This window comes from Capsicum annuum, chromosome 5, assembly GCF_002878395.1.
Source record: "Capsicum annuum cultivar UCD-10X-F1 chromosome 5, UCD10Xv1.1, whole genome shotgun sequence".
Taxonomy (NCBI): Eukaryota; Viridiplantae; Streptophyta; class Magnoliopsida; order Solanales; family Solanaceae; genus Capsicum; species Capsicum annuum.
This window is the reverse complement of record NC_061115.1, coordinates 160477683-160549771: the sequence shown is the minus strand read 5'-3', so window position 1 is coordinate 160549771 and position 72089 is coordinate 160477683. Positions and strand designations below refer to the sequence as shown.

The 72089-nt window shown below is 34.8% G+C and overlaps 1 protein-coding gene across 50 annotated transcripts; it reads left to right on the top strand.

Annotated features, from left to right (window-relative positions):
* Nucleotides 1–15316: 15316 nt before the first annotated feature.
* Nucleotides 15317–32830, top strand: LOC107870611 (protein PLASTID TRANSCRIPTIONALLY ACTIVE 16, chloroplastic-like). Of its 50 annotated transcripts, none has more exons than XR_007055983.1 (9): nt 15317–15673; nt 18718–18781; nt 26089–26152; nt 28336–28412; nt 29083–29155; nt 29631–29806; nt 29910–30131; nt 30861–31004; nt 32569–32830. XR_007055983.1 is itself a non-coding variant. In XM_047413227.1 (2 exons), the coding sequence occupies exons 1-2, from the start codon at nt 31597–31599 to the stop codon at nt 32710–32712; spliced, it is 363 nt and encodes a 120-aa protein (XP_047269183.1). In that variant the 5' UTR covers nt 30138–31596; the 3' UTR covers nt 32713–32830. The 50 variants fall into 50 exon arrangements, 1 of the variants encoding a protein (XP_047269183.1); XR_007055970.1 differs by lacking the exon at nt 30861–31004 and adding an exon at nt 31583–31815 and having other exon boundaries at nt 29569–29806; XR_007055967.1 differs by having other exon boundaries at nt 29569–29806.
* The last annotated feature ends 39259 nt before the right edge of the window (nt 32831–72089 follow it).

The following is a 72089-nucleotide window of genomic DNA, read 5'->3' as shown; positions in this document are numbered from 1 at the left end:
TATGGAGCTATCTAATCCCCATTTCTCTGGACAACAATGAGATTTTTTTGGTCAATTCAAAAACACACAAACTCCTAATATCCATATTTTATGACTAGGACCATAGAGGTATCTAATCCCCATTTTCTCTCTCAACTTTCTTCACTCAGTGTCATTGTCAGCCCAAGAGAGTGTAACTACGACAAATTAAGCACACAAATACACACAAAAATAATGGTTAGGAAGAGCAAAGATGAAGGACTAACAAAAACTCATGATGATCATCAGAATGTAGCAGATGCTGCAGTCGGAGCTCAGTGACCACAAAAGAGATTTATTGGAGTTAGACAAAGGCCATCAGCGACCACAAGTTATAATAAGAAAAAGGCCAACAGAGCTATATTGATCTCATGCTTTCAAGATCTAAAGAATGAGAAGCTTATTAGCAAACTTACATTAATGCTCTTCGACTTGGCATCAACAAAGCTGCCATCCTTTTTTAGGTGCAACTTCTTAAATATCTCCCATGAATTTGGTTCACGAGTCATTTCTGTTGCCTAAAAAAAAAGTTCAACATTAAAATCGGAGATGAAGTTAAAGAATTAATCTATTAAAGTACGAAATTTACCAATTTTATAGTATGCTCCACTGTTGACCTGGAACCACCGGTATGCTTGCTTGGACCAGTGCCTGGACCACCAGTTTCACTACATCGATTTTAAGTTGCACTATGAGATTTGTTCTTAAAATCATCAGAAGCCCAATATGTCTTCCAGCTTTTCCAAACATCATCCGACACAAAATTTGGTTTGTTTATTTCTCTTCGCCAATGATATGTTCTTTTTGTATATAAGTTGGATGCCACCTTCTTCCAGGTGCGTTCGATTATAGAGTTCTTTATAGGATTCCACTGATATGATTTCTAGAAAATTTTTTTAGTTAGAGACATAAACACAACAACAACTACATTATAAATTTTTAATATAAAATAATATTTACCATGAATTCATGCCAATAGAATTTATGAGTGGATTCAGGAACACCCCTTCATGTGTGATAGTAGCATCTTGTCGTTCCTTAAAATTTTCTGTGATGGTCTTTGAGATAGAATGACCATTAGGGACAAACCTGAAATATAATTATAAAGAGTAAATTATACATTTTATGAAATTTATTTTTTTAAAAAGGTAAATAACTTTTGTAAAAATATCTTCTCTTACTTTTCCCCGACAACTGATATGACCAACCACCTAGTTGTTGATAAGCTGCTACTAGACCCAATAGAGATATCTATGGAACCAGGAGTATTAGGAGAACCAGAAACCAATGATGGCGTATCACTCATATTCTAAAATGACAATTATTCTATAACTGCAAAACAAAGAATAGTAAGCAAATCCGTAATAAAGCATGAAACAAGATGGCATAATATAAATACGAAACCCATAAAGAATAGTAAACAAATCCGTAATAAAGAATGAAATAAGATGGCATAACAGAAATAAGACATCCATAAAGTAATACCCTCAACCGGACTACTATACCGGGAGACGAGACTGATATTAAAATAGGCTTTTCTTTGTTGTTTTGAAATCATTTTGACAGATCACAAGTCAATAATGTCATGAATTGAATGGGTGAGAATACTAAAAGAATGGGAGGCAGGTACCCCAAGGAACGTCCTGCAGTTATATTCCGACATGCTTTCACAAGGCTAATTCATATTCCACTTCTAAAGGGCTTAGTCATCGTTAATTTCACAAGCTGCATGTACGAAGTCATGAACTCCACATAACTCCTAGTCAAACTACAATCTTTTTTCACAATATTTCATCTACCCAAACTACTATATACAGATTGAGCAACAAAAAAGACAGAAAGTACTATCCTTTTTGAAGCACTAAACAACAACATGATGTTCAAATCACAAAAAATTGTTAACCAAGAATGAAAAATGAGAGAGTTCATGAAAAGTGATAGTATACTTAACTTGAACAAAATATTTTTCACTTTCAATTTCACTAAACCAAGAAAACAACTATGTTGCTTGGAGGTATGTTTACTTTTATCCTTCAGCATTTTCTTTTCAGATAAGGCATCTTCTTGAGCTTTCTTTTCCTTTTTCCTTTTGTTTTGTTTGGGATCCTTTAGAGTTAACTGATATTCTAATGTTGTTCTGCATGTATCATCGACTAAGATAGGCAATTAACCGATATTCAAAGCATTCTGGTGATACAGATCTAATTAGCCCTTAGTAGTATGAATTGCTAAAATTGGTCTCTCTGAGGTAAATAAATAACTGGTGGAACAATACCATTATTATTTTCAACTCCAAAGCAATCAAATCTCTGGGTGAAATGTTAGCCAGAACTTCGTAACATTTTAATAGATCAACTTCTTAACTTAATGACTAAACTTCAGAAAACTATTTTCTTTTCCTGATAAATAGTAGAGGCAGCCAATCTTACACAAGTGGTATCTTTCATCTAAAGGCAAAATGATTAGGTACTAACCTCCAGAACTAAGTTTTTATGCTTGGTCTTTGAGATGAGTTTGATGGATATGTCTAGCATATATAACAAGTAACTTTCTGAAATAAAAGGAGATTAGAACAACAAGTACATGTCTACGTGAAGAAACAAGCAAGTGCTTGCATTTCTCGTTCAAATAGCTTCTAAACCTATTTCTATTGCCAACCCTGATGTTTCTCTTTAATTAGCATCCGATCAGAAGCCTGTGTTTTTGCAAAATTGACAAGTACATGAGATTGTACAAAAGCAATACAATGAATAGGTAGTTTAATCCGACAAACGACTTTATGCTATGGTGACGAAACATGAAATCATAATTTATTGCACAATAGATCAATTAATATACACAAGCTTGAAAATAACTAGGCAAATATAAATGTACATTGCACAAGGAGAACCTTTTGCAACTATATGCGACAACAAATTAGATAATAGACTGAAGAAGGTTGTCAAAAGGGTGGAATCAAGAAAGAAATGCGCATAAAAACGGACTCAACCAGAAAAGGACTAGTATTCTTATAGCATACCCAATTATATCAAGGCTCAATGAGGATGGAATAATGAGCATGTAAAGAAATACAAATATTCAAAAATTAGATTCTTCTTATTTTCTTTTTATGAAGTTAACATTCATCTTCCTCCTCCTCCTCCTCATCATCCTCGTCCCTATCCTCATTCTCATCCCCATCTCTGTTCTTATCCTTGTACTCATCCTCATCCTCATCCTCATCCTCATCATTCTCATCCTCCTCCCCACCATCCACCTCTTTCTCCTCCTCTTCTTCCTCCTTCTCCTCCTCCTTCTCCTCCTCTATGTCAATAAGTATACTATATGGATCATTCAATGTATTAAGTATTTCATTTTCATCAATATCAATCTCATGTATTTGACTATCATCCTCTTGAAAAAATGGATCATTCAATGTATGAGGTTGCTCTACTTTAATGGGAATATCTACAACAAAGCGTTTCTTTATTGGGAAAACAACTAACCATTTACTCACTGTCTTTTTTACAGTAGGATACATTTCAAAATACACCTGAGATATTTGAACAGCCATAATAAATGGTTCATGTTTGTTAAACAGTCTTCTCTTGTTAACATCAACAAGATAATGCTGTGGATGCACTCTATTACTATGCTTTGGAATCAAACCAAGAACACTTAAATAACACGGTTCTCTTGAATGGTAATGCATTATACACTAGTTACAAAATCTCTATCAATCGACCATAGTAATCGATATTTTCTACACTATGGCTAGAGCCCTTAATGCATACACTACTATTCATTATAGATTTATTTGAACTGTATTCTTCAGTTAACTTATAACCATTTACGACATATCCATTAAAGGGATGAACTATATGTAATGGCCCTTATGCAAGATCTTTCAAGATTTGATTGGTAATGTCGGAAGAAGGATTATGTGCCTATTGACATTATAAATAATTAGACATCGATTAAGATTGCATTTTGTGAATAATATCGAATAATTAAGAATAATTTTGACCTATTAATACTTACATATTTTTCAAACCAAGATGCAAACTCTGTTTCAAGTTTAGCATCAATCTCGCTATCTTGAATACATGGTTGTATTTGTCTCAAGATGTCTTCATAAATTCTGAAGAAAAAAAGCTAATTTAATTTTAATAGCAAATTTTTTATTGATATTTATAGATGATTCATAATTAACTTACTTGATATATGATTTTACTTCATCACAATTTAACAAAATATATGTACGAGCTGCGTGATATTCTTTATCATCTAACCTCCTCTTTTTTAGCTTACCAAAACCTCGACCAGCTTGCTTAAAAACAGAAAGCATTTCAGGATCGTCGTGTTCAACTCCACCATCATCTAATTTTGTGGCACTTTTTTGTGTCATGTCAGAATGTGTGACTTAAAGTAGTCCATCAGAATAAAGATGCTTCTCCAACTAAATATGCATTGCATATAGAAGCTTCAACCTTATTCTTATTTTTGACATCATTCTTGTATCTACAGAGATTCCTACAAACATTAAAGTATGTCAATATGGTATAATTGATATATTTATTTACATATATTATAATATATAATTAACTTTATTTTCCTTTCAGTCGGATACATCCATCGTCCTTGAACCGAGCTCGCTTAACATGCTTCATAAGCTAAATGGATAGGAAGATATTCCATAGAATCCCAGAAGCTTGGAGGAAAAATGCGCTCAAGCTTAATCAAGATGAGAGGAATATTTTCTTATAATTGTCTCATGTGTTCTTCTATAATTGCTATAGAGGTAAGATCTTTAAAGAAAAGACTCAACTCCGTCAATGGTTGCCACACATTTCATGGAAGCATTTCTCGAAATGTAATAGGTATTAACCATTACATAAATACATGACAATCATGACTCTTCATCCCAAAAAGTTTAAGATTGTTCATGTCAACACATCTTGCCATATTAGATACATAACCATCAAGAAATCTCAACTCTTGCAACCATTTATAAAGAACTTCTTTAGCCGTATCATCTAGCATATAACAAGCCTTTGGATGCTTTTTGGTACTTTCATTCTGGTGTAACTTTGGATGATGGCAAAACAGTTTTAAATCTTTTCTAGATTTTGCATTGTCCTTTGTTTTTCCCTTGACATTCATCACAATGTTGAAGATAATATTAATTTTTTAAATATGCATCGGATCAAGGTTATGCCTAACAGTTAGAAAAGTCCCAAAAAATACTTTTTTTATTCCAACCACATGTATTATTCTTTGAAATTTTGACATTTATCGCATCAGAACCAAGTTCTGTCCCTTTTATAAGTCCCCAGTCCTTAATCTCCTTAAGTATTTGTACACCCGATTGTTCAGTAAATGCAATCTTCTATACTGTTTGACCTCTCTTGAACCATTTTTTATTTCTTCGCCATGAATGATTTGGTGGTAAGAACTTTCTGTGATTATAAAACCATGAGATCTTTCTACCATTGGGTAGTAAAAAAGCATCAGAATCTTTCATGCAATAAGGACAAGCTAATTTTCCTGTTGTACTCCAACCCGATAACATTGAATACGCAGGAAAATCACTTATTATCCACATCAATGCAGCTTTCATTTTAAAATTATTCTTGCTTGAAACATCATATGTTTGAATTCCCTCCTTATATAATTCGTTTAACTCTTGAATGAGAGGCTGCAAAAAGACATCGATTTTCTATTTTAGATTTTTGGGACCAGGTATAATCACATACAAAAATATGTATTCATCCTTCATGCACATCCAAGGTGGAAAATTATATGGTGTAACTATCACAGGCCAAGAATAATATTGTTGGCCAAATTGACCAGAAGGTTGAAAACCATCAATTGACAAACCAGATCTAACATTTCTTACTTCAGATGGAAAAGAAGGGTCTATTTGATCAAATTGTTTCCAAGCAGGAGAGTCAGAGGGATGACACATCACACCATCCCTTTCATGCTCAGAATGCCATCTCATATGTTTTGCTATAGCATCGGATGCATACAATCTTTGTAAACGCGGAGCTAAAGGAAAATAATACATCTTCTTATAAGAAATATTAGTTTTCTTCTTGGAGCGTTGATGTTTTGATCTCTTATTCGAGGGTGAGAATAAAACTTGAAATTGACAAGTTCAGTATCTTCCCACCAATAAAGCATACAACCATTTTTTGCAATAGTCAATCTTTTCAACCAACAAGACCAATCCTCTTATTAGATTTTTAGTACTATAAAAGCTATCTATCATTATATTATCAGTTGGCATCAATTCTTATATAAATTCACACAACTCATCATACAATCTTTCAGAAAAATAATGTTTCGCCTTAGATTCAACAGATGAGCAACGTTAGATAATTGTGTGTGTCTATGTCAATTTCCTGACCTAATTTCTTGTTCCAATTCTTTGAGCAAATTATAAATATTTTGTGTTGTGGGATTTGGATCCTCTTCTATGTTACCATCAAAAGAAGGCCCAACAACATAAAAAACCATAGCTTAAAATTCATTATGAGAATTAATGATTTCACCTGAAGCTGAAGCTTCTTCTTGATGATTATCAAACACACTTGGACCTGGAATATAACTTTCTTCATGATGATGCCAACAATAATATTTCGTTACAAAGCCATTATTTCCAAGATGTGTCATAACTGTAAACTCATCCAAAATATTTTTATTTAGACACTTACGATGATTACAAGGACATCTTAATTTTTCACCGTCTATACATTCTGGATGACTTTTAGTAAATTCAACAAAGCTCTCAACCCCATCAATAAAACTAGGATTTATGACTCCATCTTCCAACATTCTATCATAAATTCACTCACGGTCAGAATTATTCATATCTTGCACTCTGAAATTGAATAAATATGTTAAATCTTACATGTTGACAAGTAATTTTCATATAACAGTAGAACATAGATATAAATTAGAGCCTACAAATAATGCTACCATAGAAATGCTAAAATTTTAGAAACTGTTCCAACTTCTATTCTTTTTGGATGTCAAAGAGACTTCAAGCTCTCTAGCACAACTAGGTCCATAGTTCCAAAAATTATGCAATTGATTAACAAAATCTTCATAATGACTCAAAATCACTCTAAAATCCTACTCAAATGAATATGGATGTCCTTACGACAGAACAGGCAACATAGTGTTCTAGAAAATCAAAGACAGAACTACCATAAAACATTTGGATTACAAAAGCACAAGTCAATCAACTAAGCCTCAATCCTAAATTAGTTGTGGTTTACTATATCAGCTCTACCTGATTTGGATAACCAGTGCACCACATAAAACAAATTCTAAGAATGTAGTTGAATTAAAAAGAGTGTAAATAGGTAATGTTCCAATCCCATCAAGCCCTTTATTTGACTTAAGATTGAGGCCTCTCAACTCACACCTATGATTCAGACTACCTAAATCAAATGCATACAAGATTTAACAGTTTGACTATGGTAATAAGATAATAAATAGGAACAGTGGTGCAACCTTCTTTCAGTACACAAACAGATAGAACTCACAAACATATTTACCTCTAAAGGTTACTAACCATCCACTACAAATAACAAGTAGCCACCTTATTTCTTCTGTGAATATGAGAAATAGTTAAAGATAACATCAAACAGATATCATAATGAATGTGTCATGTCTGTGTGTGCACGAGAAGGTACCAGAACTATATCAACATAGTTTGACGAAACTTGATGCCAACAAAGAAAGCCAATGAAATTTCAATGCGATATTAAAAAAAATCAATTACACACGTTGAAGTATTATTAAATTTGAAAATTTTGCATCTGTAATCACCCATGAAGATCTAACCAATGTTTTAATATCTATGCTTCCGCACAAAAAGAAAGACAATCCAACCCTAAGGTAAGCTGAATAAGACCATTTGACAATTGATCTTCTCCAGCATGGCAGTAGCTGGTACAACAAATCAGAGGAATCTAGATAAATAACAATCTTGAATCACATTACCAGCTACCAAGATAAGCACCATATCCTACAAAACTAACTTACGAAACTAACTGTGACTTGTACATTTTCCCACAGCTCTAACTAATTGTTCCAGCCCCACACTCTATTGTAGAAAAAGTAACTCACCAGGCTCTCTTATGTACCGACTTTGTTCAAATAACAATAATGTAGTTATCCCTAATAACTCGATAATTCCCAAAACCACAAGCCAACCATTATATCAGATTCTAATTTCTATTGTAAAATCAAAGTATTGTTTGATATCCTTTCTTTTTCCATCTTGTGTCCAATATCCCTTAGGGATCTTAGTGCCATTATTTATTGAGATTTTTTTCAAGCTTTAAGCTAGAATCAAATGCTAGAAATCTATAATTGAATGCGAAAAGATTTATTCATGTAATCACAATTCTTAATCATTTTTAATTACAAAATCCTACATTTCTAACAAATAATGATGAGGAATCTTATTTTTATATGGCAAAGTACCAGAGGTTATCAATGAGCGGAAAGGCAATAAGAAGTGTCTTCCCATAAGCAAACAACTTTTACAAAATTAATATTTTCCAACAATCAGAGACTGAGAATTCATGATTTCACCTGAAGCTGAAGCTTCTTCTTCATGATTATCAAACATACTTGGACCTGGAATATAACTTTCTTCATAATGATGCTAACGATAATAATTAGGTGCCAAATCATTATTTTCAAGACGTGTCATGACTGTAAACTCATCCAAAATATTTTTATTTCGACACTTACGATGATTACAAGGACATCTTAATTTTTCACCGTCCATACATTCTGGATGACTTTTAGTAAATTCAACAAAGCTCTCAACCCCATCAATAAACCTAGGATTTATGACTCCATCTTCCAACAATCTATCATAAATCCACTCACGGTTAGAATTATTCATATCTTGCACTCTGGAATCGAATAAATATGTTAAATCTTACGTGTTGACAAGTAATTTTCATATAACAGTAGAACATAGATATAATTTGAGCCTACAAATAATGCTACCATAGAAATGCTGAAATTTTAGAAACTGTTCCAACTTCTATTCTTTTTGGATGTCAAAGGGACTTCAAGCTCTCTAACTAGGTCCATAGTTCCAAAAATTATGCAATTGATAAACAAAAGCTTCATAATGACTCAAAATCACTCTAAAATCCTACTCAAATGAATATGAATGTCCTTACGACAGAATAAGCAATCTAGTGTTCTAGAAAATCAGAGATAGAACTACCATAAAACATTTGGATTACAAAAGCACAAACCAATCAACTAAGCTTCAATCCTAAATTAGTTGTGGTTGACTATATCAGCTCTACCTGATTTGGATAACCAATGCACCACATGAAAGAAATTCTAAGAATGTGGTTGAATTAAAAAGAGAACATATGTAAATAAGTAATGTTCCAATCCCCTCAAGCCCTCTATTTGACTTAAGATTGAGGCCTCTCAACTCATACCTATGATTTAGACTACCTAAATCAAATACATACAAGGTTTAACAGTTTGACTATGATAATAAGACAATAAACAGGAACAGTGGTGCAACCTTCTTTTAGTACACAAATAAAGAGAACTCACAAACATATTCACCTCTAAAGGTTACTAACCATCCACTAAAAATAACAAATAGCTACCTTATTTCTGCCGTGAATATGAGAAACAGTTAAAGATAACACCAAACAGGTATTATAATGAATGCGTCATGTCTGTGTGTGCACTAGAAGGTACCAGAACTATATCAGTATAGTTTGAAGAAACTTGATGCCAACAAAGCAAGCCAATGAAACTTTGATGCGATATTAAAAAAAGTTATTTACACATGTTGAAGTATTATTAGATTTACAACTTTTACATCTCTAATCACCCATGAAGATCTAACCAATGTTTTAATATCTATGATTCCGCACAGAAAGAAAGATAATTCAACCCAAAGGTAAGCTGAATAATACCATTTGACAATTGATCTTCTCCAGCATGGTAGTAGCTAATACAACAAATCAGAGGAATCTAGATAAATAACAATCTTGAATCACCATATCCTACGAAACTAACTGTGACTTGTACATTTCTCATAGCTCTAACTAGTGGTTCCAACCCCACACTCTATTGTAGAAAAAGTAACTCACTAGGGTCTCTTATGTACCGACTTCACTCAAATAACAAGAATGTAGTTATCCCTAATAACACGATAATTCCTAAAACCACAAGCCAATTATTATATCAGATTCTAATTTCTATTGTAAAATTAAAATATTGTTTGATATCCTTTCTTTTTTCATCTTGTGTCCAATATCTCTTAGGGATCTTGGTTAATTTGAATTTGAGTTGTGTAAAATGCATTAAGAAAAGAGCCATTATTTATTGAGATTTTTTTTTCAAGATTTAAGGTTGAATCAAACGCTAGAAATCTATAATTGAATGCAAAAAGATTTATTCATGTAATCACAATTCTTAATCATTTTAAATTACAAAATCCTATATTTCTAACAAATAACGACGAGGAATCTTATTTTTATAGGACAAAGTACCAGAGGTTATCAAAGAGTGGAATGGCAATAAGAAGTGTCTTCCCATAAGCAAACAACTTTTACAAAATTAATATTTTCCAACAATCAGCTTCATCTTTTTTTGATTAATTAAAATTGATTTTCCCAAACACTAAGTTAATCACCCTAGTTTAAAGTTAATCCACTACGCTCCATCAGTAGAAACAGTGCTTCATGGAAACCACCAACCACCACAAATTTACATTCCGGCAAAATCCCACAAACCAACTAGAAGAAGGAAAGATAGTACAATTCAATAGTATTGTAAATTAATAAACAAGAAATTTTTAGTTGAATCTCATACATGATATACTAAAAAATAAAGTCAAAAAAGAAGTACCATCAAAATGAAGTAAATTTACCTCAAGAAGATAAGGATAACAACAGAATTTGAACAGCCACTTCGTCAAAATAGAGAATGATTATGATTAGATCTTGAACGCAAAATGAGAGTGAAGAGGAAAAAATGATTTTCTCTACCAAAAGGGTTTTCTCAGCTGTTATTGAGGGAAAATGAAATGTTTTCGAGGGAAAATGAAAAGGTACAAAAAAATTTGAGGGAAAAAAAATAAAAGATTAAAAAATTTAGAGGGAAAATAAAATATTTGCTTAATTATGCTTTTGTTACAGAAATAAATCCGTCAATTTTTTTTAAAATTTTAAAATTTTTATTATGACGGAATAAACCCTTCACAATTTTTTAATACATTAGTTACTTTTTTTTATATTTTATTGTGATGGATTGCTCAATATTTCACAAATTTAATCACGAATTTGTGACAAAAAGTTTTTTTATCAACTTTAACTTGTGACAAAAAGATGTCTGTCACAAAAATTATATTAAAAATTTATCATAAATCTGTTACTCTTCGAATTTTTATGTAAAAATAAAATATTTTAAAATTTTTATATTTATGCAATAATGATCCATCACAAATTCATCAAAATTCTGTCACAATTTATAAATGAAGTGTTCCGTCATAAATTTTCCATCACAATTTTGCCATTTTCTTGTAGTGTCTGTGCTCCTCCTAATCACATACCCGATCCATGCAAACTTACTTCCCACATCTTGTCCTCCACTGAAACCACTCCCACCTTATTCCAACTAATCTCATTTCTAATCCTCTCTCTCGTGGTAAGTCCACACATGCATCGCAATATCCTTATCTCTGCCACCTTCAACAATTAAATGTGGGAGATTTTAACTAACCTACACCCCGCTCCATATAACATACCTAATGGAACTGCCACTCTTTGAAACTTACTTTTAAGCTTAGGAGACAATTTTTTTCATCTATGTTTAATTTGATTATTTTTAATTTTTACGTTCACTCTGAAGTATATAGATAACTTTTTGTATCTATATGTTTTGAATAACTAAATCCCCCCACCTCCATAAACAAAAAAATAAAAAGAGTTGGCTTGGTGGCACATGCATCTAAAATAACTAAGTCAGATTTTTAAAATCCTTGATTATTAGGAGAAAAAAGAGAAGTTAAATTTTAAAGATCATATGCCTATTCATCACCAGCACATTATCAACATTTATCACCCCATAGCTTTGTGTACCTAACCTATTCAATCTGTTATCTTTAATCGAAGTCAAGATCTATGAGAACTTATTTATTGAGTTCCAAAAGAAACTTCTCAAACTTAGTAACATAATCCATAATAGAAGGCGAAAGTTGAGTATTATACTTAGGTTTTTCGACAAGTAAGTACAAGACCTTCACCTATTCTTTTCAACCATATACCAATCCGAACAAATTTGTCATTTCAAAAATCATGTTGATCATAAATGGAAATCTGTAGAAAGGAGGAAACAGTAAGAGAACTAGCCTGTCAACCTACATCAACCAAGATATAGAAAGAAATCATAGCATAATCAACTGAAATGTGTGATTGGCTTTCTATACAAAAATTTCACGGAGAAATAAAAATTTTCCAAACTCGAGAGTCAAGTAACACTAGACCAATCCAATAAATCATTCTCTTAAAAAATTGTATGGAACACCTAAGACCCCTCCCCCCCAAATCAATGAATAATAAAACATGTCAGGGTCTATGTAGGATGTGTCAAATAAAAAAAGCACGTGTTCAACTAGCACACAAAATATCAGAGTTAACTTGTTGAAAAGTAGAATAATCAGACTCGGGTAACAAGTTATAATAAAAAGAGACAGAGGGAAACATAAATCCCCACAAGTAAATGGACAAGTAAAGACCTCCCTTCTTCAAATCAAGAATTATTGTTGTTGTTAGGGGAAAGAACGTTAGATCATCTCCACCTATAAGATGGAAATGTAAGGAACATTCATGGTCAAAGCAATTAGAATACTTATGTGAAACAAATTAACATCCCAAATAGAATGAACAAACAAATCATATTGAGATCTTGAATTTGAATAATAACTACAATATTCCTTAAGCATCATTATCTATACTATAGTAATGATGGCAACAATGATGAGAGGACTAATTACAACTTACAAAGCAATTTCTTTGATCATGTCTCTGAAGAACAACCTTACTGTTTGTTGTACAAGAATGATAATTCAAGTTTAAAATGAACAAGTTAATAGAAAAATAAAATAGACCTATGTAAAATAAGCAAAGAGACGGTGACTTCTTAAAATGGAAGAAATTCCATTTAATGCCAAGATGTACTTTGTTGAAACCATGGAGGGCCTCAACCAGAAAATTAAAATACAATGAATATGACAAATTAGTGATATGTAAAGAATAGAAAAATTAGTTCACCACCAAATTATAAAGATAAGTAAAAGCATAACACTCTGAATATTATCCTGACTACTTTAATATTTGTGGACATAGATATCACCACACTACCAAGAAATGCATCAATGAAAATACTCCTTAGAAGTTTTCATCCTATAACTTGTGTCATTTCAAAAGAGGAGTCCAACAATATTCACCAGAAGAAAACAATCTTTTATCTATCTTCCAAATAAGCTCAACTTTGTATAAGTGAATTACCACTAAAATCAAAGACTTAAAAAAATATAAAGGACTTGTCAATTGTTGGTAACAGACTTTTAAATGGCTAAGTTGGAAATAACTTGAATTATGTCTTGTGTGAAGCAAGTTCTAAATGCCTATGTCAACTACAAGGGCAAAATTCTCATGGAATTGATACCCCAATAGGAGGAATAGTTTGTCCCCATGCAAACCTTGCCCTATACTAATTTATTTATAAACCTTAACACATTTTCTTCTTTGATTTTCTAATTATTCAAGTAAAATTTAATCCTTTGGATCATTTTTGGTAAATTTTAGGAGAGACCAAAAGCACATGTTTCAACTAATTATAGGTATGTGATTAGCAATATATCATAAAGACAAAATCAAAGTTTCCTAATTAAAAAGATTAAAATTCTTCAACAATCAAGATGACAAAGCAAAAAAATTTCATTTCCTAATATGCTGAAAGATTTTTATTTAATTCACTTTCATTAGCACCTAACAAAATCAGAGAACTAAGGTCAAACAAATGATTCCAGAAAAACATCAACCATTGTATCCATAAAGAAGGGGAGGTAGATGGAAATATTCATATATACCTTTTTCCCAAATCATATCTCCAGCTAAAAATGCTAGTGAGTGAAATATTTCTTCTCAACATTGAAACCAAGGTATATACAAATATCTCTAGATATTTGATGTGTTATAGAAATATAGCACTCATGATGTTTAAACTTGGAGAATGTGCATGCACTTAAGGTTATTTTGTTATATTTGACGTGTTTTTAGAGTGTTTTGTAGGAAATTAGGTTTCGGATGCTAAATTCTTGAAAAAGATGAAAAGTGATATTTTGGGCTACTTAATTGATTAATTTTGGCTATTCGTGACATTTTTAGATTGTACATGACCAAATCATGTGATGAAAGTTGAAGATTTGAAGCTTGTTTGCAAGTATTAAAAGGCCCGACACTTACCTATATCTATATGTGGATCACATGTGACACATGTGGTCTATATAAGACTAAGGTAAGTACCAAAATTAAAGATCCAATGAGTGAAAGAGCTTAAATAACTTTCGGAACTTACCTATGTCAATATGTATACCACATGTGGGCAAAGAATGTGTCAGAAGTCCAAAATCCCGAGAGCAGAAGATGCGGGAATTTTTCCTGCACATGTGGTGGCTACATGTTTCCAACCTCAGGCCGCATGTGTTATATGTACCCAAGTCCAGGCCGCATGTGGACACCACATTTGTCCACCGACCTCAACTTCTTCAGATCATTCTTAAATTATTTCATAGGGTATCCCAAATACACTCCTATGATGTTTTTAAGTCTTATTATGTATGTTTGCTTGAGTTTTTCAATTTTAATTAGGATTTTATTTCTATAGTTTCTTATAATCTACAAATACCCTTTAGGCTTTGTTTATCACTACTAGAAATTACACCTATTGCGATAAATCTTTTGGCAATGGTTCCAAAAACGTTGCTATAGAGGGTCAATTGCAATGGTTCCAACATTTGCAAAAAAATTATTTTAGTTGATGCTATAACCATTGCTATTGACATATATCTGTTGAAATAGGGTGTCTTATAGCGACTCTTACATAAAGCGTTGCCATAAAGCCACTATGACAACGCTTAATTGGGAAAAAAAGCTATTGCATAGACTTAAATTCTTTTTCCTCCCTAATTTTTCACAAAGTGCGCCAAAATTTAATAAAATATATAACATAAATTAAAGAAAATTAAAGAAATGATACTGATCGACTTTGGGGTCTTAACAAAAACTTGGGTAAACAAATTAACTCTTTGGGTTAATGAAGAAAAGTTTCAATCGATTGCTCCTCATCGGACACTTTGGGTCTCCGATCTTCAAATCAGTGCTCCAAATTTTCAAATAAGTGCTGTGAATCTTCAAATTAGTGCTTAAGTGCATCTCAAAATTAACAAAAACTTTGCGTTAGTGTCGACTGCATCTCAAATTGGTGCTCCAATCGACTACTCCGACTATCCGCTCCGACCACCAGTGCTCTGATCGACTACTTCTCCGACTACGAGTGCTTTGACCACTTTTGATTGAACTCTAGCCATCTATTGAAACAGGTATTCATGTTTCTTGTAGCTTCTCTGATTTGCATAAATAATTGCAAAGTTCCATAGGATTTCAGTGCCCTAATTTCTAGCTTCTAATAATATTTTTATGCTTATGGAAAAGAATAAGTTAGAAGCCTAGCTGAGAATTCCCTTTGTAACAGTATTAGGCATTAAAATATCATAATTCAAAGGCTGATATTAATTTGTATATCTTTTGTGCTTTACCGTTGATTGTTTGCAACATTATTTATGGAATAAGTGAAAGAAGTTTCTTCCCTAATGCAAGTGACTGATATATGATAATGCCTGGAGGTGCGTTTGGTAGGTAATCCATGGACTAGTACTAACACTATAATAGTTCAAGGAGGAATAGATTTAGTAGAGATATAGTTTTGTAACTTGTATAGTTAGGTGTTGTGATATTTACTTACCCGACCACTAGAATATTGAGCATGACTATAACTCCAACTGCTATGCCTATCAACTCTCCCACCTGTTGAAAGAAATAATAATTAGTATGTATTTATTGGATGTAAAGTATAAAAGAAAAAATTTCATGTCATCTTCCTTAATGTAGTGCTTTGTGACTGTAGAAGGAAGTAATTCTGCAGTTGTCTTGGTCATGAAAAAGATTGATCATAGGTATCTACTTTCTTCATATTACTAACAGTATTTATGAATGTCTAAATTGAACTCAAAGTAGGTAAAAGATCTTTCTGCTTATGACTATGTAATTGAATCAATATCAATGATAAGATAAACTTTATATGTACAAGGTAAACTATAACCACCTTATTATATAATCTAGATTAATATTAATAGTTTAATGTAAAGAATTGACTCAATCCAACTCTTTTCTCTTTTCCCCCTCAAGACATGGTTGATTCAATTATTAGTAATGGTTTTGGTGAAATTACTTCTTCTTCTATAGCAACTGATGTCTTATGTTAAGGTGGATGATATTGGATCTTTTTGGATAGTGATATTTTTTGAATCATGGGCGTAATACCCCATACTTTTTCTAGCTTAATTTCGTCCCTAGAATGTCAAGGATTAGCTTCTAAAATAAATATCATTTTATTTCATATGGAATTTTCTAGATTTAAACCTTCCATGGTGTGGAAAATTGAATAAGCTTTTCATCGATACTAAATTTGCCCAAATCAGACGCTCGGTGAAGAAGTTTGGGCATTTTTAGTAAGTAGTGTGCCAACTGGGCGGTCACCGTGTTGTGGTGAAGGAAAATTCCATAATTGTCATTTTCAGTGGTCTTCCGTGATATTGGCGCATTGCATAGAGGTCCAATTTTCCATTTGTCAATTTACAGTAAGCCTACACGATTTCACCGCGTCGCAATGATGGTTGGCATTCCAAAGGGGTACCGCGATAGCTCCATGTCGAGGAGAGTTTCCAGTTCCCAAATGTCCCTTATTCAGTGAGCCATTGTGATAGTGGCGCATCGCGGTGGCCTATTAAATTAGGATTTTTGGTTCTCTTTTCCAGTTCTGTTTAGAAGTTTAAAGGGGGTATTTTGGTCAATTCCCAAGCCCCAATCCATCCAAAATATGAGATTAAACCCATTCTAAGCATATTATGCTCATTATTCATCAATTTTCTCTCAAAAAAAAACCCAAGAACTCAAAAGCTTTTTCTCCAAGAAAGAATTCCACCATTTTTTCTCCAAGAAAGCTTAAAAGTGAGTATTCCCAAGACAATATAATCAAGAACTCATCTTCAAGAACTCAAATAGGAATCAATAATACAAGTTTCTTCATCTAATCATCAATCAAGGTATGTGGGGTTTATGAACAAGGATTTTCTTCCATCCTTGTTCCCAAAACCAAGTTTTACTTACAAATTCATTTGATTTTGAATGATTATACATGATTTTCAAATTAGGGTTCATACCCATTATTGCTAATTGCAAGATTTTGAGATTTCAAATGTTTATGAAGTTAAATTGCATGTCTATTTCTATATTTTCATGCCTATTGCAGTAAATTTCATATTTTGAATCGAATTATTATTATTCTCAATATCAAGCATGAATTCTATGATGCTTTGACATGGACTTGATGCATGGATTATTAAGCCAAAATTTATATGTTGATAATTCAATAAAGATGATGGTTTAAGCATCCTATGATCAGATTATTTACAGACTTTCAGCAAAGCTTTGATCTTTTGATCCTCAGATAAGTTTTGAAATCCACTTTATAGATTTAGTACAAATTACAGAATTTAGATTAGCTTTATTTATAGATTTAATCGGATAAATGCATAATTGGTTTCAAATAAAACCTTATGCTAGTTTTTAAAGTGGATTTCCAAAAGAATGAGCATACAGATTTAAAGGGAGTAGTATTTAGCACCAAGCGAAAAGTGTGGGATTAGTATGCCCTATCATTCATAAAACTACATAGCCAACGTAGGTACAGATTATCAGATTATTCCCATTCCAATATGGATGACAGATTTAGCTTGTGATCGATCACATAGACAGTAGGTTATACTCCCTATCAATAATATGACACCTCTTTACATCGTGAGGTTTTTCCTATAGGAGAAAGAGACGTTGGACTCCATGTTAGCTCACATGGTTTATGTTGGTTAAGAGAACCTCCCTGCTAGTTAAAGTAAAAGATTAATAGAAAAAACTTTAGAAAACTAAGTATAAAGACTCACAATTTTTTCAGATTATACTTTTCAGAAAGATAACAGTTACAAATTTTACCTTTTAGATTTCATACACAGAAGTGAGTTCTTTTTACACTTAGACAGTATGATTTATAGACAGAGTATTAGCATAACTTTTAAAAATAAATGTTATGACTCACTATATTTACAAAGTATAATTTGATATTCATGATTTTAGATTTCAGTATTTCAGATATTGTAGCTTATGTGAGTCATTTACATCTAGCATGCATTGTTTTACAAATTATGATGATGAGATAATGTTTTACTTATGCATTTCACCCCCATATACTCAGCACATCCTCAAAGTACTGATCCATATATATTTTTATGTGCTATATTGTCTCATAATGTAGGTTCAGGTGCTCAGGTTCCGCAGTGAGAGTGATTTCAAGCACCTCTATTTACATCCGACAGTTGGTGAGTCCTCATAGTTTGGGGACTTAGTTATTCAGATTTATCAGCTTATTAATTTATATTATTCGGTATTCTTTTTAGACAGTTTGAGTTAGCTGAGGGTTTATCCCAATGACCCTCTAGTTATTAGTTGTAGAGACTTGTCAGATTGCTAGATATGATTCAGATTATTTAGTTTTGATTGTTCACTCTTAAGTCAATTATCTCAGATGTTATGATTCAGATATTCTCAGTTAGTTCAGACAGATTTATGTATTTAGTATGATTTTATACCTATATTTATGCTATTATAAGATTCAGACTTAGTAGAAGGCAGACAGGGTTAGCTTAAGGCTACTCATAGTCTGGAGCACCGTGTGACATCTCAGGATCAGGTTTTGGACATTACAAACTTGGTATTAGATCCTAAGCTTTACAAGAGTCTTAGGGAGTCAGACAAGCCCCATTATATAGAGTCTTGATCATGGGTGTGAAGCGCGTGATATTTATAAGCAAGAGGCTATGGGATGTTCTTAAGAAATCATATCTTTCTTTCATGATCTATCATGCTTTCAGTATCTCTATCTTCTTTTAACTCATGCTCTTATGTTATAGTTAAATATGCCTCCTCATCGAGCTAATGACCGCAGAAATATTAACTATCCACCCCATCCCGCTGATCCTATGAATGAGAACGTATCCCATGCTAAATTTAGGGCTGCCTTTTAGGCGTTGGCCCCGACAGTGACTGCCAATGTTCAAGGTAACCATCAGGCTGCAGTCCCACTTCAAAAGAATGGTGATCTAGCAATATCCAGAATAAGAGATTTCATGAGGATGAATCCGCTAGAGAGGACCCACATCTTTATTTAGATGAGGTGAAGAAGATCACCTAGATTATGTATGTTTCTGAATAGGAGAATTTAGATTTAGCATCCTATAGATTGAAGGATATAGTGTATGATTGGGTAGTGATGTGAAAGAATGGTAGAGATGAGAATGCTACTCTTATGAGTTGGCAGGTATTTTAATATGCTTTTCTAGATAAGTTCTTTCTGCATGAAATGAGAGAAGCTAAGATAGAGGAGTTTGTGAATTTGAGGCAGGGCTTAATGACAGTGAAAGAGTACTGCCTTAAGTTCAACCAGTTGTCTAAGTATTCCCCAGATACAATGGCTGATCCTAGAGCAAGTATGAGTAAGTTTGTTATTGGAGTATCTGATTTGGTAGTCAACTATTGTAGGACTGCCATGCTTATTGGGGACATGGATTTTGCTAGATTGATGATTCACGCTTAGTAGATTAAGGCAGAGAAGTTGAAGGGAAGAGATAGAAATAATAAGAGGGCTAGAACAGGGCAGTTTGAGTATAGCAGGCTAGGTCTCAAGGGGGAAAATAGTTTGCAGTTTTAGAATCGTTCATCTCTGCCAGCACCATTTTCAGCTAGTGCTCCTACTCCCAGAGCTAGGCAGGAGCAGTGGGGGTAAGTCTTCTATGTCCTGATCCTAGAATAATATAGGTGGTAGGCTCGGTTATCCTCCATATGCTAGGTATGGTAAAAGTTATCCTGGTGAATATTTAGCTGGACAGAAGGGTTGTTTTGGTTGTGGTAAGTTGGGTTGTGGGATTAAAGATTGTCCACATGCTAAGCAGGGAAACAGAGATGGTCATCCCCAGACTCAGGATACTAGTGTACCAGCTCTTTTAAGTTGCCCAGTCCCTCCTCAAGGCGCATCATCCAGTACCGGTGGTGGTCATCACCAGAATCAGTTTTATGTTTTACCATCCCATCAGGTGCAATAAGATTTACCAGATGTTGTTACTGATATGCTTCATGTCTTTCATCTTGATGTTTATGTGTTGTTAGAACCTAGTTCAAGTTTCTCGTATGTGACCCTATTAGTTGCAGTAAATTTTGAGGTAGGTTTTGAAAAGATCCCTGAGCCTTTCTTGGTTTCTACCCCAGTGGGTGGGTCAGTTGTTGCCAAATGAATTTATAAAAAGTATCCTATCACTGTCCTTCATAAAATCATGTTAGCAGGCTTAATAGAGTTCGATATGGTCGATTTTGATCTTATTCTTGGTATAGATTGTCTCCACTTTTGTTATGCCTCCATAGATTATCGCACCTGAGTGGTGAAGTTCCAATTCCCAGATGAGCCAGTCTTTGAGTGGAAAGGTAATTCAGTATCTCCCAAGAGACATTTTATATCCTATCTTAAAGCCAAAAAGTTGATCTCCGAAGGGTGTATCTATTATTTTATTTGAGTTAAAGACACTAAGTCTGAGACTCCAAAAGTTCAGTCAGTCAATGTAGTTAATAAGTTTCCTGATGTGTTTACCGAAGATTTGTCAGGGGTACCTCCCGATAGGGAAATAGAATTTGGTATTGGCCTTCTTCCAAATACTTAGCCCATCTCAATACCTCCATATTGTATGGGTCCCACCGATCTTAAAGAGTTAAAAGATCAACTCAAAGATCTTTTAGACAAAGTCTTTATAAGGCCTAGTGTTTCTCCATGGGGCGTTCCTGTACTATTCATGCGAAAGAAATATGGTTCTTTGCGTATGTACATTGACTATCGTCAGCTAAATAATGTTATAGTAAAAAAAATATCATCTTCCTAGAATTGATGAGGCTATCATCAACTTAGAGTAAGGGAGTGTGATATTCCAAATATAGCTTTCAGAACCCGTTATGGTCATTTTGAGTTTCTAGTCATATCCTTTGCGCTAACCAATGCCCCAGCAACCTTAATGGACTTGATGAACAGGGTGTTCAAATAGTATATAGACATGTTTGTCATAGTCTTTATCAACGATATCCTTGTCTACTCTTGTAGTGAGATGATTATGCAGGCCATCTTAGAATTATGTTACAGACTCTTAGAGATCACCAGTTGTCGCCAAATTTAGCAAGTGTGAATTTTGGCTAAGGTCAGTAGATTTTCTTGGTCATATTATTTCTAGTGAGGGTATTAGAGTTGATACTCAAAAGACAGAAGTCGTAAGGAATTGGTCTAGACCTATCTGTCCGTCAGACATTAGGAGTTTCTTAAGTCTACCTGGTTATTACAGATATGTTGTTGAGGGTTTGTCATCTATTGCGTCTCCTATGTCTAGATTGACCCAGAAGAAATTTAAGTTTCAGCAGTCAGATTCCTGCGAGAAGAGTTTTCAGGAGTTGAAGACTCGACTCACTTCAGCCCCAGTGTTAGCATTACCTGATGGTACAGATGGTTTTGTGGTGTATTATGATACCTCTAGAGTTGGTTTAGGTTGTGTTTTGATGCAGAGAGGTAAGGTCATAGCCTATGCCTCTAGGCAGCTTAAGCCTCACAAAAAGAATGACCCAACCCACGATCTTGAGTTAGCTACTGTGGTGATTGCTTAGAAAACTTGGAAATATTATCTTTATGGCATGCACGTTGATGTGTTCACGAATCACAAAAGTTTTTAGTATGTGTTTACCCAGAGGTAGTTAAATTTTCAGCAGAGAAGGTGGTTAGAATTATTGAAGGATTATGACATGAGTGTATTGTATCATTCGAGCAAGGCCAACATAGTGGCAGATGCCCTTAGTAGATTGTCTATGGGCAGTGTTTCTTATATGAAGAATGATAATAAGGAGTTAGTTCGAGAATTTCATCGGTTAGCTAGATTGGGTTTAAGATTGGTTGATTCAGCTGAAGGGAATGTTTGGGTTCAGAGTAGTTCCAAATCTTTCCTAGTTTTTGGAAGTGAAAGAGAAGCAAGATGAGGATTTTAGTTTGGTAAAATTGAAGGAGTCAGTTAAAGACCAAAAGATAGAGGTTTTCTCCCAAGAGGGAGATGGTGTATTGAGGTACCAAAGTAGATTGTGTGTGCCATGTGTTGATGATTTGAGGCAGCGGATTATGATGGAAGTGCATGGTGCACATTATTCCATTCATCCAGGAGCCACCAAGATATACCGCGACTTGCGGGAAATCTATTAGTGGAGTGGTATGAAAAGAGATATAGCAGAGTTTGTAGCTAAGTGTGCAACTTGTTAGCAGGTTAAGGTTGAACACCAAAGACCTGGTCGTACGTTGCAAGAGTTTGGTATCCCCAATTAGAAGTGGGAAGAGGTGAATATGGATTTTGTAACTGGTTTACCCCATTCGCGTTGTCAACATGATTTGATTTGGGTGATAGTAGATAGATTGACTAAGAAAATTTTTTGCCAGTTCACACATCTTCACAACTGAAGATTATGCTAAGTAATACATCAGAGAGTTGGTCAGATTGCATGGAGTTCCTTTGTCTATCATCTCAGATAAGGGTACTCAATTTACCTCTCAGTTTTGGAAAGCCTTTTAGAAGGGTCTTGGTACCCAAGTTCATCTTAGTTCAGCCATTCATCCACAAACAGATGGTCAGGCAGAGAGGACCATTCAAACTCTAGAGGACATGTTGAGGGCATGTGATCTTGATTTCAAAGGTAGTTGGGATGACAATTTGCTGCTGATTGAGTTTGCTTATATTAACAGTTATCATACTAGTATTCAGATGGCTCCATTTGAGGTTCTTTATGGGTAAAGATATAGATCGAGAGTTGGTTGGTTTGAAGTAGGTGAAGCCACTTTGATTGGGCCAGACATGGTGTTTGAAGCCATGGAAAAAATTTAGTTGATTAGAAAGAGATTGAAAGCAGCCCAGAGTCGTCAGAAATCTTATGCAGACATAAGAAGAAGAGATCTTGAGTTTGAGGTTGATGATCTTGTGTATTTGAAAGTTTCACCCAAGAAAGGGGTGAAGAGATTTGGCAAGAAGAGAAAGCTTAGTCCCTGATATGTAGGTCCCTTTCGGATCTTGAGCCATGTTGGGAAAGTAACGTATAAGCTTTAGCTACCGCAGATTTATCCTCAGTTCATCCAGTATTCCATGTGTCCTTGTTGAAGAAGTACATGGACGATTCAGCCATTATAGTTTCTCTTGAAAGTACAGATATTCAGAATAGCCTTTCTTACAAAGATCTTCCAGTAGAGATTCTTGATCATCGGATCCGTAGACTAAGGAGCAAAAAAGTTTCCTTGGTCAAAGTTTTATGGAGAAATAAGTCTGTTGAGGGTGCTACTGGGAAACAGAAGCAGACATGCGTACCAAGTATCCTCATCTCTTCTCCACAAACTCAGATTCAGCCAAAGGTAATAGTCTTCCATCATTCAGTTCTTTTCCAATCTTAGATTCAGCTATGTAGTTATTTTCATGTCACCTCATGCACTCACAGATCAGTTCAGAAGCTCGGTATGCTTTAGATTTAGTCATTCAATTTATGTCAGTTGTGCATGATAGCTTAAAGCCTCAGATTCCTCAGTATTTTCAGCCTAACTAACCACATTCTAGGATGAATGTTCCTAAGGGGGAGATATTATAATACCCCATACTTTTCCTAGCTTAATTTCATCCTTAGAATGTCAAGGATTAGCTTCTAAAATGAATGCCTTTTTATTTTATATGGAATTTTTCATATTTATACCTTCAATGGTGTGGTAAATTGAATAAGTTTTCCATCGATACCAAATTTACCCAAATCTGATACTCGGTGAAGAGGTCCAATTTTTCATTTGTCAATTTTTAGTAAGCCTACGCGATTTCACTGCATCGCGACGATGGTTAAAATGGCATTCCAAAGGGGCACCGCGATAGCTCCGCATCGCGGAGAGTTTCCAGTTTCCAATTGTCCCTTATCCAGTGAGCCACCGCGATAGTGGCGCGTCGCGGTGGCCTATTAAATTGGGATATTTTGTTCTCTTTTTCAGTTTAGTTTAGATGTTTAAAGGGGGTATTTTGGGGAATTCCCAAGCCCCAATCCGTCCAAAACATGAGATTAAACCCATTCTAAGCCAATTATGCTCATTGTTCATCAATTTTCTCTCAAACAAAAGTCCTAGAACTCAAAAGCTTCTTCTCCAAGAAATAAATTCCACCATTTTTCTCCAAGAAAGCTCAAAATTGAGGATTTTCAAGGAAAGATAATCAAGAACTCATCTTCAAGAACTCAAATAGGAATCAATAATTCAAGTTTCTTCATCTAATCATCAATCAAGGTATGTGAGGTTTATGAACAAGGATTTTCTTCCATCCTTGTGCCCAAAACCAAGTTTTACTAACAATTCATATGATTTTGAATGATTATACATGAGTTCTAAATTAGTGTTTATACCCATTATTGCTAATTGCTAGATTTTGAGATTTCAAGTGTTTATGAAGTTGAATTGCATGTCTATTTCTATATTTTCATGCCTATTGCAGTACATTTCAGATTTTTAATTGAATTATCATTATTCTCAATATCAAGCATGAATTCTATGATGTTTTGACATGAACTTGATGCATGGGTTAATAAGCTCAGATTTATATGTTGATATTTTAAGAAAGATGATGCTTTAAGCATCCTATGATCAAATTATTTACAGACTTTCAGTAAATCTTTAATCTTTTGATCCTCAGATAAGTTTTGGAATCTACTTTATAGATTTAATACAAATTACAGAATTTAGATCAGCTTTATTTACAGATTTAATCAGATAAATGTATAATTGATTTCAGATAAACCCTTATGCTAGTTTTTAAAGTGTATTTCCAATAGAATGAGCATTAAGATTTAAAGAGATTAATATTTAGCACCGAGCAGGAAGTGTGGATTAGCGTGCCCTATCTTCTATAGAACTACATAGCCAACATAGGTACAAATTATCAGATTATTCCCATTCTAATATGGATGACAGATTTAGCTTGTGATCGATCACATGGACAGTAGGTTATACTCCCTGACAAGAGTATGACACCTCTCCCCATCGTAAAGTTTTCCTCATAAGGGAACGAGACATTGGACTCCTTGTTAGCTCACATGGTTTATGTCGGTTAAGAGAACCTCCCTTCCAGTTAAAGTAAAAGATTAATAAAAAATCTTTTAGAAAACCAAGTGAACAGGCTCACAATTTTATTCAGATTATACTTTACAGAAAGATAACAGTTATAGATTTCATCTTTCAGATTTTAGACACAGAAGTGAGTCCTTTCTACACTTAGATAGTATGATTTAAATACAGAGTATTAGCACAGGTTTTAGAACTAAATGTTATGACTCACTAGATTTACAAAGTATGATTTGTTGTTCATGATTTCAAATTTCAGTATTTTAGATATTTCAGCTATGTGAGTCATTTACATCTAGCATGCATTGTTTTACAAATTATGATGATGAGATGATGTTTTACTTAATTATTTCATCCCCATATACTCAGTACATCCTTAAAGTACTGACCCACATATATGTCTATGTGCTACATTATCTCATAATATAGGTTCAGGTGCTCATTTTCCGCAGCGTGAGTGATTTCGATCATCTCCATCTACATGCAACAGTTGGTGAGTCCTCATAGTTCAGGGACTTAGTTATTCAGACTTATTAGCTTATTAGTTTATATGATTCGGTATTCTTTTTAGACAGTTCTAGTCAGTTGTAGGTTTGTCCAGTGACTCTCTAGTTATTAGTAGTAGAGGCTTGTTAAACTGCTAGATATGATTCAGATTATTTAGTTTTGGTTGTCCAAACTCTTAAGTCTATTATCTCAGATGTTATGATTAAGAAATTCTCAGTTAGTTCAGACAGATTTTCGTATTTAGTATAATTTTATACATATATTTCCGCTATGATATGATTCAGACTCAGTAGAAGGCAGACAGGGTTAGCTTAAGGCTACTCGTAGTCTTGAGCACCCTGTGACATCTAGAGACTAGATTTCGAGGCATTACAATGGGTTTCCAAGATGTTATTGAGCTCTCCTTCTTATTTCTACTACAAGTCTGCACATCTTTTTGGTTCTTGACCTAGAGTTGAAGATTTGAAGGTGGTTTTTAGATCCTTGTACAGTCATAAAGAACGAGTAAACCATCAACAATAATTTTAAGAACTTGTGTGATCATCTGTTGGATAAATAGTCTTCATTTGCGTAGCTTCCCTTATAGAATTCAGGAGTTGTTACTCCTTAATATAGAATATCATGCTCTGGTTCTCTATGCAGCTATATGCATTAGGCGACATCCAAACCATTCATAATAGAAAAGAAAAAGAAATGAACAAAATATTTGTTTCAATTGACACAAAGCAGAACAATTTATAGCAGATGTAAATGACACAAGAAAATATAGAGCAGATAAAGAAAAATGAAGTGGCAGAACATACTGATGATCCTTACTGCAACATAACTGATATGCGTAACTTTGTAAGCTGTCTTATGTCAAAATCCTTCTATTCCTTTTGTCCTCTATTTCCCCTAACATGGGTTCATCAGCAGAGGTAGTTAAAGAGAGATATTAGCAATGCGATGCTTGTACACAATGCGTTAAAACAACACATATGATCCAAAAACTAGCTCCTCCACCTTCTCATATCACCCAAAACAGGTCTTCCCCTATCGATTTCTTATCGAGTATTATGCCATTGGTATTAAATATACGAGCATTGATCACATTGTTAACCCCAAGCCCAAATTTCCTCATCATGGAAGCATAAGGACCACCAGTGATATGACCACCAATTCCCAAACTAGTACAGAGTCCAGCAGGGAATCCAAGTGTCTTACTTTTCTTTGAAATCCTATAGTAGACTTCACCAACAGTTGCAGCAACCTCAAAGAAACTCATAAAATCCTATAATACCTAGTTGACTCATGTGGGATTGCATTGGATCATAATATTTCAGTCAACACCGTGGGGAAGCTTTACTCTGTGTTTTCTGTTTGAACTCCAGACTTTAAAGATTGGGTACCTATTTATCCAAAAATTAAAAGGTTCAGGCTCTATGTATTATTGGAGTATGATTTTGAATCTACATGTTCTTATCCATGGTATATTTCTTTAGTAGTTTTTGGGTGGACTTTTAGATGTTAACCCTTCTATGTGTCCCTCATTGACTTGAACTGAATTATGGTTAAAGGTTGAAACTTGTTGTTTGACTATGTTTATTTATTTTTATGAGCTTTACTCAATATTTTCTATTTTAGATTGGACTATTTGGATGTGTATTAGCACATCCTCTAAGAAACTCGTAACTGTTTCCTAATTCTCTAGCATATTGAATTTTATTGGTGTCGCTGGTACAATGCCCCAAAGAGTTGAGCAATGTATTATTGAAATATACTTGCCTCATCAACAAGCTCTGTATGAGGTGTGATTTTTTTCAGAATTCAAAGATGGGTCACAGGAGATTTTCCTGATTACAGCAACCAATTTCTCTTGAGTCATTAGATAGTGATCCTGTTTCCTTAATTAGTCACATTATTCTATGCCTTCGCAAGTTGTCTCTTTTCTATCAACACAGTCAACTGTCTCAGTGCATTTGTTCTTGTCTACAATAGTAGAAACTCGCAATGTATCTTCAGATAGATCAATATTTTTCTTTCTCATGGCATTGTATGCTTTATTTACAGTAAAAGATTCCCACATCCAGTTTTGTCCAAAATGAAATAATAAAAATTGTTCATTGATGGTTATTATCTGGAATTACAGTACTTAGCCTATTTTGTATATTTTCGGAACTTACAAATCAGACTTGAACAATCATGAATCAAAGAGGGTGTTCAAGAAATCACCAGAAAGTTAAGAGCTTTGTTTCAGCTGGATCAAGGTCTATCTTCTTTTCTTCTTATTCTCATCCATTTTTCTTCTTCTTTTTTTTTAATTGGAAGCAGTAGATAAAAAAACTTCTTGTTGTTTATGTATAGTGGTAGCCAGTAAGGACAGTGTTTTTCTTGACATATTTATTCTAAGAGGGCTGCATCCCCTATAATAGCCAGTAAGTGTTTCACTACAATATGTGAACCTCTTGTAACAACGTGGCAGGAGGTACTTTCTGATTCTTACCGTAATTTTATCTTTTGTGCTAGCAATAGATTTTTATTTTCAACTCTTTCCCTTTGTTATGTTTAAGATATACATGGCTTGATCTGGAATGCATTTAATATGGAGTTATATTAAGTACTTTATGTTATGGGTGACAGTTTACAGAAGATGTTCATTACAAATTAGAAATGAGTGATAATTCTGTTGTTCAGAAGTTCCAAGAGTATGGCTAGACATTACTATTTTAAAAGATGTGTTATTGATATCAATTTAAGATCAACTTCTAGGTTTCATCTTAATGTTATAGTTTTCGTGAGAATATGATTGAATCTTCGGCTGTAATGTCATATAGGGAGATTTACAACAGAGATCCATATGATTACTAGCTTCTTTTCTTGACTTTTTATTTTCACTTTTGGTTGTTTGTCTATAAATTTGAAATATGTTTTGTGAAGGTCATTCTCTTTGCCTGAATTTGTTGATGAAGTTCAAGAAGTGATTCGACCAGTTCTTGAAGCTTACTTCAAAGTAAGTATGCACAAGCTCACTAAAGTTTATGGACAGATTTATACTATTCTTAATATAGGGTAAAAATGGGAGAGGTAGAAGGAAGGTTGGAGCAGGGCTACAAGTTAGGTCCATGTTCAGCCAAATCCAGTAGTTTTGGCTCAAATGTTGTATTTTTCTTAGGAAATTTATCTAATAGTTGAAATTATTATTTTAGAACCCATTGACTTGGAATTGTTAGAATTTTGAATACATAAACTTCAAATCCTAGCTCTACTTCTGACTAGGAAGGGTGTGGTATAACATTTGTCTAGTTCAATATTAAAGTGGTTGAGTAGTATGTTGTTTTAAAGAGGTTGAGTAGTCCAGTTCAATAGAGAGTTATGGTTGAGTAGTATGCTGTTTTAAAGTGGTTGAGTAGTTTGGTTCAATAGTGTTGTAGGTTTGTTACATGTATATGCCAATAGAACTCCTGGTAAAGCTGCTATCTTTGAAGCTGAGAGGTTTAGATTTGAACCTGGTCCGGAGTTTACTTTGGATGCATTTCAAAAATATGTTGATCATCTTAAGGCCCAGTACTTCAAGCAAAATAAAGGACAATGTGAACCCTTATTGGAGAACATTGAGGGTGAATATTGGCGGATGGTCGAGAAACCCATGAAAGAGATTAAGGTGGCTTTCTTTGGTGATTTATCTTTATTTTCTTCTTTTGGAAACCATGTAGGATGTATAACAGTTTCCTCCTTCCTGTCATTCCTTTGTCCTTATTTCCCAGGTGCTTTAAGGGGCTGATTTGTAAACTAAAGTATTTGGAGGTGGGTTCCCTAAACACAACCATCAAGTTGGAGCTTCTGACATAAAGTATGTAAACTCAGGATGGAACTTGAATAATTTTCCAAGGCTCCCAGGTTCTGTTCTTGCATATGAGAGCAGCGATATATCTGGTGTCTTGGTGCCTTGGCTACATATTGGAATGAACTTTTCATCGTTCTATTGGGTAAGTAATATAGTTCACCTTAATTGCTTCATAATGTACTGTGGTTTTTAACTGATATTTATTAGGTGTAATTGCCTCAGCAAGTCTTTCTATTGACCCTATAGCTCTGTTAGTGCCTATTTCTCTCTAATAGGTTGCTCTGACATGCTGAAATATAATTAGCATATACCTTTCTCATATGCTTATTTCCTATAATATGACTCTGTTAAATTTAGTCTTTCTATCCCTGAATGATTTTGGGTTCTAAGTCTGTCACATAGATTTAATTCTGTCTCATATCAATTTAGTAAATCCCTTAAAGTTGAATCAACAGAGTAAGGTCTGATTACACTTTACCCTCTGCCTTTCCAAAATAGTGGTAAGGTCTGCATACACTTTACCCTCCCCGAATCTTACTTGTGGATTTTACTGGGTATGTTATTGTTGGAATCAACTGTGTAAGCTAATGGAATATTTTCAGTCAAGTGTGCCTACTTCTCACTTTTTTGGTACTACCCAGCCAGATCCTCAGCCATTGAAGTCCACTTCGTAGAGTAAAGCTCCTATAAGTAGCTTATTTTTGTAGGATTGTATCTCATGGTAGGCGTCTTACCCAGTCAAATTTACAAAAATAGGCTTTTAGCATAGGCAGCAGATGTTTTATGTGTAAGAGAGAAGCAAAGTAAATAAATCATCTTTTGCTACACTACCGGGTGAATAGTTAGATCTGAGTGATGTTCCTGAACACAGTCAGATAAATCTTGGTGATGCCAAGATCAGTGAAGGAGCTGCATAGTGTTGGGATGGATGGAAACTGAATGAAGATATTAGGAAATTATGGACTATCCTTCCTACTCGATGTATTTGGGTGATTCCGTTGTAGAGGAACCAAAGGTATTTCAAACAGAAAGCTGATTCTTTCATAAGCTTAAGTATAAACATTTGCATTTTTCACTTAAATTGCAAGCTTTATGACACAATCTTTTTAGATTTTCGTTGCTCCTTATTAAGGGACTGAGTTAGTTGCTCATATATGTATCTAGTTGGTGCTTTTCTCATTAATAATGTTATTTTACTTCTCAAAAGAATTGATTATTAAAGATTGTTTGTGTTAGTGAGTATCAAGGACTTTAAAGTTTTCCAGTGCAATGAGTAGGCTGAGGCACTTGGAGAGATGTGTCTCGTTGAAGTTAATCAACTGAACTACCACCTTGTCCTTTGCATATGCTAGATCTACGTGGCTTCCCTGTAATTGTGACAAATCTATTTTTTTCTAAATGAAGTTCTGCAGTAAATAAGTAGACTCTCATAGTGATTTCGCAAAATCCTATTGTCATATTGAGAACACTAGACATCTATTTGCTCTAATATCATATTGAATTATGTAACTGTGTTATCTAAAAATTTAAAAAATTAAGTTGTTAGAGGGAATACACTTATAATTACAAATTAATAAAATGTGTCTTCAATAGGTAAGTTTCCTGATATGACGTCTTTGATACCTGCTAGTCCAAACACATCTTCTGGTTTGTCTTTTGGAAGGCAAAAGGCAAAGGATCCTGGAAAGGTTTTTGGTGCTGGTGCCACTGGACAAGTTGGTATCCGCATTGCTCAGATACTACTATGTGAATTTTATAGTGTAAGAGTTGGAGTTTCTGACCTTGGTGCAACACAAGAACTAGCTCGTTTAGCCATTAGCTACAAGGTCGGCTTTTTTGTCCTTTGAAATATAGAACTTGTTGGAGTATTTGCCATTGATTGTTCAAATGAACTATTGTACTATATGTTTTTGGAAATATTAACTCATGAGCTTGGGTTTGGTTGAATTAGGTTCATGGTCCACTTTTCTCTATCAGAGTCATCTATATTGTGTTCACAATATTGAGCCTAGATGTTATATTGTTACAATATAGATGTCCATCATTTTGTGGTGGGAGGGAAGGAGTGTTAGAATGTGTCATTTTCTATTCTGTTTCTATCTGAACCTTACAACGCTTGATCTATGTGCTCTTTTTATCAATATCCTATGATGGGGAAAAGGAGGTATCGGAACAGTAAATCAAGTAAACTTAGCATACACAGAGGTCAGTTGTCTACTTATAGATTGTATTTTAGTAATTTTTGCCTTTTGATTTTTCAATCGCTAGCCACCAAATTCTTTATTTTATTCTGAAGTTCTGAAGCCTGAAGTAACATACAGGATTTTAAAAAGCTTTTGCAACTAGCTGTACTTGAAACTAATCATAGAATGGTCTTGAAAAAAGGACAAACTGATAGCTATCCATGTTATCACCTTCTATTTAAGCTGTTTTGAACCTTGTGTAAGCCTGTCAATTTCTTTTTCTTCAGTAAAAATTATTTTCTTTAGGTCCTTTAATCTATTAACTTCATCCTTAATGGGTTATGGAAAAGCTAGGGGTAATAGTTCTAATTTATATTATTTGTTCTCTTTTTATAGGTGTCCAAAATGAAGAAAGAGATAAAGAAAGTGATGAAGACATTGAACTTACTCGAGAAGATTTTTGGGTTGTTGATATATGCCAATATAAATAGTTTTGTGATGATTTTCTTGAAACTTATCGCGAGTCGAACTTGCTACTAAATAAAAACTTAACTAATCATTTGGACTTAATTAACATTTTACTTTTGGATTTAAATTACTAGCTTCTTGTATATTTTGGATTATGAGATTATTAATGAATGATTTTGTTTTGTGATGTATATATTGTGTTATAATTTATTATGTATGTAAATATAAATTTACATTAATACGAGTAACTATTTATATAAATCATTTGAATTTAATAACATGTGGCAACGATCGTTGCAATAGATCAATAAACCATTGCAATAGGTAGTAAAAAATCATCGCAAAATACTAATAAAATGGTTGCAATAGTTTAATGAGATAGTTGTAATAGGTACTCAAAAAGTGTTGCAACAGAATAACAAAACCATCGCAATAGATACTATTGCAACGGTTTAATGTCGTTGCAATAGAATCTATTGCAACGGTTAGTAATTATTGTAATAGATGAAAAAAGGCATCCCAATAAGTCAAAAAATAACAGTTGCTATAGCTTCACCTATGGTGATGGTTTTAGCCAACTGTCGCATAAACCGTACCATAGACCTATCTCAATGCCCACATATAGGACGTTTGCTGAACCGTTGTTGTAGAGCTATGGAAATGGTTTTGTTGTCTATTGCAACAATTTTGCAACTGTCACCATAGAGGTAATTTCCAGTAGATTAGTTCATTCATTGACATATTCATACATTCACATATTGATTGATTCAAAAGGAGGCCCTTTGGGGCCAAGTTCACAAACATCTTATTGTTCTTGGTTTGTTATTCAATTTAAGACTTTGGAATTTCTTCTATTATTATTGTGAGATTTATTTTGTAATTTTATCTATGGATTCCATGATTGATCTCATAACTATGAATGACTAATTTCCTTAGCTAGGATTTTAGGAACCCTAGCGCATTAACGAAGCAGAGAAAGTTTTAAGTCGTTCTTGATAATGATTCTTGAATGTATTTATTTTTCTTTCTTCTTATTTATTTCTTAGCGGTGGGCAACGTTAATATCCCACCTAGATTATTGCTACTTACTCCAAAAGAGGTGTAGTGACTAGAAAAGGAAGATCATAATAGTAATTTAAAGATTAACTATCGATCCATGCTAATAGGTATTATCTATGTAAGATGGTTATCTATAATCTAATAACTTGAGACTCAAAAGGTAATATTTAACTAGGATCCAAGATAATGGTTAGTAAGGAAATATCCTGAGGCTCAAAAGGTAAAGGGTGAAATCTATCAACTAGTCCAAAAAATGGTTGATGGTACAAACTTATCATATTCTGCATGCAAGGTATTAGAATAGTTTGACAGTGCACGATAATTCTACTGAGTTGAAAATCCAGGGGAAACTTATGTCTAGTGTTCATCTTAGATTGTTTACAACCAAGAGCAACCAATTTTTTCCCTTCTACTATTTCAGCAAATCCCTCCTTTTTACCTTTTTTTCATTGCTTGGTGATTTCAACAAGTTAGAGAAGAATTTCCAGCCTATTCCCTGTGGCATAGAACCCAACCTAGTTGGATTACAATATTTGACAGTGACCACTTTATCCTTCTAGGGATAGGTAGTTTGGGCATTATCAAATTTTGGTGTTGTTGTAGGGGAATATGATTTTGGAGTTTCTTATTGAAGTTGTTGGAGTTATTGGGTTTTATTTTGTTGGGTTTGTTTTGTTTCCTACTCTTTTTGAGATGACAACCTGGCAAGAGGAAGTATGGAGAGATGATGACTCTTTATTTATTGATCCTCTTCCTTTTGATATAAGGCATTACTGCAGGAGTATGACAAATATATTTTTGGAACATAATGAGAGCATGTTTGACACATTGGTGCTCCTGGAAAAAGAAAATCAAGATCATACTCAAAAGGTTGATAGGCCTGGCTTGGATATCTACCACTTATAAGTAGAGTTAGATGCAAAAGTTGTTACATGTAACGCCTAAGAACCTAGTTATAGGTGGTATGCGACTAAAATTTTTTTGAGAAGCCAACTTGAGGAGCTAAAATTAAAGGATTCAAAAATTGCTCATACTTTTATGGATAGTGTTACACTTAAGGAGAGCATACTAAAATTATATGGGGATGTAAAGAGTACAAATCATGAGTTGGGGCGTATTGGACCTTGTTATAAGAATTTTTCCATATTGTGTTTGGATAGTAAGATATTGGTTGAGCCATCTAAGCCTAAAGAAGAGTGCAGAGAGGATGAAATATATGTCTATATTCTTGAATTTGCTGAGCTAGAATCAAAGAACTAGATTCCTCGCATAAGGGCCAAGAAGTACAACATGCCACATCTATTTTTTGGGTCCTTTATTTTTCTACCTCCACCCCATGAGCATAATGGGAACTCAAACAAACAACTAGGAGTGAAGTTTATAAGTTCAAAGTGGAAAGAGAAAATTTGAGGCCAATTATTAGGCTACCTTGATGAAGTGTGAGTAATCAAGGTACCCATGGGCTTGTTGGGGATGTCTAAGTACCCAAATAAGTCCCGTCATGTCGTGACATGAAATCAGACACTGCTTGAGAGGTAACCCAAGGTATTTTGTTATTTGTATTCGTATTTGTAGGATTACCGTTAGATCTTTGCACCTATAGTGCCACAAGTATGTTCCTAGATCTCTTATTTTGTAGAGGTTTGGTTCATTGGGGATAATGCATAATTTTAAGTTGAGGGTGGGGCTGCTTGTGGGTCTTGATGTCCTCTTGGGGTTTTTGTTGTCGTGCCTCTTTTCTCAGAGTCTTGTTCCTAGTAGAGCCATCATATTTAGGCGTATTATGTTTTGTTTTGTGATGTTTTGTGTTTAACTAGGAGAAAATCAGTATCTAGGGTAGTTGACATTTGAGAAAGATGATACCCCATTGAACTGTATGCATGTGTATATATATGTGACTATTGTGAATTTTGTTATGGCATTATAATTAGGGATATGGTAATCATTGCTAACAATTGCATCAACCAGATAGGTAGTAGCTTGTGATGTGACTCTATATCATGTGTGTGTGAGATACTACTTAATTCCTTTGTGTGTTGAATTTGGCACTTGCCCAGTTAGTCTTGCCTTGGTTGCAGGATAGTCGATTGGAAAATGATCATGGTCATTTTTTATGTTAGCCCACTTTTAGCCTAAATAACCTTCCCATTCTGAAATAGTATCCCTCGATCCCTATTTTGATCCTTATAGCCTATTTCTTTATTTTTACCTTTCATCTTCCCATTTTTGTTATAATGAATTTGTTTTAGCCCTGGTCCTCCGTGGACATTGTGCACTTTAACTCAGGCAAATCGGCTAAATTAAGGGTGGCTATCATAGGGGTGGGCAATGTAAAGTAGGTGTGAAAAAGAGAAAATAAAAGAAAAGAGGGTAGGTCTGGGTATGGTAGCAAAATAAAGCTAAAGAAAAAGAAAAGAAAATTATGAAAAAGACAGAATAAAGAAACCACACCCAACCTAAATGTACATAGAAGAATAAAAGGGAGAAATAAGGGTGGAATAAAACAAAAATTGGTTAAAAAGTGGACCCCAAAGTGAGTGTAGTGCCAAGGAGGCTTAGTCACATAATATGCCCATATGTACCATACTGGCCCCTCAAGCCTATATTACAAGCCAAGTCCTATAGTGATCCTGACTTGACTGTCTGAAAGCTTAGGTAAATAAAATAAGGGCAAGCCTATGGTATTTGACATGCATTAATTGAAACTTCTTTTGTGAGTATGAGTGTCTCTTGATTGTCCTTGCATTGGCCTGCATTATTTCGTATGAGTAAGTGGGACTTCTTTGTTGTGAGGGCACATGGGTTGTATTGCTAGTTGCTTACTTGTATGGGTAGTGTAACTTATATATATGCATGATTGTTTATTGCTAATGTAATGACATAGCTTGATTCCTTAGTGTCACATTATTGTGTTTCATTAATACACACAGTCGGTTTTAAAATATAGAATTTGGAAAGGGTTAGGGTCTTGATCATAAAGTTGATAATTGACTACCATGGGTATATTAGGTTTCTCTTGGTTAAGAATCGTCGTATTATTTTGTTATTTTTTTATTTTCTGAGGACATCAATGATCTAAGTTGAGGCACTTGATGTGCTATAGAAATATAGCACTTACGATGCTTAAACTGGGAGAATATGCATGTACTTAAGACTATTTTGTTAGATTTGATTTATTTTTGGAGTGTTTTTTAGTTTGGATGCTAAATTCAAGAAAAAGATGAAAATTGATATTTTTGGCTACTTAATTGATCAATTTTAGGTATTCGTGACACTTTCTAGATTGTAAATGACCAAAGCATATGATGGAAGTTGAAGATTTGAAGCTTGGTTGCAAGTATAGGAAGACCCGACACTTACCTATGTCAATATGTGGACCACATGTGGCACATATGGTCTATATAAGACTAAGGTAAGTACTGTAATTGAAGATCCAGAGAGTGAAAAATTTGAAAAAGAACTTCTGGCACTTACCTATGTCAATATGTGGACCACATGTATCACAGATAGGCAAAGCATATGTCAGAAGTTTAAAATCCAAAGAGCAGAAGCTGTAGGAAATTTTTCTTGCATTTGTGGTGAATACATGCACCCAGCCTCAGGCCGCATGTGGCACATGTGCCCAAGGCTAGGCCACACGTGGAAACCACATGTGGCCACCGACCTCAACTTCTTCAGATCATTCCGAAATCATTTCCTAGGGTTTCTATGTATCCTAAATACACTCCTATGATATTTTTAAGTCTTATTTTTAAGTCTTACTATGTACGTTTAGTTAAGTTTTCCTATTTTAGTTAGGATTTGATTTCTAGGATTTTTTGTAATCTATAAATACCTTTTAGTCTTTGTTTAGTTCATTCATTGACATATTCATATATTCACATATTGATTGATTCAGAAGGAGGCCCTTTGGGTACAAGTTCACAAACATCTTAGTATTCTTGGTTTGTTATTCAATTTAAGACTTTGGGATTTCTTCTCTTATTATGGTGAGATTGATCTTGTAATTTTGTCTGTTTTGGTGATTGATCTCATAACTATGAGTGGCTAAATCCCTTATCTAGGGTTATGGGAACCCTGGTGGATTAACAAAGTAGAGGAAGTGCTAGTCATTCTAGATAATGATTCTTGCATGTATTGGGTTTTCTTCGTTCTTATTGATTTCTTAGCGATGGACAACATTAAGATCCTATCTAGATTATTGACACTTACTCCAAAAAAGGAGTAGTGACTAGGAAAAGAAATCACAATAGTAATTTGATAATTAACTATCGATTCACGCTAATAGGTATTATCTACGTAAGATGGTTATCTATTATCTAATAAGTTGAGACTCTAAAGATAATAGTTTACTGGGATCCAAGATAAAGGGCTAGTAAGGCGACATCCTGAGACTCAAAAGGTAAAGGGTGACATCCATCAACTAGTCCAAAAGACTGTTAATGGTAATAACTTATCAAATTCTGCATGTAAAGTATTGGAATCGTTTGACAGTACACAATAAGTCTACTTAGTTGAGAAGCCAGGGGTAACACAAGCCTAGTTTACATCTTAGATTGTTTACAACTAAGAGCAACTATTTTTTTTCCCTACTACTATTTCAGCAAATCCCTTTTTTTTACTTTTTTTCACATTGCTTGGTGATTTCAACAAGTTCGAGAAGAATTTCTAGCCTATTCCCTGTGGGATTGATTCCAACCTAGTTGGGTTACTATATTTGATAGAGACCTCTTTATCCTTCTAAAGAGGGGTAGTTTGGGCGTTATCAATAATGAGTAAAGCAGTAGAAAGGCCTTCACAAGAGAATGGCTCAATCACTCGCCTTCCATGACCAAGGTAATATCCAGAAATATAAGATGGCATAAGTATGGTACCAAACTCGTGGAAAAAATGGAAATAACTGAAATAATTGGAAAACCAAAATTAATTTTAAAAAATTCCCAAATAAGAATAACGTAAGAATTGGTCAAACTTCATGACATTCTATGAACAAAAGGAAGGCAAAACTTTTGTCAAGACTACACGCCTAGGACTTCTTAAAATTTTCCCAACTGATTACTCCCCCTAGAGATTTTAGAAGTGTTGACAATTAAGAGCTGCATGATATTGTACATCAAGGTATGTACCAAATATGTACATCAACATCATGAAACCTGAAAAGTTCAAAAGCACAATTAGAGGCAAAACTTAAGATTAACAACAAGAGAAGATACATTACATCACAAAATTAGATAAATGGGATAGAAGTATATAACAGAATGTGACAACAAATAGAAACTTAACTAAAATCAATATACTAGAAGAATCTAATTTATGGAGTTTGAAAAGATAGTCAGATAGTATACCAATGTTAAGATATATGTCAGAGATTATACACTTGTTAGATTGTGTGAAATATGCATAGTCAAATATTGTAGGTAAAAGGCATTATCTCGGGGATCTGTTCTTGACCTTTTGTGTCTAGCTTTAGGTATATATTCTAGGTGTAATCTATGATTTTGAGTAGAGGTGAAATACAAATTCATCTTTAATATGGTATTAAAGCCTCCTGATGTCTTTGTAGACACTCAAGTTGCCTTTTTCGATGATTGTTTTGATAGATTTCCTGATAACTATTATGGCATCTTCCCTTACTAGCAGCACTTTCTACAGGTTTACCTGGCCATCTCAGACTTTCATTTCAAGTTTGTGAGGATCAATTATTCATTCTAATCTTACCCATCACTCCTATAATTTTCAACAATTGAAAAACTTCAAATGCATTCATCTTCATCGATTGTTTCTTCCCTTTTTCTAGCAAAGTTCTTTTTTAGTTAAGATCTAAAATAGTTCTACCAGATCTATAGTCATCAAGAGGAGTCTTGTTCTTCTATTTCCTTTGTTTTAAGTTCTTTTAACTAAAAAAATTTCCTTTTTATAACTCATTTTTGGTATTTTAGTTAGTTGTTGAAGCCATAATTTCAGAGAAAGGTGAATCTCTAATTTATGTCTCAGAGAAATTTGAATCTTCAGGTGATGTAAAATTGTTCTCCTATTATAATTACCATGAAATTTGAAGGTAGTAATAATTACACACCATGGTCTTCATCCATCGAGATGTGGTTTATGGGACAAGGATATGAGGATTATTTAGTTAAATATCCTAGTGATATTGTTGCTAGTGAAGGACTAAGTGGACTCAAGTTGATGCTCAATTATGCAATCTCTTATGGAACTCTTTGGATCCTAAATTACTCAATCTATTTCAATCTTGTAAAACTTGCTATAAAGTTTGGACTAAAGCTAAGACTTTGTATACGAATGCCATACAATGTTTATACAAGGTTGTCTAAGACTTGGTCTAACTTCAGCAAAATAATCAAGATATGGCAAGTTATTAAGGACAAATTGATACCTTGAAAGATCAATTTGACTCACTTATGCCACTTTCTAAGAGTGTCACTACACAAGAGCAATAAAGAGATAAGTTATTTATGGTTCTAGTACCAAAAGGACTTCTATTTGATTCGAGTCCTATAAGGGATCAAATCTTGGCAAGTTCACCAGTTCCTTCTTTAATCGATGTTACAACTCGATTGCTTTGCATTGGTTCAGAAACAAATATTACTGGTAATATTAAGACATCTGTATTAGCTGTGAAAATGAAAATCAAAGGGAATAAAATGTCCAGTAGAGGAGAAATAGTAGAAACTCTAGACCCTATTGCAACAAGCCAGGCCATAGACGATAAAATTGTTGGAAATTGCATGGTCAACCCAATCTACTAAGAATCATATTACATCTCACATGGTTCAGATCCACACAGATATAGAGGGTCAACTATATAATTCTATTACATTGTCTGGACTAGATTATAATAATTACTTACAGTATTAAGTAGCTACATAACAATTACCCTTATTTGGCACCGCATAAACTGGTAATTCCTTTGCTTGTCTAACAAGGTCTTCACCCACTTACCCATGGATATTGGATTCTGGTGCATCTGACCATATCTCTGGTTTAGAAACAAATATTACTAGTAACGTTGAGACATCTGTATTAGCTGTGAAAAATGAAAATCAACAGGAATAAAATGTCTAGTAGAGGGGAAACATTAGAAACTCTAGACCCTATTGCAACAAGCCAGGCCATACTCGATAAACTTGTTGGAAATTGCATGGTCAACCCAATCTACTAATAATCATATTACATCTCCCATGGTTCAGATCCATATAGATGTAGAGGGTCAACTGTCTAATTCAATTACATTGTCTGGAGTAGATTATAATGATTACTTGCAGTATTAAGTAGCTACACAACAATCACCCTTATTTTCACCGCATAAACTGGTAATTCCTTTGCTTGTCTAACAAGTTCTTCACCCAGTTTCCCATGGATATTGGATTCTGGTGCATTTAACCATATCTCTGGTATTTAAAATCTTTTCTTAAATCTTATTCATTCCACAACTCTCTCCGCAGTTACCCTTGCTAATGGATCATGAACTACAATAAAAGAAATAGGGGACGTGTAACTTCTTCCCTCTATTTTATTAAACTCAATTTTATTTGCTCCTGAATGTCCATTTGGTTTGATTTCTATAAGCAAATTAACCAAACACCTCAGTTATAGTGTCACTTTTTTGGCTGACTCTATTGTTATATAGTACTGAAAAATGGGGAGGACGATTGGCATAAGATATGAGTCATTGAGACTATATCATATGTCAAACATTCCACCACTAGTTTCCTTCACTTCTGCTGCCTCACTTGATCTTCTCCACAACCGTTATGGTCACCCGAGTCTCGAAAAGCTTCAAAAATTAATTCCTAGCAATTCTACTTTGTCATCTTTTGAATGTGAGTCTTATCAACTTGGGAAACATAGTCGCACTTCATTTCCTAAAAGAGTCAATAACAGGGATGTATATATATTTGACATTGTTCACTCAGATAATGGGGTCCTAGTTGTGTCATTTCAAGTCTAGTATTTTTAGTATTTTGTTACCTTTATTGATGACTTATCCCGTTGTACATAGGTATATTTAATGAAAAATTATTTTGAATTGTTCTCTATTTTTCAAAAATTCTGTGTTGAGATAAATAATCAAGCTGGTGTTTCAATAAAGGTATTACACAGTGATAATGGCAAAAAGTACTTATCTTCTTTCTTTTTTAGTTTTATGTCCTCTCAAGGAATCAATCATCAGATTTCTTATGTGTATACTCCTTAACAAAATGGAGTTGCTGAACCTAAAAATAGGTATCTCAATGAAACTGTTCATACTTTACTTATACACTATTGTGTCCCTCTTCGATTTTGAGGGGATGTTGTTCTCGCTGCTTGTTATTTGATCAATAGAATGCCCTCCACTGTGTTGAAACAATAAAGTACTCACTCAATTCTCTTTCCAGGTCAAAATCCTTATCATCTACCTTTGAGGGTGTTTGGATGTATTTGCTTTGTCCATGATCAAAGTACTAGAAATGAAAAACTCCAACCAAAATCAATTAAGTGTATCTTTGTAGGATACTCTCGTCACTAAAAAGGTTAAAAATTCTATGATCTAAAAATAAATAAATATTTTATTAGTGCAGATGTGGTATTTTATAAAACATCTCCCTATTTTACACCAAGCACTATAAGCAGAAGTTTAATTCCTTAAGTTTTGCCAGTACCATACTTCCTCTACAACAGGTTAATGTTTTAGAAAATCCTGAAACCGCTCCTCCTCTTTAAGTATACTCTCTTCGTGCTCATCCTCTTAATGATAATGATAGAATTAATCCTAGTCCTAATTCATTGGTAGCTCCCTTTGACTTATCTATTGCTCTTTCGTTACCTACTCCCATCTTGCCTTTATCAGATGCAGTGAACCTACCAATTTCTATACGTAATGTATATGTACTAATAAAAATTAACAATCAGAGAGATATATCTATTTAAGTTATCATCGGTTGTCGTCATTATATTATACCTTTTATCTAACCTATCTAGTGTACCTACACCAAAGACTATTAGTGGAGCATTGGAATATCCAGGTAGAGAGATGCTATGATCAAAGAAATGAATGCTTTATAGACCAATAACACTTAGGAATTTGTCCATTTACCAAAGGGAAATCTACTTTTAGAAGTTGATGGATCTATACAGTAAAAGTGTGTTTTGATGGAACAGTTGATCGACTGAAAGCTCGCCTTGTTGCCAAAGGGTACACATAAATTGTGGTCTTTACTATGATGAAACGTTCTCTCCAGTTCCTAAAACTACATCTATTCCATTGCTTATCTTCTTGGCAGTAATACATCATTGGTCGTTTCATCAATTAGATATTAAGAATGCTTTTTTGCATGGTGAACTTGCTGAGGAAGTTTATATGGAGCAACCTCCTAGATTTTTTGCTTAGGGGGAGTTAGACTTATTTTATCATCTCAAACATTCTCTATATGGCCTCAATCAATCTCCAAGAGCATGGTTTGGCAGATTTAGTTTTGTTGTCTAATAATTTTGGATGTCTCGAAGTAAACCAGGCCACTCTATTTTCTATCGACATAATGGTCCAAAAAGGAATATTTATTTGGTCATTTATATTGATGACATTTTCATAACTGGAAATGATCCAGAAGAAATATCACAACTAAAGCAACATTTGTTCAGTCACTGTCAAACCAAAGATTTGGGAAAGTTAAAGTATTTTTTAGGAATTAAGGCAGCACAATCCAAGACAAGTATTGTTATCTCACAAAGAAAATATGCTTTAAACATATTAGAAGAAACATGCTTGTTAAACTACAAACATATTGACACTTCTATGGATCCAAAAATCAAACTCGTCCCTGGATAGAGGGAGCCACTGCAAGATCTTGTTAGATAGAGAAGTCTGGTTGGTAAATTGAATTATCTCATTGTTACACACCTAGATAGTTTATTTGTAGTAAGCATGGTTAGTTAGTTTCTCCAAGATCTATGTAAATATCATTGGGATGCAGTAATTCACATTCTCAGATACATCAAAAAAGCTCCAGGAAAAGAATTGCTATATGAAGGCAAAGGTCATACGGACATTATTAGATATTCTAATACAGATTGAGCAGGTTCTCTAACAGATAGACGCTCTACTTCAGGGTATTGCGTCATGATTGGAGGCAATTTAATTTCTTGGAAAAGTAAGAAGCAAGATGTTGTTGCCAGATCTAGTATGAATGTTGAATATCAAGCTATGTCCCTTGCTACATGCGAACTTATTTAGCTAAAACAACTTCTTCATGAATTAAAATATATTCAATGCAAATAGATAAAGCTTATATATGACAATCAGGCTTCACTAAATATTGCCTCAAATCTAGTTTTCCATGAAACAATGAAACATATAGAGGTGGACTATCATTTTATTAGGTAGAAGATTGAGTCTGAATGTATTGCCACAAGTTTCATTGGTTCAAATGAATAATTAGCAGATATTCTTACTAAGTCTGTTAGAGAAGCTCAGATTGGATAAATTTGTGGTAAGCTCGAAGTATATGACATGTATGCTCCATCTTGAGAAAGAGTATCAAGATAGTATGATAGTATTCCAACGTCAAGATATTTGTCAGAGAGTATATCAATTGTTAGATTATGTTAGATATACATAGTCAAATATTATAGGTAAAAGGCATGATCTCAGGGATCTGCTCTTAACCTTTTGTGTCTAGATTTATGTATATATTCTAGGTGTAATCTATCATTTTAAGTAGAGGTGAAAGACAAAATCATCTTTAATAGAGATAAAGGTCATAATGAGAATCACAAATTGAAGCCAAGCATACTTTTTCACTCATCCAAAGATGGTTATATATCATACAGCCCTAAGTCATCTAATCCTCACAAGGTTAGGTCTAAATCATACATCAGAAGATGAAGAGTTCAAATGAGTTGCCCTCCAACTTTGGGACCTAGTCTCAAACAGGATTCGAAAATAAGAAACTTAACAGTAAAGTACATGAAAAGAGTAAATGAGAGACACAACAATTATATGTGGAAACTCCTTGCTCAAGGAAGAAAAACCATGACCTGCCTCCAGGATTTCTAAAGCACCACTAATAATGAAACAAATTTGAGTACAAACTCTATGACTTCAAAGATTAAACAACTAATCCTTCTTATCTTAGTAAGAACTCTATTATAATGAGAAATGTGCAATACCTCTACTGCACCACCATCCAGCTAACTCTAATTGAGTTGACAATCTAACTCTAGCTTCAATATCACCTAACTCTAGATGATAACAATAAGTTTGGGAACTAAAACACCAATAACTACTAATAAAAACAACAACAACAGTAGGCAACATTTGTAATCACAACATAAAGACTCAATTACAACAAGAAAATAGAATACAACTTTGTGAGCAATTAGTTCCCTGTTGCGATTAAGGTTTTGATTCAAGATCTTCAAAGAAAGTATTTTTTGTGAGTGTATGGGAGCTTGGTTTTCTTGTTGTGGAAGATGAACAATATATATAAGAGAATAAAACCAAGGACAAATTTTATTGGTTGGGGCCAAAATATGCAGCAACTTTTCCCACCAACCTTGTACTTTCGTCCAATTGTATATGACAGTGATGTGAAGGAAGCCAGGTCCCTATGTTTTTACAGCTTTATCATCACACATTCTTCAGGAACCAAGTCCCAACATAATATTTGTCAATCATCAAAACTAAGGACTTGGCAATTTTTTCTTTTTTGATGATGACAAACCCATGCACGTCTTCGAGTAATCACTGCACCTTGTACCATTAATTTATAATCACTGGGAATCTCAACCTGTCCCCCTGTCACTGATACCACTAGCCTTCTCTACCTATATCCCCTGAGTGTGAGGACCCTATAGCATCACCTTATTATTACAACACCACACACTACTATAACGTATTCTCATCTTCCCTCTTTTGGAAGCATCAAAATAGTAAAATAGTAAAACAAGCATAGGCAAAAACAAATGTTAAAGCATGGCCATTGAGGATACACTGACATAAGTAAGCAAGATTAGAGAAGGAAAAGGAAAAATAGCAAGAAGTCCATTCATTTAATTAACAGTAAGGAGGTATCCAATACTATTTAACAACTAGTAGCATCAAAACAAAATAATAACAACTTTAGTGCTAGTTACAATAGGGATAAACAAAAACTTAGTAGAATTAGAGCTAAACGAGGCATAAGATAGGGGCTTGAGTACCAGGTTTGGAGAAGTTCTAAGAAGAGGGACCAGAAGGAGTGTGAAATAACTATCTAAGCATCAGAGTCATCCTTTCACTTGCTGCAGCATGAACCTTCAAGATATACTGAGTTAGGTCATCATTCTTTCCAGACAAGATCTCAACCTTTTTTCCAATTTCTTTGCTTTATCTCATAGGTCAGCATTTTCAACACTTAGCTTCTCAGTTGAACTTATTCTCTCCTCATCTCCTTTCACTGATGTTGTCTTTAGTGTAATAATCTCTACATCCTTCTGAGCCATCACGGTTGCCACAACATCCAGCTCCACTCTCAAACCAGTCTGAACATTAATCAACTTTGAAATAATTGACGTTGACTTTTCACCTCCTCTTCTAGGAACATACTTATTGTCTTTCAAGGTGTTAATATTAAACATTTGTTTGACTGAGCTAGCCTTTTCCTTTCCACATTCAATGTTGAAGTAGGAGAATACCTTGTGTTGCCAGAATCCATAGGCTAAACCATGTACCTTTTTTGCAGTCATAATAGTGTTGATGTGTTCAATCATAATTGCGGGGAGATTGACCTTCTGGAATTTGGATTGGACCTTCATAAGGAATAGATCAGGCCCTATCACTATGTTTCTCTTTTCAGATCTAGAAAAAAGTGCCTTATTTACCAACTCGAGAAGTAATTGATATTCACCTTTCAAGGACTTTTTGTTGACATTTTTATATTCATATCATCAAGCCTCCCACAAATCTTCAAAAATTTCTCATATCTTTTTTTTTCTTAGGGACCTGTTCCCTTCTATAGGTACCCTAAGAATCTCAGATACAACTTCTTCATCAATCCCTATACTCACCTCACTAACTTGTGAGGTCAGATAAAAGCGATCATAAAAAAGAGTTAGGTTGTGGTAAAATGACCAAACTTTCTTTTTATACAATTGGGGCACTGACAACTCAACCAAATGCTCCCAGTATTAGAACTTTACCCACTCAATCAACTCTATCATTCTAGGCACTCCACCAATAGTTGGATCAAACCCTTTTCCCCTTAAAACCTCGTGGGTCTTACAAATTTCTTGCCCCCTCTCTGAACAACACCTTTGATTTTTATTTATATGCAGAGGCCTTTTCTAAGGGACAAATATTATTAACAAAAGCACCAAGGTTTCCTGAGGTCTTGACAGACTTGGGACTAGGACCTGGTCCCTTGGTATTATCCCTCTCAAATCTTTTTCTCTTCCCAGTGCTTTTGGGCACAGGTTTTCTCTCCATCACTCTCTTTGGTTTCCTTTTCTTGGTAGAAACAACACCCTTTTCTTTTATCTTAGCTCTAGAAGTAGCCAAACTCCTTTCAATATCAGAATCAAGTGACTCATCATCATAGTCACTCATTCTCTCAAAGAGAATCTAAAAATCACTATCACTGCTATCATCAAACATACTATCAGTATTCTAATCTAATTCTTTAACTTACACCACCTTTTCAACAACAGTTGTAATGACATCTATTCTTTTCTTCAGCATTCTCCTTTTCTTAGTACTATTCTTGTTCTTCTCTAAGGCTTCCTTCATCAAGTTCCTGGGACTCGATGTGGTCCTTGAAGGTTTTATCATCCCAGATAAAGCCTTGGTATAAGAATAGGATCCATTATTAGATAACTTCCAAGAGAAAGGCCTATTATCCTCAATTTCATAATCACCCTTTGCATCCACATTACCACCAAACAAGTCAAGTATAGAATACAACACTGTATTTTCATCCTCAACACTCACGGGACAATTATTTTGCCTTTTAATGAATAGAGTGACTAGGGTTATGTCCCATTTTGGAGGTTCTTCACTAAGACAGTGATTTCTTGGACCCCAATCTCTTTACTCATCACTGGATGTTTGATAAAACCCCTTTAGATTAAGGTAAGTCTCCATTAAACATATTCTCATCTACTGAGGCACTCCTAGACTTGTAGGGTGACTCAGACTTTTTAGGAAAGAGGGTTTTATAGGAAAATTCCAAACCCTAATTAAAGAAATTAGTTGGTCAGCCATTGGAGGGGTTTTATTAGAAGTTTTGTCTTTGAATGAGTTGATAATATAGTCTACTCCTTTGCTTGGGGAGGGATTGTTTTAGGGTCAAGGACAACATCAATTTTATCATCCTTTTCAAAGAGTTTCATTAGATGTCTCTTTCTTCTCCTTATTGTTAACTCCTTAGAAATTTTGCTAAGAGAAAGAGGAGAAAAAATGGTAATAGAAAATGGATTTTCTGATTTAGAATCAGAGGGGATAGAAGGTGTATCAAATACTTTCAAAGGAGTAGGCTCATTTTATTGAGAGAAATTTGAAGGACTCAAAATTATAGAGATTTGGCAGGCTTAGAAGATTAAAGAATGATGAAGCTTTTTGAAATAGTTTCATATTTGATAGGCCATGAGAGAGAAGATTTTCAAATAATGAAAGTTGAGAATTCTAATTTTAATTTAAATAGAAGTAAAGGAATGGTTCAGATTTGATGGGGAGTAGTGATGGATGAGACATGTCCGATCAGATGGATGCATCTCTTGGACTTAAAGTACAAGTTACAGCTTTTTAAAATGGCGAGAGAGTGATATGGCATACAGTTGTTATATTTACAAAACCACCATTAAAGAATAGTATATGATACTAACCTGATTAGCAACATGGTCCCTACATGATTTTCTAAATTCAATCACTTTGAGTTATCTCATCTTTCTACTTATTTTCTCATTCTTTCCATGGGTGTATATCTGTAGAAGATGTGAGACTAAGACATGTATGACATTATCTAGCCTAGATACCTACTCACTAACGCATAGCCAAAATTGGAGAAACAAGAGGAGCAGCCTGCATTCAACTTGGTCTTATCATCCCTGTTTTTCTTATTACTTTCAACCTGTTCCCTACCAAATACCCTTAGTAGATCTATCACTAATATGCTCTTCAGGACTATGATTAAACCATCTTGATCAACAAGGTACTTAGTACAAACAACATCAACACACCCGACCAATTCAACGCAAAAAGTTAGCACCACTAGGATAGTATAGGACCAGGTTCATCCTAAAAATTTTCTCAAATTTTTTCAACACTAATGCACTCTTTACATCTATCACCAAGGGAGAAATTGTCTCCTTCATGGGTCTTTATCAAGAGGTCGTCCATTTCTTCATTTATGTGCTTTAAACATCCACTATCTACACTTATGTGTTGGTTTCTTTTTCTTGATTTGCCCTACATCAACAATCAGTTTTTAGTCTTGGAAACCCATTTTAACTTGAGTTCTCAGAATAGCGATAGAGGAAATATCATACTTTCTTGGTCTAGCCAAGTAATCTATCTCTCTTTCTTATTTATATAGAGAGGTTTCTCATGCCTCTTTCAACTACTATTTTAAATAGGCACACCCCTCTTGTGTGACCATCTTTGCCACAGTGAGTGCATAGGAGATTATCCTTGCTATTAACATATTTTCTATATAAGTTAGAGGTAGCATTTTGACTGTGATACCCCAATCCTCTCCTGGTACTTAACCCTTGGCTGGTGAAACTGGTTAGAACTTGAGATGATGGAGTCCACTTGAGAACCTTTTCAAGCTCGACCTTAACCTGAACCAGTTCCTTCTCAAGTTCTAAATTTCTTTTAAGTGAAGTATTCATATCATTCTTGGCCTTAGCCAACTGTACTTAAAGCTCAAATTGGATCCAGCTTCCTTTGCTCTTTCCTTTTGAGTCATGTTTAGACATTTCACTAAGCTTTTCATTTAAGAGATCATTTTCATTGGAAAGTGACTTTCCATCTTCTTGAATTTCATTCACCTGTACACTTAATTCAATAATTTCTTTCTTATATTTTTCAAGATCTTTCTTCAAACTTTTTTTATCTTTGGTGCATTTATTAAAAGTATCAATCTGCACAACAACAAGGATGTCAACCTCTTAGAAGAGTAATCCTTAAGATTATCCTTGATATATAGGAGAGTTACTTGATCATCTTCATCATCATTTGAGTCTGCCATTAAAGCAAAAAGAGAATCAAAAGCCTAGATATCATCTTTCATCACCATCATAGACACATATAATGACCTAAATATTTAATAAAATATGTAAAATTTATGATTTTATGTGATTTTACTATTTTACCCCTTTTTATAATTGCATTGTGGTATTTCTGGGGGGTGGGGGAGATTGGCACAGTTTTCTCGATGCATTTTGGTGCCATTTGTGTACTATTGTAATTTTTTATGGCTTTGAGAGCCTTATTTTGAACTTATATGGATATCGTTTGATCCATGTTATGGATGGCCGAACGGAATGCTCTAGAAGCTCTGGAATATCAATTTTAGGTTAGGTAGACCTTTGGTTTAGGTGCTAATGCACCCGATCTCATTTTGACCTATTGATCAGAAAGTTGGAAAATTGGAAATATGAGTGTGGGATCCACATTTGGTCGAAACAACATCGGGTGATAAATCTAACTTTTCCAATGCATCCAAAATATCGATTTTAGGGTGGTAGCATATTTGGTGAGATTTTATGGATTTTAAATCTCATTTTGACCCTCGGTTTGGAAAATTATAATTTTAGGTTTCAGGGGTAAACTTTGTGAAAATGATGTTTTTAAAAAAAATTGATATTGTCTTGGAGTCCGGAGCATCGAGTTTAGTGTGACTATATAGTTCATTTGCGTATATCAAACTTTGAACGAATTATACTCTAAAATAGTGTGAGAGCTTAAAAGTGAAGCTTGTGGGAGTTTTGGAAGCTATATTAACATATATTTGTTGATTCTGTTATGAATTTAAGGTGAGATTTCATCCTTTTCTACTCTAATTTCTTGATTAATTTCTCAAAACTCCAAATATCTTAGGACATGATTTTAAACCCCAATTTCACTCCTTTTCAATGGAATAATATTTTAATCTTACAATTACTAGTTTTTCATCAATTTAATCTTACAACTTTGATTCTTGATTTTAATGCAGAATTCAAAGATTTTACCCGATAAAGCTTAAAAATGATTTTTCTTGGATTTAAACCTCCTTTTTTACTTGATTTGACTTGAGTTTTCAGCTATAGATTCCTAAAAATATGAGAAATAGTTTTTGTAGTAAAGTTCCAATTTTGTCCTTCTTTTTTGGAAACCCATTTTGGGGGTCCATTTTGATCCCAAATCAAAAGTAGGCAATATGGGTATCGGTGACTTTGTTTTGATGCATAGATTTAATATTTCTTGGTTTTAGTTAATTTTGGGATCGTTCGTGGAAAGTAAGGTCATGGGTTCAAAGTGTAGGAGAGTTGTTTCAGCATTTGAGGTAGGTTAAGACTAGGCTGGATAGTTAATTTGTATACTAAAATGCATATTAAGGGTGGGAACTAATCATGAAATATGACTATCTATATGTTGTACTCGTGCGGGGCCTGAATGTAGTGTAATTGCTGAATTTAAGATATCATGTGCTATGTGTGACCGTCCAGGGTCATATGTGATGTTGATAGCCTAGAATACATATGAATAACTATATTATCTTGATTGGAAATGCCTATTATGGTGAATTTGACATATTGTGATATATTCATACTTTGTGGACATATGAATCATGTGGAGAATTCATGAATAGTGGAAATAATAAGTGGATCTTGGCTCACGTAGTTGTGGAATTGTAATATTATGGTTTGTTATGGAAATACATCATGTGAATTGGTTGTGGAAATACTCATTTGAGTGGCTATGAACATTACATCATCATTCTCATATCATCATATGCATCATTTCACTTATTTGTTTTATTTTTGTATATATATTTTTTGTCATGTATGTGTACTTGATTTGTATATTATGGTATGTATGTTCTTTGAAAATACTTAAAACACTGGAAATATTTGAAATACTAAATACTGCTCAAGGTTGTGTGCCAATCTTCAAGGTTGTGTGCCAACCTCGTGCATTATCATCATCATCACCACCACCACCATCAACATCATATCATAGATTGTATTACTTTTATTATGATTGATGTTGTGATTGGATTCTTATATTGACTTGTTATATATCTAGTTGCTCTATATCCTGTTACTTATACTTGACCATCTTGTATATACATGTTCTTCTCTGTTTTACTTACATGTGATATAATGTACACTTGTGTTATTGTTGTTATATATATATATATATATTAAAACTGTTAGTGTAAGTGGTATGGGCTACCATTGTGGGACATTTTCTGATTGTAGGTCACGTGCCCTTAGTATGAATTTTTTGTACTTTATTTTCTACTTTGCTCGATCGTACTACAATACCTACTAAGTACAAGTGGACCGTACTCACTCCTACTGTACCCTTTTGGTATAGATTCAAGTTTGGGTGTGCCCCACATTGCTTGACTCAGATAATTGTTGGAGCTTTCAAGGTAGTTAGTGATTTTTAGGGATTTGGATGTTTTCTGATACCTTTCTCTAAAAAATACATCTTTATTTTCATTTTAGAGATAAAGTTTCTCTTATTGTTTAATATCTTGTGTATTTTATTTGGATTTAAGTTGTACTAGATATGTTCTTATATTGTTGACACCTGGTTTTGGGATTTATGGCTACATTATTATGTTTCTTTCTACATTTATTATACTTGGGTGGTTTGACTTTGTTCTAGATGCCTTACCATAGGGTTATCATTGTTTTTTCCCCTTTTGTGTATTGTATGGGTGATAGGCTTACTTTTTAAGGTTCGTCGTGACAAGTGTCATCATGACCCTTTGGATTTTGGATCTAACAAATTGGTATCAGAGCATCCAGGTTTCATTGGACTCAACGGTGTAAGAATGGAATGCCTAATAGATTCTTGTGGGTTGATACGTAGACGTTCATATCTATTTTCGAGAAGCTATAAGATATCTTTACGAAACTTTCTTGATTTATTCCTTATCGTGAGATGTTTTTCATATCTTATGTTCTGAGTTATGTTTCACGCTTTCGTGTAGATGGTGTCGACTAGGTATCACGAGGTTAGTGATGTAGAGCCTTCTTCTGGGGAGAGAGTTCAGTCAAGAGGGCAATCCTCTAGTCGTGGATGGACTCGAAGAAGGGGACAGGCCCATAGTTCATCACTATCTAGGAGGAATACTAAGGGACTCTCTCCTGAGCCTCATGTTGATCAGGTTGGAGGAGTGGGTTCCACTCTAGTTCCTTAGATTTTTTCTACCTCAGTCTTGGAGGGATTATTGATTCATCTGTTGGGACATTTGGAGGGTGCTCTTTTGAGTTTGTTTGGATTCTCCCATCTCTTTGCATTGTACCTTTATCTATACTAGAGTTTGGTTATGGTGTTTCTCCAATTGTACCTACTTCTATTTTGGATACTCCTCAGATCCCGAGTACGAACCCTTCAGTGCCAACATAGGAGTTTGGTGTTGCGAGATAAGAAAATCAATCTTTATCTGTTTTCTCAAGTAGGGTCTCTGCCATCTAGGCTTTCTATGCCTCCTGCTCTTCCTCAAGCCACGATGCAGATGGTAGTATTTGAGGTGTCATTCCAGAGTACAGGGGACCAAGCACAGACATAGGGTTTTATTCTTCAGGTATCTTAGGGAGGCACCAAGAAGGTGTATTATTTTAATGGGTTCATAGGTCAGACTTCTCGAGGTAGAGATTTTAGAGGTTCTCATGGGTCTTCTAGCTCAATTTTCCAGGGTGGACATTCGGGCCTAGTGGTTTCTTCTTCTATTGCAACAGGTCATAGGACTTGCTATGTGTATTATGAGATTGCCCACTTGTCTAAGGATTGCCCCGACTGTGTGATTAGTGCTATTCTTATTTAAATAGTGAGAGGTAAAGGTACTACCAGAGGTGTGAGAGGTAGAGGTTGTAGAGCCTGTGGTGGTGGTTGTGGGGCTACTCATCCAGTTGGTGGTCATGTCAGAGTTATGCTATACCCGCCAAGCTAGAGACAGAGGCTTATGATGTTGTGATCATAGGTATCGTCCTCATTTGTTTCAGATCTGCATCTTTGTTATTTGACCATGGATCGACTTTCTCTTATGCGTCTGCATATTTTGCTTCAAGTTTTGATTTTATTAGTGAGCCTCTTGCCATACCTATTTATGTATCTACTTATGTAGGGTATCCTTTAGTGGTGGATCAAGTGTACCGATCTTGTGTTATGATTTTTTTTGGTCATGATAATTGGGTAGATTTGCTTATGTTAGATATGGTTGATTTCAATGTTATTTAGGATATAGAAAGGTTGGCTCCTTATCATGCTATCTTAAATTGTTTTGCTAATACCGCGACATTAGCTTCATCGGGTGTGCCTAGGATAGCTTGGAAGGGTGTACGTCCTAAGAGGGTTATACCTTTTGTTCAGTTTCGTAGGTTGGTTGAGAGGAGATAAATATCTTATTTAGCTCATGTTCGTGATACTAGCATTGTTTCGCCTCCTTCTTCAGATTCTATTATCTTGTCCATAAGTTTGTGGATGTGTTCCCTATAGATTTGCCTGGTATGCCCCCGAATTATGATATTGATTTTGCTAATGATGTTGAGCCAGACACCAAGCCCATTTCTATTCCTCCTTATAGGATGGGCCCAGTTGAGTTGAAGAAACTGAAGGATCAGTTATAGGAGTTGTTGGATAAGGAATTTATCTAACCTAGTGTATCCTCTTGGGGTGCGCCTTGAAATTCAAGAGGGGGTGAATTGAAAATTTTCTATGAGTCGACCACTGACTCTTCACAGTCGACACACCTGCAGATCAGTACACTTCACATGATAGATTAGAACAATTAAGCAAATAAATAATCAAACATAAAGTAAAGACACCGAGATTTATCCTAGTTTGGAACACCAATGTGGTGCCAACTTTCAATCCCCTTGGGTTTCAATGTTTTCTTAGATCGCTCAATGTCAGGCTCGAGTGGAATGATGAGAAGCAAGTTTTAAAGACTTATTTTGTTCTTTAGATCTTGTGACACAACTTCAGTTGATGTTACAAAGTTGACTCGATCCTACTCTTTATATAACAATTATAAACTAAAAGTTACAAAGCCTTGTGAGACTAAGATTAAGGCACTTTGATATTTTTCTTTGAAGTTATGTAACCCTTGTCCACCTTCAGTTTTCCTCTTTTATAGTCTTTGATTGCTACTCTTCATAAGGAAATCCAAGAGATTTCTTCTCAATCAAGGATTTGAATAGATTCCTTGATTGAGTAATGTAGCCATATAATATGTCCATATAAGAATTGTCCAAATATGGATTTTACTTATGTCCATATCAGATATCTATGTGATCTTTTCTTCCTTTTGTTCGTGTAGTGATTGATGCTCTTCCTAGATTATTTGTGATCTCTCCTTTCTTTCACTTTGTTGAGGTTTGATTTGATTTGTTACATTTTCGGGACTGATATTTTCTTTCCGTTGGTTTTCATTTTGATTGATTTATTTGGATGTCGTGGATCATGATTTAATGTCCTTCTATTCTTGGAGCTAGCTTCCTTACTTTCTTCCTTTATCCTTCTATCATTGACAGTCCTCTAATATTCTACAAAGATCCAGTCTTTAGTTTGTCATTATTAAAACATAAACTTAGGAGGCTAACAATCTCCCCATTTTTGATAATGACAAACGAGTGTAAACATCAGTTGACTTCCCTATCTGTCAGCTTGCTTCCCCTGACATGTATATGTTTCTTGAATATTGGTTGACTTTTATTTGTCGTCAGTCAGCTTGCTCCCCCTGATTGGTGGGCGCTTTTTAAGTTCCTGTCTTTCTCCTCCTTTTGGCATAGTAAAAAACAAAACACGAAACAAGCAGCAGAGATGCATACAAAATAGTATATTAATTAGGCAGAGGAAAAATAGTAGAGTATTTAGAGTGCAACAAATCATCTTACAACCCATCAACACAAGGGACAAGACCCTCTTTTGAATAAAAACAAAAAGTCATCATTGTTAACCATTTCTTGAGAAAGTAGGTCAGAGTGTTATGCCTGTTATGATAGAAGGTATTGTAAGATTTTTCGATGTTTTTATAGAAGGAGGAATAAGAATGCTAGATAGAAATAGAGAGATTATTATTGGAGGAGTGGACTTGGGTCTTGAGGGAATCCATTTGGGTGAACATCCGAGTGAACAATTCTATGCCCTCCTGTTTGAACCCATCAAAATACAACTGAACCATGCCTATATCTGTGTTGGTACTTTTTCTGAGGTCCAGAAGTGTAGAAGTTGACTCCTGCAACAGCACAACACTTTCTTCGATGGCCTTGAGTCAATCCTTAATCTCCCCCAGTTCCTTCAAAATAGGTACCATAGGGTTAGAGACAAATTTGCTTGCCTAGGGAAGTTTTGAGCTTGCCCGAGCAGAATCCTTTTTGCACCATTCCTCTTCAACCAAGACATACCCCATACTTGAAAAGGTCTTGGAGTCATAAGTAGCAGCAACCTCCACTGGGGTGTAAGAAGATAGATCAATGGAGTAATACTAAGGAATCCGATTAATGATCAAGACATATGGTAAATTGGCAGAGGTATGAGCATCGACTGCACTTTCAAGCATGTACTCATGAATCCAAGTTGCCTAATTGATTACAAAAACATCTCAATCGGTGATATTGGTCAGAGATCCTTGTTGGGGAATCAGAGTAGTATCAATTATGTAATCCATAATTCAAAAATTCAAATAGAGGGACAGGGGACCAAAGTTGGTTGAAGCAAAGTCAGCGTCCGACAGAAATTTCTTGGCCTCTTCATAGGTGGCTTCAAAATCATCAGGCCAGTTGCCATTAATAAAGCAGATATGACTGGAGAACTTAGTATCAAAGACATTCTCGAACAAAAAATCATTCAAAATGATTTTCGTGCCAAGAACAAGAGTCTCAAGTTCACCACTATCAGGGGAGAGGCAAAGATTCATATAAAACATGCGAACTGGATCCTCATAGACCAGAAGTCCATAGAGAAGAAAGATAAGGGACAAATCTTGAAACTTAAAGAAGGGATTGATATTACGAAAATAGTCTTTTAATAGATGGAGATTGATAATACGATCGAGTACAATAGAGCGACTCTTAAAGGCAAGGAATTTGTCTTTATGAGAGCATGTACAAAACTTGTGCATGTCCTCTGAAGGAAAAGTGGGGGAAGAGTTTGGACGAGGTTTCTTGATGGAGGTGGCTGGACAGGAATTAGGATGATGTCTCCTAATAAAAGTTTACTGAGAGTCCCCTGAGGACTCATCAGAGGACTCAGAGAAAAGAATGGGGTTGTTAGGGAAGGATTTGGGAAAATATTTGGACAAGGTCGCCATTGATAAGGTTCTAGTCATGGGAGGGAGGGAAGGGGGACATTTTAAATAAGGAAGATATGAAGAGGAAAGGATGTTTAGGAGAACTTGAGAAGGGAAGGAAGAAGTATAAGACTATTAGAAAATATGGATGAGGAAAATATGAAGAGGTGTAAGGAAAAGAGTGGCTGATGGAGGTAAAAGGGTGGCAGGCGAGTATTGGAAAGGTAAAGAATTGCAAAGGCGGTAATAATGGAGTGAAAAATGGTGAGGGTAATGATAACTTTCCTTTTGAAAATAAAAAAACTTAAAACAAATGTAAAAAAAATGTACAAAATTAAAGTTCACAAGTCATTGATACTAAGAATACCAAGTCATTTTCTAAGTTAACAAAATCTATCTTCCAATAAAGGTTTAGTAAAAATATCTGCCAGTTGATTTTTAGAATCAACAAATGTTAACAAAAAATCACCATTTTCTACATGATTGCGAATAAAATGATGCTTGATATCAATGTGTTTTGCGCCAGAATTATGCACAGTATTTTTAGATAAACTAATAGCACTGTTGTTATAATACATAATAGGAATAGATTCAAAAGATAAATTAAAATCAAGTAGTTGATACGTAATCCATAAAATTTGAGTACCAAAACTTCCAATGACTATGTATTCAGCTTCAGTTGTTGATAGTACAACAAAAGTTTGCTTCTTTTTGTGCCAGGAAATTAGGGCATCACCAAGAATTTAACATGTTCCACTGGTGTTTTTTCTATCACTTTTATCACCTGTAAAGTTAGCTTCTGAATATCCAATTAATTCAAAATAGGAAGAGCAAGGGTAACATAGTCCAATATTTTATATTCCTATAAGGTATCGGATGATCCTTTTGACGGCAGTCAGATAAGACTCTTTAAGAGTCGACTGGAACCTGGCATACTTACATACACTGAACATGATGTATGGTCAACTGCCAGTCAGGTAGTGTAGTGATCCTATTATTCACCTGCACTTTTTCTTGCCAACATTCTTACTAGACGATTCCAAATCAAGGCTTTTGGATGGGCTCATTGGAGTTTCATAGGCCTTTTCTTTTTCCATACCAAATTTTTTGATGAGTTCCTTCATGTACTTGGTTTGACTAATGAAAGTCCTTTCGGAGTTTGTTTGATTTACAATCCCAAGAAGAATATGAGTTCACCCATAAGACTCATTTTGAATTCTTCTTTCATCAAGTTAGCAAAATTCTCACACAGAGAGATATTAGAACTGCCAAAAATAATATCATCAATGTAAATTTGAACAATGAGAAGATTTTAATCAAGCTTCTGTATCGACGAAGTTGTATCAATTTTATCCCTTTGGAAAATGTTATTTAGTAGAAAGTACTATATCTCTCATACCAAGCCTTTAGAGCTTGTTTGAGGCCGTAGAGTGCTTTTGATAATTTAAAAACATGGTTTATATATAATGGATTTTCAAACCCAGGGGTTGTTTTACAAAAACTTCTTCATGAATAAAACTATTTAAGAAGGCTCTTTTAACGTCCATCAAATATGGCTTAAAATATTTGAAGGAAAAAAAAGTTAATAAAATTTGAATTGACTCTAACCTCACTACGGGGGCAAAGGTCTCTTCATAATCAATACCTTCTTGTTGGGAATAGCCTTGAGCTACAAGTATGGCTTAATTTATGATAACCTTACCTTCTTCATTCAATTTGTTCCTGTAGACCCATTTAGTTCCAATCACTGAGCAGCTTCTCAATCTTTCAACCAAGGTCCAGACTTGATTTTATTTAAACTGGTCAAATTCTTCCTTCATAGCTGTGGCCCATGATTCATCTTTGAGGGCCTCATTGGTTTTCTTTGGTTCAATTTGAGACACCAGGTAAACAGATGCTTGTCTTCTTAATGATGCTCTTGTTTGCGCTCTATCCTCTAGATTTCCGATCATGAGTTTGTTTAGATGTCTAGCAGCATGTTTTCATTCACTTGGACCACTTAGTTTCATAGTTTCTGCTATGGGAGTTGACTTTGGAGGGGGTGTAGTGACTCTTTTTGTGATGGCTCAGCGGTTGTGCTATCATTTTCTCGAGACTATAGATTACTCACCTATTCTTAATCAACACTTAAACTCATAGGGGTTTGATTAGATTCATCAAAAAAAATATGCATAGATTCCTTAACACACAAAGTTCTTTTATTAAAGGACCTGTAAGCATGACTAGTGGGAGAGTACCCAAGGAAAATACCTTCGTCACTTCATGGATCAAATTTTCCCAAGTTATTCTTACCATCATTGTGAATAAAATATTTACAGCCAAAAGGACAGAAATAGCTAATGTTGGACTTCTTTCTTCTCCAGAATTCATAAGGCATTTTTTTAGAATAGGTTTGATCAGGCATCTGTTGATGATATGGCATGTTGTGCTTACTATTTCTACTCAAAAGTAATCTGGGAGATTATGTTCTAACAGCATAGTCCTGGCAGTTTCTTAGAGAGACCGATTCTTTTGCTCTACTACACTATTTTGCTAAGAAGACTGAGGTGAGAAAAAGTTCTAAGAGTATCCATTATGAGCACCATACTCCTCAAAAACCTTGTTTCTGAATTCTCCTCCATGATCATTATGAACATAAGTGATGAGGTGTCTAGCCCCTCTCTGCACCTTTTGATGAGAGAGATGTCTCTTTTTTCGTGTTTTGATTAAGCTATTTTTGCTTTGGAGAAAACTCCAAATCCAGTGCCATAAAACTGACTGATGCTAAGTAGATTATGTTTAAGGTCATCTATTAGATATACTTCAGTGAATTCAAATGATGAGTTGAGTTTTACTAAATCAACTCTGATGACGTTCCCTCTAGCATTGTCACTGAATCTAACTGATCCTACATCCACTTTCTTTAGAGTAGAAAAAACTCTTTTTTTAGTCTTGTATCTGGAACATCTGTTATCAATTACCCACATTCCCTTCTTATATCTCTTGTGGACCTATTCCTACAAAACAAGAAAATTAATTTTGTTTAGGTACCGAAATAGTCTTGGGTCCTTGCAGGTTAGCTATGCTTCCTTTAGGATTCCACTCTCACACCCTTTCAAGCTTATGCCTATAGCTGTAGTATTTGTGCCCTCCTTATCCATAGATAAAACATATAGGTCCTCAAGAGGAGAAAGAGATTTTTGTTGATTTAAACAATTCTGATGAGGAACTTGAATTATTTTTAAAAGAGTTTGATCTCAAAAAACTGTGACTTGGTGATCTCTTAATACTGTTTAGTTTTATTTTTACATCATCAAGATCTTCATGAAGTAATTACATTTGATTTGACATGCCTTAATTTCTATTTGATACGTTCTTTGTTCCTTTTTGAGTTTTTATTTAAATCGATCTCCACAACTTTTTTTTAACTTGAGCGAGCTTGTTATATTCATCTATAACTTTTTAAAGCTTGTTAGTTATTATATCTAAATTAGATTCAACAGTATTATAATTATGAAAATTGTGTAGTCTTACCTCACTAGATTTACCCATTGCTATGAAACACATATTGTCGGCTTCTATTTCTTCTTCAGTTTCATGTTTATCATTTTAGGCTCCAAAATTTTGGTTCTTCCTGGATGTTCTTCTTTTTAGTTCAGGACAATTTTGTTTAAAGTATCTAGGCCTTTCACAGTAGTAGCAGTGATCATCGTTTCTAGTGGAGTCATTATTTTTGGCTCCTTGGGATCTTTGTTGGCTCTGTCTAATGACATGAATTACTTCACGGTTAATGAGGGCCATTCATTCGCTATTAAAATCTTCCAAGATGTCCTCTTCTTCAGTTGGAGTGGCGTTGAAGGCTACTGGTTTTTTATTTTCCTCATTATAGTACCTGTTGATATAATTTCGCTCATATAGAATGAGCTTACCTCGTAGTTCGTCATATGTCATGTTGTGTAGATCTCCGTCTTCTAGAATGGCAGCCTTGGTTTCCCAAAGCTTTGAAAGACTTTGGACTAGCTTCTTGACTAGCAGGCTCTGTGGATAGATCATAACGATCTTATTGAATCTGGAAAACATTGTATCAATGTTCTCATTCTCTTCTATTTTTAACATCTTGTATTCATTAACCAGGGCAATAATTTTTGACTTTTTGAATTTGGTAGTTCCTTCATAGGTTCCCTCTAATTTGTCCCACAGTTTTTTTGGGGTTTAACAAGTTGATATCTTGTCATATTCTTCTTCACTAACTGCACGTCGAAGTAAAATTATAGCACGTGCTTTAGTTTAGATTATCTTTTGTTGTTCCTTTGTGACCTCAAAACTTTCAAGGTCTTTTATGTTGATACTGTTGGATTCTTGGTCCTTGTCCTTTTTCTTTTCTTTAAGTCTTGGAATTGGATTTGGACCCTTCTTGATGACGACCTTGGAAGTTATTTGATTGGACAAGAATTCTAAATTTGTTTTATAGTATCAATAGTTTTGTTCATTGAAGTATGGCAATTTTGTGAAGGAGTGACCATTTAGAAGAAAATCACTGAGATTTGATAATTTTCTATTTGGTCTTTGCTCACTTGTGGTTAAGCAATACTATTGGTGAGACCTGCTCTGATACCAATTGAACTTTAAGAGGAAGGTGAATTAAAAATATTATGTGAGTCAACTACTGACTCTTCACAGTTGACTCGCCTGAAAATTAGTATGCTTCACAAGACAGATTAGATTTAAAAAATAATTTAAAAATAAATAATCAAACATAAAGTAAAGACACCAAGATTCATCCTATTTTGGAACACCAATGTAGTGCCTACTTCCAGTTCCCTTGGGTTTCAAAGTTTCCTTAGATTGTTCAATCTCGGGCTCGAGTATAATGATGAGAAAAAAGTTCTGCAGACTTATTTTGTTCTTCAGATCTTGTGACACATCTTCAGTTGATGTTACAAAGTTGACTCGATCCTACTCTTTATATAACAATTGTAAACTAAAAGTTACAAAGCCTTGTGAGACTAAGATTGAGACACTTTGATATTTTTCTTTAAAGTTGTGTAACCCATGTCCACTTCAGTTTTCCACTTTTATAGTCTTCGGTTGCTACTCTTCATAAGGAAACCTACGAGATTTCTTTTCAATCAAGGATTTTAGTAGATTCTTAAATTGAGGGATGTAGACATATAATATATCTATATCAGATATGTCAAAATATGTCTTTTACTCATGTCCATATCAGATATGTCTGTGATCTTTTCTTTCTTTTATTCTTTTAGTGATTGATGCTCTTCTGAGATTGTTTGTGATCTTTCCTTTCTTTTACTTCATTGTGATTTGATTTGATTTGCTGCATTTTTGGGACTGAGATTTTCTTTCCATTGGTTTTTTGTTTTGATTGATTCACTTGGATGCCGTGGATCATGATTTGATGTCCTTCTTTTCTTGGAATTATCTTTCTTACTTTCTTTCCTTATCCTTTCATAATTTGTGGTCCTCTAATATCATATAAAGATCTACTCATTAGTTTGTCATTATTAAAACATAAACTTAGGAGTATAGCACGCCAGTCTTGTTTGTTAAGAAAAAGGATGGGTCTATGTTTATATGCATTGATTATCGATAGTTGAACAAGGTAACAGTTAAGAATAAGTAGCCTCTTCCTTATTGATGATTTATTTTACTAGATTTAGGATGTTGCGATGTTTTCATAGATTGATTTAAGATCTAGTTCTCACCAGTTGAGGATTAGAGCTTTGAATATTTCGATGACAGACTTTCAAACTTGATATAGTCATTATGAGTTCTTGGTCATGTTCTTTAGGTTGACCAATTCCCCTGCCGCATTCATGTAGTTGATGAACTAAGTATTTCAACCGTGTCTCTACTTCTTTGTTATTGTATTTATAGGTGATATCTTGGTTTATTCCAAGAGTGAGGATGAGAATGAGGAGCATTTGCGGATTGTGCTTCAAATAACGAGGAATGATAAATTTTATGTCAAGTTCTCCAAGTGTGAGTTTTGGTTAGGGTCTGTTTCATTATTGGGTCATGTGGAAACTAAGGAAGGTATTATGGTTGATCTAGCCAAGGTTGAAGTGGTTCGTAAATGGGCTAGATTAGGAGGGGTTTTATTGTGACCGTGTGCAATGTTAGGTGGTTTAGTATTTCTATTGGACAGCCGTTGAAGTGGTGAGCCCTCCATCATTTGAAAGGCCTAGTTTTCTTTTGTCTTTTTACTATTTTTGGTTTTTTTGGCATAGTCAGGGCCATGTCCTGACTTTACTGGTATTCTACGGTTAGAGGATTTGTGGACAATTATTGGTTTATTACTTTGTAGATTTAATTTTGACTTACAAACTTAATCTTTTCATTTATGTTAGTATCTTTTATTTCTATTGGTTATCTTCTATATTTTGTTATTATATTATGGTCATAAGTTAATTCTAAGGGATCATCTCAGGCCTTGGTTAGTTTGGGATGCCCGTCATGGCCAGGGATCTAGTTTCAGTCATGACAAGCTTAGTATCAGAGCCGATTCAGGGTCACTAGGTGTCTACAAAGTTATGTCGAGTAAAGTCTTTTGTATGGGTATGTAGCATGCCACGCCTATAAGATTGAGGCTATGAGGTATTTAAGGATATTTTCTTTCTTTGTGTTCTATTTCATTCTAAAGAGTCCAGATGCTATGAATCTTTTCTAACTCATTCCTACTCATATTTCATATCATGCCTCCACAAAGGTCTCACGATCATAAGATGTAGCTAGAACCTCTAACCCAACATGGGCTAATATGGAGGAAGTTCTTCCTACCCACAGAATGCAGACTCGGTATAAGGCCCGTGCTCCTGACTTTACTGCTCCTACCATCCTTCTCGGGCTACCTGGGCTGGTGTTACTCAAACTCAGTCCCCTTAGAGAGATGTATTAAATATTGAGTTCCCTCAGTCCATCCACATGCTTGCTTAGATTGTGGCATTATAGTCTCAACATTTTGATCATGTTGGTCCTGTCACCAGTTAGTCTTAGGTCACTTGTATTGGTCAATTTATTAGGAGAAATTCCGCAAGCTTCACAGGCTCTAAAGTTGAAGAGGGCCCTCATGGGTTTATTGATAAGATGGATTAGATCTTTAGAGTTATGAATGCTAGTGATTCAGAAGGGATTGATTTCGTTGCCTATTAGTTCAAAGAAGTGGCTTATTAGTGGTATGAGGAGTGAGAAGAGTTAAAGGGTTTGAGATATTGAGTTGGTGGTGTGGGAAGAGTTGTGGGCACTTTTCTTGATCACCTCTTTCCTCAGGAGTTGAAGAAAATTGAGGTTGAGGCATTTATAAATTTAAAGCAGGGTAAGATGAGTGTTAAGGAATATGTGTTGAAGTTTACCTAGCTATCCTGATATGCTCCTAAGATTGTGTCCAATATCAGGTCAAGGATGAAGAATTTTGCTTCAATCCTTTCTCGTGACTTGGTGTTAAAGTGTAAGGTTGTTATACTAAACAGTGACATGGATATATCAAGGCTAGTGGTTCATATGCAACAGGTGAAAGATGAGAAGAGAAAGCAAGTAAGAATTAGGGAAAGGCAAAATAAGAAGGCTAAGTATGCAAAGCAGGGTACGAATCAGTGGAACAGTGGAAAAGATAGTAGGAGATTGTTCCAAAAGAAGACTTGGGGAAATTCCTATTCGTTAACTAGTTCTCCTACCCCTAAGCCTTTAGGTGATCGACTTTTTCAGTCTAGTAATATTCCTAGGGAACAAGGTGCACAATCTCAAGCCAGTGGAGCTTAGTCAACCCCACCTTACCCTATTTACCATTTTTTTGGAAGGCTTCATCATGGATATTGTGAGGATGGAAAGAATTTGTGCGTTAATTGTGGTCATCCCGGTCATAGGTAGTTAGATTTTCCACTGGTGCAAATAATGTCCCAATAGCCACTTTATCAACTCCTATTGATAAAAAGGTACTACATCGGTGATTGAAAAGGGCAGAAATTGCCTTTATGCTCTTTATACTTATCAGGAATCTGAGGCATCCCAAGATGTTGTGACTGGTATGTTATAACTTTTCTCCAGTGATGTTTTTGTGTTTCTTGATCTCAATTTCACCTAATCTTATGTGAACCCTTATGTGGCTATACATTTTGATTTTGGTCCCAAAATTATTTTTGACCCCTTCTCAGTTTCTACACTAGTGTGTAAGTCTATTTTCACTAGAAAAGTCTACAGGGGCTATGTTGTGTCCATCTTTCATAGGGAGACATTGGTAGATCTAATAGAGCTTGATACAGTGGATTTCGATGTATTCTTAGGAATGGATTGGCTTCATTCGTGCTATGCTTCTCTAGATTGTAGGACCTAAAAGTTCACTTTTCATTATCCTAATGAGCCGATGATAGAATGGGAGGGGATTTCCTTAGTACCAAAGGGAAGTTTATCTTTTGTCTTAGAGCCCAAAAGTTAATATCCAAGGGGTGTTTGTATCATATAGTTTAGGTCAATGATTCTAACTCTAAGAGTCCCTCCTTTCAATCTGTCCCTGTGGTTAATGAGTTTCCCAAAATTTTTATCGATGACCTTTCTAGGATCCTTCCAAATAGGAAAATAGACTTCGGGATTGATCTTCTACCGAATATTCATCAAATTTCCATTCCTCCTTATAGGATGGCTCCGGCATTATTAAAAGAATTAAAGGAGTAACTGAAGGATCTCCTTGATAAGGGTTTTATCCGTGATATGCTATAGAAATATAGCACTTATGATGTTTAACTATGAGAATATGCATGTACTTAAGGCTATGTTTTTAGATTTGATGTGTTCTTGGGAGTGTTTTGTAGGAAATTAGATTTTGGATGCTAAATGCAAGAAGAACTATAAAAAGTGGCTTGAATCGTAGTTAAAAACCCATTTTAAGCCTTTACTTCCCAAGGTATGAATTCCTCCTAACAACCCATAAGGATCCTATACGAGTCGTATCTTGGACTGACCTTAAAATCGTATCTCGGACAGATTCGACTCAGCTTGACAGTGCTTCAGTATTTTGTCCATAACTTTTCACCTCGTTATTGGATTAAGATGAGATTAGTATAATTGGAAAGATAATTCAATTGACTATCTTTTGGTGGGTCTTGAGATCACCCAAGTACACTAAAATTTATGCTCAGTTGAAGATGAAGATACGTGTCAGAAGTTTGGCCAACTTACTTTTCCTATCCTGTTTTAGTTAGGATTTCTTTCCTGGAGTTTCCATATATCCCAATTATACTCCTATTATGTTTTTAAGTCCTATTATGTATGGTTAATTATGTTATCCTATTTTATTTAGAATTTGATTTATAGTGTTTTCCTATTTTAGTTAGGAGTTGATTTCTAGGGTTTTCCTATTTTACTTAGGATTTGGTTTTTTATACTCCATAAATACCCTTTAGGCTTTGTTTATTTAGGGATCATTCATCAATTTCAAAATTCATTAATAAAACTTCATCTATTGATTATTAGTCTTGGTTTGTTCTTGGTTTGTTATTCAATTTAAGACTTTGGGATTTGTTCCTTATTATTTGGAGATTGATTTTGTAATTTTATCTATGGATTCCATGATTAATCTTATAAATATGAGCATCTAAATCCCTTCGCTATGGTTGTGGGAATCCTGGTGGATTAGCTACGTAGAGGAAGTATGATATTCATCTATTCTGGGATTGCATGTATCTTAATATTCTTCACGATAATTAATCTCAAGTATCGATCGTTGCTTGAGATAGCCTGTATTCGCATACATTCTATAACCATGGAGTTTGCGATTAGGAAAAGAAGATTAAGATAGTGATTTGGGATTTCCACCTCTACCTTTTAGTCCCCGCATCTTATCTTATCACTTGATCCTACCCCGGTAAGTGTAACTGAGGCCATAGCAAGGGGCAACAAGGCAACACCTTGAGACTTACCTGGTTACCCGGCAGTTGATAAGACTTATCTTGTAGGTTTGTATGCAGAACAATAGAATAGTTGGGTTGATCACGAGAAATGTATGCAGTTGAGAAGCCAGGGGGAACACAAATCTAGTGTTCATCTTCTATTGCTTACAACCATCAACAACTAATTTTTTTTTCTTCTTTTTTTCTATTTTAACAAATTCCCCCCTTATACATTCTTGCAATTCCTGCTAATTGTAACTAATTCGAGATAGATTTCTGAAGTATTCCCTGTGGGATTCAACCCCAACCTAGTTGTGTTACTATATTTGACAACGACCGCTTTATCCTTCAATTGGAGGTGTATTTTGGGTGTTATCAAATTTGGTGCCACTACTGGGGAATATGGTCTCGGAATTCTTGATTGAAGTTGTTGGAGTTATTGGGTTTTATTTTCTTTTGTTTTTTATTTTTATTTTTATTTTTATTTATGACCTACTCTTCTTGAGATGACAGTCTGGCCAGAGGATGTACGGAGTGATGATGAATTTTTATTTATTTATCCTTTTCCTTATGATATGATGCATTATTGTAGGGGTGTGATAAATATATTATTGGAACATAATGAAAGCATGCTTGACACATTAGCTCTCTTGGAAATAGGAAGACAAGATTGTATGCAAAAGGTTGATAGGTTTGGCTTGGATATTTACCACCTATAAGTAGAGTTGAATGGAAACGTTGTTGTGTGGGATGCCCAATGACTTATTTATGGGTAGAGTGAGACAAAATGAATTTTGAAAAGCCAACTTGAGAAGCTTAAATTAGAGAAGTCAAAAATTGCTCATGCTCTTATGGATAGTGTGACTCTTAAGGAGAGTGTACTAGAGTTATGTGGGGATGTAAAGAAAACTTCAAATTTAGAGTTGCGACGTATTAGACCTCATTTGAAGCATTTTTCCACATTGCGATTGGATAGTCAGATCTTGATCGAGCCATCCAAACCTAAAGAAAAGTGCAAGCAGGAGGAATCTTATATCTATATTCTTGAATATGCTGAACCAGAATCAAAGAACTACATTCCTCATATAAGGGCCAAGAAGTACAATATGCTACATCTATTTCTTGGGTCCTTTATTTTCATACCTCCGCCCCATGAGCATAATGGGAAATCAGAAAAGCAATTAGGGGTGAAATGCATGAGTTCAAAGGTGAAAGAGAAACTTGAAGGCCAACTATTGGTCTACCTTGATGAAGTCTGAGTAATCAAGGTACCCATGGACTTGTTGGGGAAGTCTGAGTAACCAACAAAGTTCCTTCATGTCATGGCGTGAAACCAAGTGCTTCTTGGGAGGCAACCCAAGGTATTTTATTATTTGTATTCATATTGTGTTATTAACGTTAGATCTCCACACCTATGGTGTCATAGGTATTCTTCTAAATCTCTTGTTTTAGTTTGATACATTGGGGACAATGCATGATTTTAAATTGAGGGTGGGGCTACTTGTGGGTCTTGATGTCCTCTTGGGGTTTTTGTTGCCATACCTCTTTTCCCCTGAGTCTTATTCCTAGTAGAGCCGGCATGTCTAGGCGTATTGTGTTTTATTTCGTGATGTTTTGTGGTTAACTTAGAGAGAAATAAGTATCTCGGGTAGTTGACATATTTTAGTTGATTTTTTGAGATAAATGATAAATATGTCTCCAATTGTCTATTTTGTAACCATGTGATATGTATATATATGCGACGATTGTGAATCTCTTTGTTGCATTAGTATTAGGGACATGATAATCATTGCAAACTTGTGCATGAATCGTATAGGTGGTAGCTTGCAATATTGACTTTTTGCCTTGTGTGTGTGAGATACTACTTAGTTCCCTTTGTGTGTTAAATATAGAACTTACCCGGCTAGTCTTTCCTAGGTTGTAGGATAGTGGTTAGGAAAGAATCATAGGCTATTTTTTATATTAGTCCACTTTTGGCCTAATTGACCTTCCTTGTATGAATTAGTTCCCTTTGATCCCTCTTTTGAACCTTATAGCCTAATTTCCTTATTACACCTACTACCTTCCCATTTGTATTACAATGAACCTATTTTGGCCCTGGTCCTTCTTGAACATTATGCACTTTAACTTAGGCAAATCGCCTAAGTTAGGGTGGCTATCATAGGGGTGCTTAGTGTGAAATGGGTATGAAGAAGGGTACACTAAGAGAAAATAAACTAATGTTGGGTGTGGTAGAAAACGAAAAGAAAATTTGTGAAAAAAAGAAAAAAAAAACTAGAAGACCACACCCAACCTGAATATGCTTTAAAATAAAAAGGGAGAAAAAAGGCGGAAATAAAATAAAAAATTGGTTAAGTATGGACCCCAAAAGTTAGTGTATTTCCAAGGAGGCTTAGTCACTCTAAATATTCATACGTATCATACCAGCACCAAACCTATATTACAATCTGAATAAAAAGTCCTGAAGTGATCCTAATTTAACTATCTGAAAGCTTAGGTAAAGAAAATAAGGGCAAGCTTATGGTATTTGACATGCATTGATTGAAACTTCTTTCTAAGAGTGAGTGTCTCTTGACCGTCCCCACATTGACATACTTGATTTCATATATGAGTGGGGAGGGACTTCTTTGTTGTGAGGGCACACGGGTTGTATTCCTAGTTGCTTACTTGTTTGGATAGTGTAACTTGTATATATGCATAGTTGTTTGTTGCTAATATAATGGCATAGATTGATTCTTTTATGTCACATTATTGTGCTTCATTAATACACATAGTTGGTCTAAAAGTGATTGAACTTGGAGAGGGTAATGTGTTTCGTGCTAAAATTGATGATTTACTGCCATAGGTATCATACGTTTCTCTTGGTTAAGCATCGTTGTATTGATTTTTTATGTTTTGTTATTTTTCCCTGTGGTTAATGAGTTTCCCAAATATTTTCCTGATGACCTTTCTAGGATCTCTCTAAATAGGGAAATGGACTTTGGGATTGATTTTCTACCGGATATTTATCCAATTTCCACTCCTCCTTATACGATGGCTCTGGCATAACTAAAAGAATTAAAGGAGCAACTGAAGGATCTCCTTGATAAGGGTTTTATCCATCCTAGTATTTCTCTTTGGGATACTTCGGTGTTTTTAGTAGAACTCTTATATGTCCAAGGTTCAATATTGAAATAATTTCAGAGGTTTTCCCTGACATTGTTTGTGTTAACAAACATTTTGAAAGATGGATCTCTTCAGATGTGAATAGACTTAGTCAGTTAAATAAATTCACAATGAAAAATAAGTACCTTCTTCCTAGGATTGATGACCTCTTTGATCAGCTTCAGGGTGCTAAGTGTTTCTCTAGAATAGATCTTTACTTGGGTTACCATCAATTGAAAATAGGGAGGCAGATATTCCCAGGACTACTTCCTAAACCAGTTATGGCCATTTTGAGTTCTTTGTCTTGTCTTTTAGATTGACTAATTGATACAAGCCAAATTGCTTTTGGACCATTGGATGGGATATGTATGATGTTCGAAGTGCTTGATGACTTCCTAGTTCTATTAAAAGATGCCACATGGATGAAGATTACCATTAAGGAGGGGAAAACTTTGACGAGCTCGAAGGTCTACAAACTCGGGCTCGAAAGCCCCTTGGAAGGGACATCTGCTCAAGGTTCTTTGGATCTGCCTTTGATCCGCTCTAGCATTTCAAGAGTAGGTCAAAACAGCCCCTAGTGGGCCTTTTATTGCATTTGGATCACTTTTGGGCCCTAATTATGTAATATTTAACCAAGCTATAAATACTTGGTAGCTAGGCTTATTTCCATAGTTTTGTTTAATAATGATGATGAATTCATGAAAACTCCATTGGGAGTGTTGAGTGCTTGGAAAATCCAATGTTGAACCTTGTTTAGAAACGGTAGTTTTAAGGGAGATTCGATCCCCCATTCGGTCAACATAAGAGATAGGTGCTTGTAGGTAATCAATAAGGGAGGTCTTTAGGTTTGATACACCCTTTGGTTGCCCTTTTGTGATCTTCTTGTATCTATCTTTATACCATCTTTGCTTTATATCCTTTTACTTCTCATTTGTCTGTTGTGTTGTTTCTTTAGTGTTTGTGTTTGTTCTCGTCGTCGTAGATTACTCTTGTATCATTTGGTATCAAAGTCAAGATTGATTTCATTCCAATGAAGTCAATCTTGGGTCTATTCATCCTAGAAAATTGAAAAATCACAAAAAAGTTACTATTTATGTTATCAAATTTTGATTTTTTGATTTTTTGATTTTTTGTATTTTCTTGTGTTTGTAGTGTTAGAATTTTTTTCTCTAACACTATACAAGTTTATAAAAAAAACTGAGTCAAATCAGAGCTTATTTGAGTGTTCTATCCTTGTTGGAAGCTAGGGTTGAAGAAGTTTGAAGTGAATTAAGTATCTGAAGATTTTGCTGAAAAATTTGGGCAGATTGATGTTTGGAATAAGTTTAGAAGTCTAAGATGTGCCTACATTCAAAATTTCAACGCATTGCATGCTCCAGAGAAAAAGTGAGAAAGGTTGATGTTCTTGGTGTGTTCATGAGGAGATTCTAATATTCATATTGAAAGTTCATCCAAAAGAGGTTGTTTAATCCAAGAAGAAAGAAGAAAAAGAGTTGGGTTTTTTATCCAAAAAGAAGGGGAAAAAAAGATCAAAAAGGTGTTTATATTTGAGCATCTCAAAGGATCTTATGGATATTCCAAGAAGAGAGAGCACAAAGGACCATTTGGAGGGTAAATCGGCCAATTCAAGGGCCTAGAAGCAGGCCACTTGTGCCTGAGGTGCGCTGCACCTGCCCCTAAGCTGTGGTCGCACCTCCACGAAGAAGCCAAGTCAAGAACCCACATCCAAGGTGCTCCACACCTATTATAGCAGGTCCCAACGCACCCCCAGCGCAGACAGCCCCCTCCCTTCCTCTTCCCCCCCCCCCCCCCCCTGAAATGCAAATCATCCTTATTCAATGCAGATTCACCCCTCCAACTGATGTGCCTTGGAAACATGGCATAT

What these genes read in the sequence shown, in the direction of transcription:
- LOC107870611 (XM_047413227.1), top strand. Translation starts at nt 31,597, where the DNA reads ATGACGTCTTTGATACCTGCTAGTCCAAACACATCTTCTGGTTTGTCT. An exon ending in GTTTAGCCATTAGCTACAAG is followed by an intron (nt 31,816 to 32,568) that starts GTCGGCTTTTTT and finishes CTCTTTTTATAG; the next exon opens with GTGTCCAAAATGAAGAAAGA.